Source organism: Mixophyes fleayi, chromosome 1 (assembly GCF_038048845.1).
Source record: "Mixophyes fleayi isolate aMixFle1 chromosome 1, aMixFle1.hap1, whole genome shotgun sequence".
Classification (NCBI taxonomy): Eukaryota; Metazoa; Chordata; class Amphibia; order Anura; family Limnodynastidae; genus Mixophyes; species Mixophyes fleayi.
Window position 1 is genome coordinate 337,253,441 of NC_134402.1, and position 69,024 is coordinate 337,322,464.

Below are 69,024 nucleotides of genomic sequence, written 5' to 3' on the forward strand. Positions count from 1 at the left end.
TCTTGATAGTACCGTTTACTCTCTCTACCTTACCACTGGCTTGTGGTCGGTAAGGGGTGTGAAGTCTGCTACTGATTCCCATGAGTTTACACATATTTTGGAAGATATCACCAGTAAAATGGGTACCCCTATCACTTTCAATGATTCTAGGGATACCGAACCTACACACAAAGTCTTGTACAATTTTCTTTGCAGTAAACACAGCAGTATTAGTGGCTGCCGGATATGCTTCTACCCAACCGGAAAACACATCAATACACACTAACACATACTTTAGATTCCTGCACGGTGGTAATTGGATATAGTCAATTTGTATTACCTGAAAAGGTCCGTCTGTAGGAGGGATGTGGGATGGCTCAGTTGGAATAGTTTTCCCAACATTTTTCCTCAGACAAGTAAGACATGACATTGCTTTCTTACCAGCCTTAGAGGAAAATCCGGGAGCACACCAGTATGCTCTCACCAGTTTGCACATACATTCTTTACCCAGGTGAGTCAGGCCGTGTGCTGCTTCAGCCAGGCTTGGATAGTATGTTCGGGGAGCTACAGGCTTACCTTGTCCATCCCTCCAGAGTCCTGAGGACTCTTGGCCACATCCCTTCGCCTTCCAGACCGCCTTTTCCTGCAGGGAACACAAATCTTGCATTTCAATTAATTTCTGCATGTCTAATGTCTGAAAAACCATCATAGTCTCGGTCGATACCGTCATAGGTTGCCCTGCTGCCCATTTAGCAGCTTCGTCTGCCCTGTTGTTGCCCAATGACACTGGGTCTTCTTCAAAGGTATGGGCTTTGCACTTTATGACGGCTACTGTTCTGGGTAACTGTATCGCTGTCAGAAGTTATTTTATGTGTTGTGAGTGTGCCACTGGTGTACCTGCTGCTGTCGTAAAATTTCTAAGACGCCAAAGGGCCCCAAAATCGTGCACTACCCCGAAGGCGTACCTAGAGTCAGTATATATATTGGCTGATTTACCCTCTGCCAATTCACACGCTCTCCTTAGTGCTACCAGTTCCGCTACCTGGGCTGAGTGAGGTGGACCAAGGGGTTCAGCTTCTACCACATCCTGGTCGTCTACGACAGCGTAACCAGTACATAGCTCTCCTGTCTCTGTCTGTCTATGGCAACTTCCGTCTGTATAAAACGTAAAATCTACATTTTCTAAGGGGGTGTCACGTATGTCGGGCCTCGCAGTAAAGGTCTGATATAGGTGTTCCATACAGTCATGCGTGTCAGTATTCTTGCCTAACTCATCATCAACCAGAGTCTCCTCACCTCCCACCCTTTGTGTCTCTAGAGACACATACGGAAGGTATGTAGCTGGATTTAAGGTGCTACATCGTTTGATGGTGATGTTTGAGGGTGCCATCAGGGCTAGTTCCCACTTTGTGAATCTAGCTGAAGAAACATGTCTGGTTTGGACTGAATTTAACAGAGCTGATACAGCATGGGGTGTATAGATAGTTGAATTATGTCCTAATACTACATCCTCACTCTTACTTACTAGAAGGGCCGTTGCTGCTACACTTCTGAGACATGTTGGGAATGATCTTGCCACATTGTCTAATTGTGCACTGTAGTATGCTACTGATCTGTTAGCGTCACCATGTTTCTGTGCGAGGACACCTGCTGCACAGCCATTAGCTTCTGTACAAAATAGCTCAAAAGGCTTTTCATAATCAGGTATTCCCAATGCAGGTGCTCTAGTCAGACTATCTTTAAGATTAAAGAACGCTTGCTTTGACTCTTCTGTGTGTACAACACGTTCTGGTTTTGAGGAAGAGACTAGCTCCTGCAATGGTAATGCCAGAATAGAAAAACCTGGGATCCAGGATCTGCAGTATCCACACATCCCCAAGAAAGTACGAATCTGCTTCTGGCTCTGCGGCAGAGTCATGTGTTGTATGGCCTCAATTCTGTCGGTCGTCAGGTGTCTTAGCCCCTTAGTGAGGCAGTGTCCTAAGTATTTGACCTTAGTCTGACATGGCTGTAATTTATCCTTTGCCACCTTGTGCCCTGTTTGTGAAAGATGAAGCAACAACAATTTAGTATCATGTAAACATGACATAAAAGAATCAGAGCACAACAACAAATCGTCCACATATTGAATTAGAACAGACCCATTGTGGGGTTGAAAGGATTGCAAACAGTCATGTAAGGCTTGGGAGAAAATACTGGGGCTGTCAATGAACCCCTGGGGTAGTCTGGTCCATGTGTATTGCACTCCCCTGTAGGAGAATGCAAAAAGGTATTGGCAGTCAGGGTGAAGAGGGACTGAAAAGAAAGCAAAACATAGATCAATGACAGTAAAATGACTGGCAGACGGTGGAATCTGCATGAGGATGACAGCTGGATTTGGCACTACGGGGAATTGGCTCTCAACAACTCTGTTAATTCCCCTTAAGTCCTGGACTAATCTATAGCCCCTCCCCCCACTCTTCTTCACAGGGAAAATGGGACTATTTGCTGTACTGGCCGTACGGATTAAAATCCCTTGTTGTATCAGCCTCTCAATAACAGGATATACCCCTAGTTCCACCTCCGGTTTTAATGGATACTGTGGGATTTTTGGAGCTATCCTACCACTTTTTAGATTGACCATGACAGGGGCTACGTTTGCCATCAGTCCAGTGTCCTGTCCATCTCTGGTCCATAGGGAACCTGGTATTTCCAGCAACATCCCCTGTACTTGAGATGGACTTTGTTCTATAACAGGAGAGTGTAACATTAACCTTTGAGGGGTGTCCAATATGTCCTGTACCTCATGTGCAACCTTCTCGGGTATATCTAGGAACACACCATCTGAAGTACAGTATATGACACATCCCATTTTACATAACAAGTCTCTCCCTAGCAAGTTAGTAGGAGCCGCTGCAGCTAAGAGAAATGAATGCTTAGTATGCAGAGGGCCGATAGTAACTTCAGCGGGTTTAGTTAGAGGATAATGTAACATTTTTCCCGTTACCCCCATAGCTGGAATAGTTTTACTGGTCACCTGTAGATTGAAAGGAGAGGTTATCACAGATCGGGCCGCCCCTGTATCTACAAGAAAAGTTTGTTTCCTACCAGCAATGTCAACTATCATTGTTGGTTCTTCACTCTGACTCTCAGTTAACCTCACTGGCTGTAGACTACAGGTATGACCTGACCCCTAGCGCTGACTATTGATTTCCCGCACAGCATTTGCTGCCGTAATATGCGCGGGTAGATGTGAGTCTTCTAGTCTATGTGAATCCCTCCTTGGAGGATATCTATGTGACCCACCCCTCTGTGTATTGAGTCTTTCCTTTTTACAATCTCTCATGTAATGTCCTTCCTCGTTACAGTTGAAACACCTGATCACTTTAGGTTTCTTGTTATATGGGTTGTATGCTGGTGGTCGTGTATGCACCCCTTCTAAAGCCTGTATACTTACCGTCATTAACCTATCACTTTTCTCTTCCCTTTTTCTAAAAAGGTTTTTGTCATGCTCCACAGCAGACTCCCTAAGAGAGTCTACCGTGACGCCTCTCCAATTAGGTAATGCGGTTTGTACTCTCGTCTTTAAATTTTCTCTAAGGCCATCCATCAGTACCCCTACAGCTACCTCTCTGTGATGTGGGTCCTCACTTATGTTGGATATCCCAGTAAACCGTGTTATCGCTGCTATAGCTCTAGTGAAGTAATCTGCTGCTGTTTCACTATCCTTTTGTTTAATGGTGAAAATCTTACTCCAATTTACTACTACTGGAAAATAGATGGCTAAGTGTTTGACAATCTGTTCTATATTCTTTTGGTTAATCTCATCAGTCAAGGTGTCATCTTCCTCCAACAAACAATCTTCAATGAATTTTTGTATGTTAGTATTGGGAGGAAGACACGCCCTCAACACTACACGCCAATCCTTATTGGTTGGTTCGTGGGCATTTCCTAAGTCTTTAACAAATTTCTGACACTTAGCCAACTCTTTTCTAGGATCTGGGAATTCAGTCATAATGGAACGTAATTCTGATCTAGTCCATGGACAATGCATTGTAACATTTCTTAAAGGAACTACACCATCCTTATCCGGTTTCCCATTGGGAACTGATATTGTGCGGACCGGGAACGCACCCTCTGGTACACTGACTTCCGGGGACACTGTAGGATTTGCTGGCCCTAGATTTAGAACGCTTTCACTCCTAGTGATCACGCTACTCTCACCTATCTCAGCCATTTTCTCATACTTGCGCTGAGCCTCTAGTACACTAACAGCATGGGCAATGGCTGAAAACACAGTGGGTTCATCTTCATTTTCAGATACACTTGATTGAAACTGGCTTAAAACAGGGTACAACTTAGCAATTTTTCTAGTTTCAGTTTTAACAACGGCTGTACTTACCCCTCCCGCCACATAAGGTGGCGGGGGCGCGCTTGCGCTGAGTTTGCCACATTTCGCAACGGTTACATCCGCCTTGCGCGCGCTTTTCGTCACACCTACTTCCGGTTTGCATTCGCTGCTCTGCCACGTGTTACCTTCCATTTTCCACAATTTTAAACAATCACTATGTTTATTCCTCACTTTCGTTGAGGTAATCAACCATACTTTATCTTTTACAGTATTTAGTACCTCTGCATTAAAACTTCCTATTGTTGGGAAAGGCCTATCACAATCTTTGGTCATCTTGACCCACGTGTCACAATACACAGTTGCGTATGCACCATATTTCTTACACATGAGAAACCTAGCTGAACCAATAGGGCCTTCCTTAGGCAGTACACTGACCATCTCTAGCGTATGCTTAGCACCCATGTTGAACAATATACCAACTTTGTTGCTACAATCACAGCTAGAGATCTCTAATGCTCGGTGAACGTATTTCCTTTAGCCGCGTTCACTCGCTTTTCTCGCACCCGGCGAGGATCCCTAATACAGAAATATCACTGTGGGCCCCAAGGGCTATCAGCTCCTCGATACCCTGGCTCAACCACAAAATCTGCTGAGTTTATTATAATTGGGAGAACAAAGTCAATACAATCAACCAGCCTTTCCAATATAATTCCTCCTAGCTGCTTCACCAATCCGCACTCAAGATGCGGTTAGATCGCACTGCCTACCATACTAATTATTAGCAAACCTTGCAAACTCTTGGTAGCGCTTTTGCGAAAAACACGTTTTCGCATTCGGTATACCTGCCCTGTATACCGTCCTTCAGTTGGGCAATCCGCCTCGTCAGACAGCAACTGAGTACAATGAATAATGAACAGTGTATCTACGTTACAACATCACACACTATACACCTTTTCTGCGCAGAAAATCAAAAGTTCCCAACAATAGTAATAATGTCTCAGAGGCTTAAACAAGTAATTATACTATACATGTACAATAACTATCAAAACGATTGTTTAACCACGTGGCAAGTCTACCGGAAGTTCGCGTACGCACAGCAGGAAATACACATACGCTAAGCAATGCAATACAGCTAAAACGCACAATGACATTAAAAATAAACAGTTTTCTCTTTTGTCCCTAGGTTCTAGTTAGCGTGCCCTAGATAATGCAAAACGGACATTCGGTTTCACAACACAGAGTAAAATTCAGGTTTTGAACACCATGCGTTCTTACCCGTTTATGACGCGCCTCCACCCTTTGTTGAGGAACCGAAATCCGTTGGTCTTGCGTATCATCGGCAACGAAACCTCCAAAGCTCACGAGCCCCCAAATTGTTATGTGCGTATTGTCGCTAACCAATAACGATTGTCGAACCTCGAGTTGTGTTTCCAAAGCACAGAGATTTATTCGCAAATAATAGAATATATATATGCTCAAGCGAATTAATAGTAAATACAGCCGTTACTTATCGCAGGCGCTCTGGATCCAGTGCAGTCATTCAATCCTGAAGTCTGGGGATGTCTGCACTCTGGATCACAAGCTGCTGCTTATATACACAATCAAATACAGTAATACAATGAAGTTGGAATAGCTTGCATCTATTGGTCCAGGTCTCAGGAAGGTCCAAGGGGTCGTCATCATTGGCCAGTTCATACAAAGGAATCCAAAGGAGGGGGTGTCACTCACCGGATCGTGAGTGCCTCTTCCCGGACATTTAGGAACCGTGGCCGTCCACCATCCTGAGGGTCTGCGCATGCGCAGCCCTTTTCTATACTTCAGTGTATACCCCTTTAACTTAATTGGCAGATCAGGCAACCTCCCTATATTAAGCACCTGTGGTCACTACCACGTTGCCTGATCTTGGAGTCTCATTCCTCATGAGTCTCTGAAGGTGTTCCTGTATTACTCGTGTATTCAGCGCTGCTGATTCCTGTGGTTTCCAAACCACTTCTACTACTGTGGTTCCATACCACTTCTACCATCAACTGTATCATCATGACTGTTTGCTGATTCCTATCCGCTGCCTCCGTGCACTACAGTCTTCTAAACCACTTCTACGTTATTTTACATCTATGTGACTGTTTGCTCATTGCTATCCGCTGCCTCCGTGCACTCCAGCCTTTACTTCACTCACCTGCTTCTCATCAAGTCTGTTTGCTGATTCCTATCCGCTGCCTCCGTGCACTACAGTCTCCTGCTGGCAACTCGCCTGTGTTCAACATCGTGACTGCCAGCTGATTACTATCCGCTGCCTCCGTGCACTACAGTCGCCTGCTTGCAACTCGCCTGTGTTCAACATCGTGACTGCCAGCTGATTACTACCCGCTGCCTCCGTGCACTACAGTCTCATCTCATCTTTGCTGTGACTTCCTCGAGCCTGCCGTTTTCATTACCATCTGCTACACTTCGGGATCTACAGCTCCTGCCCTGCGCTGCACTCCTGTTTCCCATCGCTGTTGGTTCCTGTGGTTGCTACTGGTTACCTCCGTGTGCCGCTGAGTCCTGCCGCTGTGGTCAGCGCTATCGTCCATCTCCTGCTGATCCACTCTCCACGCCTTCACGTGTTCCACTGGCCTCTACCCTCCTGTCAGCATTGGATTTGTATCTCTTCTACTACCCTCTGCTGGATCATCTCCATTCTCCTGGGTTTCCTATGAGTCCAGTTCCACGTGTTGCTGACTCCTGTGGATTCGTGTCCCTGTCGGTCTACTCACCTGTGCGCTGCACCTGCTAGACCGCTGCTTCTCCTATCCAGGGACTTCCTATCCAGTCGGTCTCCAGCCGCTCAGGTACCGCTGCAATCCCATCTGACTGCTACTGCTGAACCACGGTATGCATACTTCTCATTGACTGTGCTGTGTATTGCATATCTTGCTGGACTGTGTTTGGTTCTCTCTGGAGTCTGCTATCCGCTGAGTCTATTGCCATCATTGACTGTGTTATCATTGTGCTGGACTACTTCAAGAGACTTTCTAGATTGCAGACCTGATCAGTCATTTACATGTATATATACCTATATTGTGCATATTACTGTGGATCGTGTATAAGGTGCCTGTGTATATCCTGTGTTGCAATCTTCCCCCGTGCACCTCCTCACATATATATGCAGTGGTACAACTTGCTGATGTCAGACCACTGATCCCTGTTTCTGGTATCACCTGTTCCATTATCCTCTCACATAGCAGTGGTACAACTTGCTACCGCAGACCACTGACTACCTGGATACCTCCACTTGGATTCCATTCCTTCACTCAGACAGCGGTACGGCTTGCTACCCGCAGGCCGCTGACTCTCATCACCTCCTTGTTTCTGTTGGACATTCCTCCTCACTATAGCAGTGGTACAACTTGCTATCGCAGACCACTGACTACCTTCACGTGTCCTTGTCCATACAGTTCCTTGTGTATCATTACCTCAGTATTACCAGTGTTGCTAGTCATAGACTTTCCTGAGCATCTCATCGGTCATCATTTCATGTTCCGTGATCACCCAGCTACCAGAGTACCCTATTACCATCTACATTGCTCTGGTAAGCCTACCATCTGGTGATCCCTGGGTAAAGACTCCTAGTGCCCGTGACAGTAAGATCAGGCCATGACAGACCCAGATGTGGAACCTACCGCCAAAGAGATGCTGCAACATCTGGTTAGCCGTGTGGAGCAACAGGATGCCCGCCAACAGCTGTTACTTCAGTGTTATCAGTCATTAACCTCCCAAGGAACATCTGGACAGACTGTGACAGCTACTACTGAAGCTCCTGTGCTTTCCTCCGTTTCCCCATTGCCATCCCAGGTGTCTATAGCTTCCACGCTTCACCTGCCTACTCCGTCAAAGTACGATGGAGACCCCAAAACTTGTAGGGGTTTCCTTAACCAATGTTCAGTCCATTTTGAGCTCCAACCTCAAAATTTTTCTACCCATCGTTCCAGAGTGGCCTATCTTATCTCTTTGTTTTCAGGACAAGCCCTGGCTTGGGCCTCCCCTCTGTGGGAGAGGAACGATCCAATATTACAAGATAGTGCCAAATTCATTTCTACATTCCGAAGTGTGTTCGATGAACCAGGTCGTGTGACCTCCGCTGCTTCCAGCATCCTCCGTCTGCGACAAGGATCTCATACTGTAGGCCAGTACGTCATTCAATTTAGGATCTTAGCCTCTGAACTTCAGTGGAACACTGAAGCCCTAGTTGCCGCCTTCTGGCAGGGGCTTTCCGATAAAATTAAAGATGCACTGACTACCCAAGAGCTTCCTTCGTCACTTGAAGATTTGATCTCTCTATGCCATCGTGTTGATATGAGATTTCGTGAAAGAGAGGCTGAGAAAACGACTTCTGCTAAAGCACCTTTTCGCTCTAACCCTCAATTTCGTCCAGTGTCACCCGCTGTGATTCCCATGGAGATTGGACGTTCCAAGTTATCTTCTGAGGAGAGGAGACGAAGAGTCAAGAATAGACTCTGTATCTATTGTGCTGATTCCACTCATGTCCTCAGCTCCTGCCCTAAGAGATCGGGAAATGCCAGGCCCTAACTAGTTCTGGAGAGGTGAAGTTAGGGTCCCTGGAGTCCTCTCCATCGTCTATGAAATCTAAAGTCTGCGCTTTTGATGTGACTATTTCCTTTGCTACCAAGACCTTTGAGTCACAGGCATTGATTGATTCCGGAGCAGCAGGAAATTTTATTTCCAAATCGTTAGTTAATCAATGGTCTCTACCAATGATTACCTTAAAAACTCCCATTACTGTGACGGCTATCGATGGATCACGTCTCATCAACGGTCTCATCACCCAGAGTACGTCTCCAGTAACCCTTCAGATTGGTGCTCTGCATCAGGAAGAGATGTCGTTTTTAATTCTTCCTGTTACGACAAGTCCGATTGTCCTAGGCCTTCCATGGCTTCAGTGTCACTCTCCCCAGATTGACTGGCGCACCCCTCAAGTCACGTCTTGGGGGCCTGAATGTCACCATCATTGCCTTTCCCAAGTCATTCCTCTCAAGGTACAGCAAGCTTCCATTTCAGCTATTTCACCGGGACTCCCTCCTCAATATGCTTCATTTACCGATGTTTTTGATAAAGCTCAGTCTGAACGTCTTCCTCCTCATCGTTCTTGGGATTGTCCGATTGATCTTCTTCCTGGCAAGACTCCTCCCAGAGGCCGGGTCTATCCACTCTCGTTACCTGAAACTCAAGCTACATCTGAATATATACGGGAGAACCTCCAGCGTGGGTTCATTCGACCTTCCACCTCGCCCGCTGGAGCTGGGTTCTTCTTTGTCAAAAAGAAGGATGGATCATTACGCCCTTGTATAGATTTTCGTGGACTCAATGCCATTACTATCAAGAACCGGTATCCCATTCCGTTGATCACTGAGCTATTTGACCGCATTAAGGGAGCCCGTATTTTTACTAAGTTGGATCTTCGTGGTGCTTACAATTTAATCAGAATCCGTTCCGGTGACGAATGGAAGACGGCGTTTAACACCAGAGACGGGCATTACGAATATCTGGTAATGCCTTTCGGGCTATGTAATGCCCCCGCTGTTTTTCAGGGCTTCATCAATGAGATTTTTCGGGACTTATTATATGTATGTGTCGTCGTCTACCTGGACGACATATTGATTTTTTCACAGGACCTGCCTTCTCACCACCAACATGTGGCAGAAGTCCTCTCCAGGCTACGGAAAAATTCATTGTTCTGTAAATTAGAAAAATGTTCATTCGAATTACCCCAGATTCCATTCTTGGGGTATATTGTTTCCGGAGTTGGTCTGAAGATGGATCCTGACAAAGTAAATGCTGTACTACATTGGCCCCAGCCAACTACTCTTCGTGCCATCCAGCGTTTTTTAGGTTTTGCCAATTACTATAGACGCTTCATTCAAGACTTTTCTTCCATTGCATCTCCTATTGTGGCCCTGACTCGTAAAGGGGCTAATCCTAAGCAATGGTCTACTGAGGCTATCCAAGCCTTTCAAACATTAAAAGAGTCCTTCTCTTCGGCTCCAATCCTTCGTCAGCCTGATGTGACACTCCCTTTTTTCCTAGAAGTAGATGCCTCTAATGTGGGCTTAGGAGCTATTCTCTCCCAACGCTCGGAACAGCAAAAATTCCACCCTTGTGCCTTCTATTCTCGGGGTCTCCTACCCGCAGAGAAGAATTATACCATCGGAGACAAGGAATTACTGGCTATCAAAGCCGCATTAGAGGAATGGAGATACTTGTTGGAGGGAGCTCGCCATCCGGTGACGATCTTCACGGATCATAAGAACTTGTCATATCTCCAGTCTGCCCAATGCTTGAACCCTCGTCAAGCAAGATGGTCTCTTTTCTTTTCCCGTTTTGAATTAATAATTACCTTCAAACCAGCTGCCAAGAACAAAAAAGCTGATGCCTTATCTAGAGCCTTTGCTACGTCCTCTGATATAGAAGAGGTTTCCAACCATACCATTCTAGACCCCAAATGTATCTCACTGGCTGCTTCATCCACCAAAACGCTACCATTTGGGAAGACCCTCGTGCCTCCTACTCTAAGGAGGAAAATCCTTTCGTGGTTCCATGCCTCTCGTTTTTCTGGACACGCCGGTGAACACAAGACTTTTGAGATCCTCTCTCGAAGTTACTGGTGGCCTTCAATGAGGAGAGACGTCAAAGAGTTCATTGCTTCCTGTGAATTATGTTCGCAATTCAAATCCTCCCGCAGAACCCCAGCAGGGTTGCTGCGACCACTACCCATTCCGTCCAAACCATGGACCCATATTAGTATGGATTTCGTTACTGACTTACCACCTAGTAAGAACCATAACACTATTTGGGTGGTAGTGGACAGATTTTCGAAGATGGCTCATTTCATCCCTCTGTCTGGTTTGCCTTCCTCGTCTATCCTGGCTGAACATTTCATTAAAGAGATCTTCCGTATCCATGGATGTCCATCTGAGATTGTGTCTGATAGAGGAGTACAATTCGTGTCCAGATTCTGGCGAGCCCTTTGTAAAACCTTGGGCATACGATTAGCACTCTCATCTTCTTACCATCCACAATCCAATGGACAAACCGAACGTGTCAATCAAGATCTTGAGACTTTTATAAGGATATTTTCATCAGCCAATCAAGACAACTGGGTAGAGTTACTCCCTTGGGCTGAGTTCGCCCATAACAACATGTACCATGAGTCATCATCCAAAACTCCATTCTTTGTGGTCTACGGTCACCATCCGTCTTTTCCGGAATTTCCTGCCCTCCCGCCCACCCAAGTTCCTGCGGTGGAGACTGTTTGTCAGACCTTTAAAAATATGTGGTCTCAGGTTAGAACCTGTTTAAAGAAGACATCTGTCAAATATAAATCTTTCGCTGATAAGAAGAGGCGGGCTATTCCACCACTAAAAATTGGAGATCGTGTCTGGTTATCCACAAAAAATATTCGTTTGAAGGTTCCATCCATGAAATTCGCCCCTCGGTTTATTGGTCCATATAGGATCATTCAAATTATCAATCCAGTATGTGTGAAACTCCTTCTTCCTAAGAGTCTTCGGATTTCTAATGCCTTCCATGTATCTTTGCTCAAACCTCTTATTATCAACCGTTTTTCAACTCCTCCCTCAGCTCCGCAGCCAGTTCAAGTCCATCAGGAGGAGGATTTTGAGATTACCGAGGTACTAGATGCAAAAATTTCGCGAGGAGTCCTCCACTTCCTCGTTCATTGGAAGGGCTTTGGTCCTGAGGAGCGCTCTTGGATCAAAGCTGAAGATCTTAATGCTCCTGCCCTTTTGAAGAAGTTCTACTCCAAAAATCCGGACAAGCCCGGTTCCAGGCGTTCTGTGCCCACCTTTAAAAGGGGGGGTACTGTCACTCACCGGATCGTGAGTGCCTCTTCCCGGACATTTAGGAACCGTGGCCGTCCACCATCCTGAGGGTCTGCGCATGCGCAGCCCTTTTCTATACTTCAGTGTATACCCCTTTAACTTAATTGGCAGATCAGGCAACCTCCCTATATTAAGCACCTGTGGTCACTACCACGTTGCCTGATCTTGGAGTCTCATTCCTCATGAGTCTCTGAAGGTGTTCCTGTATTACTCGTGTATTCAGCGCTGCTGATTCCTGTGGTTTCCAAACCACTTCTACTACTGTGGTTCCATACCACTTCTACCATCAACTGTATCATCATGACTGTTTGCTGATTCCTATCCGCTGCCTCCGTGCACTACAGTCTTCTAAACCACTTCTACGTTATTTTACATCTATGTGACTGTTTGCTCATTGCTATCCGCTGCCTCCGTGCACTCCAGCCTTTACTTCACTCACCTGCTTCTCATCAAGTCTGTTTGCTGATTCCTATCCGCTGCCTCCGTGCACTACAGTCTCCTGCTGGCAACTCGCCTGTGTTCAACATCGTGACTGCCAGCTGATTACTATCCGCTGCCTCCGTGCACTACAGTCGCCTGCTTGCAACTCGCCTGTGTTCAACATCGTGACTGCCAGCTGATTACTACCCGCTGCCTCCGTGCACTACAGTCTCATCTCATCTTTGCTGTGACTTCCTCGAGCCTGCCGTTTTCATTACCATCTGCTACACTTCGGGATCTACAGCTCCTGCCCTGCGCTGCACTCCTGTTTCCCATCGCTGTTGGTTCCTGTGGTTGCTACTGGTTACCTCCGTGTGCCGCTGAGTCCTGCCGCTGTGGTCAGCGCTATCGTCCATCTCCTGCTGATCCACTCTCCACGCCTTCACGTGTTCCACTGGCCTCTACCCTCCTGTCAGCATTGGATTTGTATCTCTTCTACTACCCTCTGCTGGATCATCTCCATTCTCCTGGGTTTCCTATGAGTCCAGTTCCACGTGTTGCTGACTCCTGTGGATTCGTGTCCCTGTCGGTCTACTCACCTGTGCGCTGCACCTGCTAGACCGCTGCTTCTCCTATCCAGGGACTTCCTATCCAGTCGGTCTCCAGCCGCTCAGGTACCGCTGCAATCCCATCTGACTGCTACTGCTGAACCACGGTATGCATACTTCTCATTGACTGTGCTGTGTATTGCATATCTTGCTGGACTGTGTTTGGTTCTCTCTGGAGTCTGCTATCCGCTGAGTCTATTGCCATCATTGACTGTGTTATCATTGTGCTGGACTACTTCAAGAGACTTTCTAGATTGCAGACCTGATCAGTCATTTACATGTATATATACCTATATTGTGCATATTACTGTGGATCGTGTATAAGGTGCCTGTGTATATCCTGTGTTGCAATCTTCCCCCGTGCACCTCCTCACATATATATGCAGTGGTACAACTTGCTGATGTCAGACCACTGATCCCTGTTTCTGGTATCACCTGTTCCATTATCCTCTCACATAGCAGTGGTACAACTTGCTACCGCAGACCACTGACTACCTGGATACCTCCACTTGGATTCCATTCCTTCACTCAGACAGCGGTACGGCTTGCTACCCGCAGGCCGCTGACTCTCATCACCTCCTTGTTTCTGTTGGACATTCCTCCTCACTATAGCAGTGGTACAACTTGCTATCGCAGACCACTGACTACCTTCACGTGTCCTTGTCCATACAGTTCCTTGTGTATCATTACCTCAGTATTACCAGTGTTGCTAGTCATAGACTTTCCTGAGCATCTCATCGGTCATCATTTCATGTTCCGTGATCACCCAGCTACCAGAGTACCCTATTACCATCTACATTGCTCTGGTAAGCCTACCATCTGGTGATCCCTGGGTAAAGACTCCTAGTGCCCGTGACAGGGGGTCATCTCAGCAGGGGGTATGCTCGGCTCTTCCCGCCAAGATTCCTTAGTCTTAAGTAGTTCATAATTCCCTATCATTCATAACTTGTGTATGCACTCTGCGATTCCCTCGCAGAGTGAACCAAACAGTAGGATATGTAACAAGGTTCATTATGGTACCACTCATGATGTTATTCCTTCAACCCGTTCCGTGTATTTCATTAATATGCATGTAACTCTGATATAACATATAAATACTACTATATTTCGACATAACTGACTATGTGTTGCAACTACCATTAATGTGTACTATTTTATAAGTATGCGTGTTTGTGCGAATGTATGGTAAAAGACCAATTACTGTTGCTGCCACGTGTAGTGGATGCGCACGCCCTTTCACGCCGTAGCGTGCCCTTGTACATCGTAGTGTACCGTACGCATCTTTTCAGACAAAGACAACCAAATTTGCAAGACTTTAATTGAAATGACTTTATCCAATTTGCTGACATCGACAGTGTTCAACAGTGTTGTCAGGTTTCCCTCTGTTGTTAAGTACTGGATTATAAGGTCTTTGTTATTGATTATCTCTTTATATATTAATTAATACATTTCATTTTTATTTTATTTTTACTTATTTATTTTTCTCCTGACTAAGGGGGATAGGGTAGTTTTTCTAACTTATCTAATAATTTGTATAGTTTAGTTATCCTTGTCAGTAAGGAATTTTGTTTAATTATTGTTTCTCTGACTGATGTTCGTTTTATTAATCGATTTTGCTATTATCCATCATGATTTTGTAATTTATAAATATTTGTGTATTCTTTTTAGTGTTATTTCCCTCTGTATCTCTCTGTAGGTGACTGGGATAATTTTCCTCACAGTCACATCTTTAAAATCTAGAGTTGTTCACTCTTATTATTCTTCTATTTAATTAATTTATTAAATAATCTCCTTTTTGTATTGTATAGTAACCAATTTATTATCCAGATTTTATCCTGGTGATAGTTCAGCAAGTTCTATTTTTTTTAATTAATATTTCAACCCCCTAGAGTTTCATCCTCCTTTTTATCGTTATTAGTCTTTAATCATAGATAGATAACATAAAAATATAATTCCATGTGAAATACATTTCATTTCATTACCTGTTAACTTATTCCTGTTGTTTTAAAAATAATTATAAATATATTTGTGTTTGATTCTCAACTTAAGTGACTCCTAGGAAATCTTCAGTTACTCCCCTTCTGATCCCAGACTGGAATCACAACCTAATATAATGACAGCTACTGTAAACCAAACAATTCCATGGCTTAAATGTAGCATTATAAAAACCAAGCTTAACAGGTGTGTTATTTAAGAACACAAAGACAGAACATTATTAAATGAAGTTTAATAAGACTGTGTCATATATTTAATATTCAAGAGTTTACTGAATACAAATTGTGTTAACAACTTGACATAAAGAAAATCTAAATACAAAATAGTTTTCTTAAAATAAGACAGGAATAAAAACAGAAATTGGCATAGCACCATCACATAATTCTGGGTAAGGCTAGAGGATATGGACATTTCATCAGTATAAAGACTGAGGGGTATATTTACTAATCTGCAGGTTTGAAAAAGTGGACATGTCGCACCCATATAATTAATAAATACCAAAATCTGACTAGTTCAATTCCCTTGCTTATTTAAGGAACTCTGGGTTCCCAAGAGGCTGATGATTGATTCATTGCTGAATCACTATGGTGCAGGACTTTCTGGAGTCTGTATTTTTAGGATCAATAATATTGGTCATCTGTTACCAGAAGGTAAAATAAAGAATGTTGCTAAGTCTATCGGTGTTTATTCTTAATACCTCTCTGTCTGTACTCAGGGATGGTTTAAGATGGATAAAGATGTGGAGGCATGATCAGCTACTGCCCGCAGGTGGATTTCCCAAGAATATCTATTTGGCGATTGTTGAATGAATTGCATTGTGGATTCTGCTTTGTTTTAATTTATATAGTCACTTGTAGTAGTACATACATTAAGTGCTTGTGTCTTGTTATTAAGTATTCATGATCAGGTGGTAAAGGCCAAACATTACCACCTGATCATGCAGTTCTGTGAGATGAGGACATCTCAGGTCTGTACATTGTTTTGTACATTTTATCTCATTCATGCGGAAACTGTAGAAGTAGCAGTCTGTAAAACATACACCAATCAGGCCACAAAATGTAGTGTGATTATTACGGCCCTTTCTAAATGTATTATAACGTCTCTTTGTCTCGGATACTCCAGGTATCCTGTGGATGTGAATGTAGTGATCTCCATGAACACAACACCTCCAGTCCTCACACACCAAAAAACATCTGTCAATACATGTCCTCCCTAGAGGGCCCAGCAATGGTGATTATGGTGGGGCAGATAAAGTGGCTGCATGGGACATTAGCTTCCTATGACACCACACAGTCACACCCTCATAGGCTACTTGTGCTGCAGTGGCTTTTGCCAAAGCTGTGCACTCAGCCTGGCAGGATAAGCATAGTCAGCCCCACGGGTACACATGCAGTACATGCTTTTGCTAAGCGCAGTCAAGGATGGGACCCCAAAAACGTCCACACTGTTGGCTTGAGATTCCTCTTAGTGGCCCTGCATTCATGCCCGCCATAATTGCAAATAACACCCCCCCTACACACACACACACACACACACACACACACACACACACACACACACACTCGGCACATCAGACTATGGTACATGCTGAACATATATTTATAAGAGACACTACCAACTCTCATGGCACTATACTCATTTTGCTCTGGTGGTCACTAATGAACACCTTACAGTAGTTTAGGATGGAATACTAGAACTGAACCTTCCATAGCCCCATAGGCAAAGTAGATAGCGAGCTGTAGATAGCAAAATAAGTCTCTCTTCGGTTAGAATAGATATTTGAAGCCAGGGTCAGTGGTCACAGGTAATGGTTCATAGTCAATGTACAAGGCCAGGGTCTTCATTCTAAGTCAATCAATAAATGCAGAGGGTTTAGTGTAGTCAGATAAGCTGTGACTTGGTGGATATATACAGTATATATAACCTAAGTAGCCTTATACATTGTTACTTATCTCTCTGGCTGGAAGGTCACATAACATTTCATGTGAGCAGGGTTTTATGGAGCTACAACACTCCGGGTCACTCCATGTCCATTCACCCAGCCATGACACCCACCAACACAGATTTTCATGATACTTGGCACACCTGATACTACCACATATCTGCTACCCCATGTAAAATTTATCTTCTCTACGCCTCATAGTTTCCCTACCGTTGAGATTTGTAATATCATAAATCAAATCAGAAGTTTCTTCCCTCATACGTCCCCTACCCTCACAGCTAAGCTCTTCTAGTATATGGAGACATTCACGATCACTACTATCTAGTACAATGGGACTCAGGTCCGGATCAATTTTCTTTATGCTCTTATTAGCAAAATATTTTTTCCTGCATAGGGTCCGTACAAACCGATTTAACTCAACAAAAAGTTCAAACAAATTAGGTTATTTTGAGGGAGCAAAATTAAGGCCCTTGCTTAAGAGGGATAGTTCAGACTTACTCAATGATTTGGAGGAAAGATTAAACACCCCCTCAGTGTTTATCTCAGTCTCGGTCTTCTGCCTATATCTCTTTCCTCCTCTCTTACCTCTGACCAGTCCCTTGTGCGTTTTGGGGTTCTTTCCCTCAATGGTTGATACGGATTTGGGTGCGTGAAACACCTGATTCTTACATCTGGATTCACAGCACAGTGGCTTAGTTGGGCAGCACAATGGCTTAGTGGTTAGCACTTCTGCCTCACAGCACTGTGGTCATGAGTTTGATTCCTGACCTTATCTGTGGGGAGTTTGTATGCTCTCCACATGTTTGCGTGGGTTTCCTCCAGGTGCTCCGGTTTCCTCCTACACTCCAAAAACATACTAGTAGGTTAATTGGCTACTATTAAATTGAATTTAGTCTTTCTCTGTCTGTCTGGGTGTGTGTAAGTTAGGGGATTTAGATTGTAAGCTAAAATGGGGCAGGGACTGATGTGAATGAGTTCTCTGTACAGCGCTGCGAAATTAGTGGCGTTATATAAATAAATAGATGATGAAGAGGGGAAAGTGGGCTTTATAGGGGTAATTTTTATGTGGACTTTAATGGTGGTGTTTAAAATTCCAAAAAGGAAAACCCCTGGAGGCAGGGGCGGGCTGGCCCGGGTGGCAGGACGGCATGTGCCCCCCGGAACGGTCAGAAAAAGGTGTCTTTTGGGCCGGTGCCCAAGTCTCTACTGCTTGGTGTCTGGTCCCTCCCCGGGACCAGCCACCTTCTATATTGGCTGCGGATCCTTCTGATCTGTCCTTACTCCCGCTCAGTGAAAGCTCTTGTGTCCAATTTTACATAACTTTGACCTCCTATATCTCATAAACTATGAGGCGTAGAGAAGATAAATTTTACATGGGTTAGTAGATATGTGGTAGTATCAACTGTACCAAGTTTCATGAAAATCTGTTTAGGTGGGTGTCATGGCTGGATGTACTGACATGGAATGACCAGCAATACAATCTTCAAATTCTATTCCATTTTTAACTGTTCGACACTGTATTTGTAGATTTGTATCTTCTGCCACTAATAGTCTATGGATTGAGCTGGGTCAATATATTGGTCAACATATTCTGCTAGTTCTAGTGGTTGGGGTAGGTCAGGGAACACTTAAGACCAAATTCTACCATGGAAATGTGAAAAACTTTGCAGCCAATGCAAAATAAGGCAAATATATATTGCTAATCAGTTTTGAAAATATTACTTACCTCTAATACTGGCATTGAGGGGAGGGGGGGGTCATGCTTTTGCCTTTGGATGTTCTGGAAGGTGAGGAGTGAGCATTACTGCATTCTGAACCTGTTGCCTACCTTATACTGCATAATAGGATCATAAACATTGGGGAAAAACATAAGTAAATGGGTATGGCCTAAAATGTGCAACATTATACAGCACGATTTGTTCTCTTTTGAGTCTTATGAAACATGGTAACCCTACTACACTGTGCCCTATAGTTGTAGTAAATGTGCTGAAGATAAATCTAATTAGCCTATTAAATTTAATTTTACGGTTAATGATTGATTTAGTGTTGAAAATAAAAGATATCACTTTATTTATTCACAAATATGACTCTGGCCCACATTTCATTCCATGACATAATTAACAATTACCCACAGGTTTTTAACTTAATACACTAATTCCAGAGAAATAGTCAATCTGAAAATTGATGATCACGACAGAGAACAAAATCTGCTTCAGATCATTCATCTTTGTGCTGTGCTTGTATCAGATAACTGTGCTGATACAGAAAACTACAGTTTATAGGAAGGAACACAATCCTAAAAAGGCAATTGTGTAATACTTGCAAGTGATTGCCAACCATATAACTAAAACAGAATTTATATTACAAAACAGCCATGCTGAGTCCAGTCGTTTACCACTAACTGCAAGTAGTTTCTCACCGTTGTTGCGCCAACAGTATAGATACCTTTCAAAGACTACTGTGCAATAAAAATCCTATTATTATTTAAAAGAAATACAAATGTATTTTATTTAAGTATCCAAATGCTCTTTATAACAGTTCCAAAAACCTTCAGCAATCTTGACAGCTCCCCCTGTGTCCTCCACACGCCCTCCCTGCTGTACACGCACGGGCAGTGACCTGTCCACGGGGGGGGTGTCCGAGTGCTGGGAGTGGGTGACGGAGGGCGCACGTCTGGCTGTCCCGCCCCCTACTCATAACTCTTCGGGTCTCGGTTCTGGTGGGATCAGACTGACACAGGTCACCATGTCCGGAGAGTTGAAGTCTCTAGAGGGATTACTGGAGAAGCATGTCCCGGCAGAGGAGCTACGGGAGGTCTGGAGGGTCCTATATGGGAAAAAACTTAGGTGAGAGTTTTTGTAACTTCGAGAGAGACATAAGTGCACTGATCGAACTTGAACCCAGTAGCATTGTGCATCGTATAACAAATATATGCATGACTATGGTATTTGATCCACTTGTGGGTCTATTGTGCTGGCTTGTGGGTCTATTGAGGGTCAATTGTGCTGGCAAAGGGGCACCAAAGGCAGTTAGAATATGTAAAATTGTTATTTGCTAGAGTGAGGCTGGGGCTGGAAGCTCTTACAGTAAAATTATATACATATCTGCTGCTGCTGATGATGAAATTGTTGAACTAACAGACTTTTAATTATGGAAAAGGACCAAATGTAAGATATTTGTCACAGTGATTGTCCAATATATATCAACAGGAGCCTGGATCTCCCCAGTGGTGCTGTAAATGCTGCCTCTCAGAGAGATTTTGAATTAAAAGGATATATATTTGATGCTGCTACAGAGCAACTGCGAAGTCCTCGAATAATCAGGGTGGGATTAATTCAGAATAAAATCCAGTTACCAACAACTAGTCCAGTGATGGAACAGGTATGCTAATTGTTTGGTTGAAAAATAATCTTTATTTTGTATAAAAAACATACAATACATTACATTTAAGATTACTGCATCACAGCGCAACTGTAAGCACACTACACCGTGAAACATAATCATTCTTACTGTTAGCACAATACAAGACATAAGGTATAAGATATGACATCTTACACTATATATCAAGTGCTGCACTAACCATGCAAAAGTTATTCAACATAACGGTTTCAAATAAGCAATGGTTGAGAGGGGTAGGTGGGAGGAGATCATAGGCCAGAAATTTTATTGAGAGACAGACAAAAATATACTGTTAATCGCAGAGGTGGAACACAGATCGCTAGTTCTGACCCTCGGCATCTGCCGTTCAGCGGGCCCCTTTATTTCCACGGGCCCCAGTGCGCCTCACCACTGGTAGTTCCGCCACTGGCTAATCATCTACATGTGCATATGTTGTGTTCAGCTGCTGTACTGTGACTGTAGAGTGCTTTAACCGTGTGTTGTCTTGTAGCAGGGAGGTGGTGTTTGTCATTGGAGAAAGTCCAATGTTCATTGCATTGTATAGAGTTGAAAGCTGGAATGTGTGGGAGAGAAGCTTGTAAGCAGCGTTCATATTAATTTCACACTCAAAATTCACACAAAACCATAAACTTGAGCCTGTAAAACAGACCAGTGCATTTTTTAAGCAGAACTTGGATTGGTATAAATGAACAACTTCCTTGTAATATGCTATTTATTATCTCTTCTCTACAAGGATCCATGAGAAACACATCAATAAACACCTACTAACTCAGGGTTGAATTTGGGTTCAGATATTAAATGTAACTATGCAGATTGCACAACACGCACAGAGCCATTTTTTTAACATTTACATTGTGAGCGTGCAGAGCACTCTGTGTTAGTCATGCAGGATTATTAGAAGAGGGACTACCAACTCCCATTGCAGGGTCATAGCACTACCACGCATGTTGCACTGGTATTTCACTGATGCTATTGATTCCTATGGGCATTGCGTGACTCTGCCACGTGTGCATTTGAACAGAGCAGTATAAGCCATGTATATTTTACTTGTACCTACAGGTTAATGCCCTTCACAGGCGCATCGCTGAGATTGTGGAGGTAGCGGCCATGTGTGATGTGAATATTGTCTGTTTCCAGGAGGCATGGAGTGAGTATCTACCCACATAACAGCCCTCGCAGATCACAGACACAAGACCTCCAATTATGTGACATCCCAAATGACAACCTATCATGCAAAACAAATACATTGCATAATCATTATATTAGTTTACAACACAAATATACTCACATGACTATTATCGCATGCAAAGAATCTACACTGACAATGTGTAACTTCAATAATGCAGCACGGTCTATAACATGGTCCCCATTTTGAATTATATACAGTATATTCCCTAATCACAGAACTTCAGATGTTGGTATTTGTATTTGCAAAGCCATCATGGCAGGCTGAAAAGAGGCTGACCGCATAGTTCTTACTGACCGGAGGGAACTTGTAATGGGATGGGAAGAGGTCACTGGAGGACGTGAGTAAATGAAGCAATGCAGATTCCAATAGAGGCAGACAGTCCTGCACGTAGCCACAACACAAATGGGTATAGGGTCCATCCTTGGCTCGCAACGATAAATCTAGATTAAGCCTTTTTGGGTTTTAACAAAACTTAAATTTACACCGCTGAACAGTGGGAACATAGTGTTTATTACGGTCTTAATACGCTTTATGATGTATTTGTCCATTGTGTCTTACAAAGGATATGGGGCCCCACCAACTTCATCTTTGTCCTGGGCCCACTGATGAACTTGTCTTGGTCACTTTAATACATGCAGGATCCTGTGCAATCATTAAGTAATATCCCAAAAACAAACAACAAACCTTTTGCTTCTTGACAAAATCACCCCACAATATTTTAAGTTAAATCTGGATGAGTCAGCCATGCAGATGAATGTGTTACACTCTGTTATACTGTAACCAGCTGCTTCCACTGTGAGTAGTGCCAGGGTTCAAAGAGAGACATTAATCTGTTTTTGTAATGCCAGCGATTGAAGCAATTGCTGCACAAAACATGTACATTTTTCTCAACCTCTGAGGGCTCATTAACACATATGCACTGTAAGAAGACATACGATTAACCTGTGCTTCTGTGATGTGTTTCTAACGCACATCCATGCGATTTTTAATGTGTTGTGCTTTTACCAATACACACTATTGTCCTGATTTGGGTTTGTTAACATACGAGCAAATAGAGTGTGTTGTGTTTAAAATCTTTAAACCTGGCACTGGTTGGCATAGCACTATTAACTCTTACATGTCCAATTTTTTTAAAAATGGAGAGAAGCAAGGCCTTAAAACTGGGTGAGTTCTAAACTCTACACGGTATCATTACAGCAATGCCATTTGCTTTCTGTACAAGAGAGAGGTTACCATGGACAGAGTTTGCTGAGTCAGCTGAAAATGGAATCACAACCAAATTCTGCCAGGAGGTAAGGACGTTGATAACCACTCTTACTAATTAACTAGAAAGATCGTCAACTATTTATTGTATACCACAAGTCCTCTCTTTAAATCTACATATATCATGTTGACATTCTGAAGCATGAAGGGTCAAATGTGCTGTTTATTCCCCAGTTATATATTTGGTGGACAGAATAAAGAAAATTGAAATAATCTTTATAAAGTGAAAACTCTCATCAAAAAATGATTTTTAAAATGATAAAATGATTTTTAAACATATTGTATAAATTAAAATATGTTATTTGTCTCTTATTTAATACGCAAAATTTCAAATACAGGTGAAACCACAGCTCATTACATTTCCTAGAGTGGTTACCAACCTGGGTATTTCTGTAATCTGCTGTTGGTGGCCCAATAGTGCTGGGATGCTGCTTATTTTTATATTGTTTTGTTTATCTTTTTATTGTGGCTTGCAGATCCACTACAAAGCCCAGGCTTGGGTATGGTAACCTATAATACACAGGAACTAACTACCTAAGTGTTTATACTTAACTAAGTATGTACAGCATGCTGTCTTTCACTCCATGCTAGAAGGGAGGTGCTTATCTAACTACACAATCAGACAGTGACTGACAGCTGACGAAATCCACTGTATGGATTGGATGATTAATACTCAGGGGCAGAGCCTGTGATGTCACAATGGTGCAAACTTTCCAATTTTGTTAAGATTCTTGTTTTTTTATTATAATGACTAAAATGAAAACTAACATATATGGTTATTGATATTAAATTATTACAATACATTATATTTCATAGTTTAAGGATTAGAATATTGCATTATATTATTCCAAATATGCCTGTTTAGGTATTTTCCTTTCTGCAATGATCCTCGTGGTTCAGACCAGAGTAAAAATATTTTCTCTATCATGTAGGTATATGGAAGATTAATTCTTAACAGAGCTGCAGTGGAATATTAGGGTAACATGGAACATGGTATTTATATCAGTCATTCTACACTTTGTTCTTTTCAGCTTGCAAGGAAGCACAACATGGTAATTGTGTCTCCAATCTTAGAGAGGGATGAGGCACATGCAGACACACTGTGGAACACCGCTGTAGTGATATCAAACACAGGCGCCGTTCTTGGTAAAAGCCGGAAAAATCACATCCCAAGAGTTGGTGACTTCAACGAGGTGAGACCAACACACAGTTTAGTAGGTTGTCTCAAACGATACATCAATAAATATTGTGCATGATACTACAGAATTTCAAAAAAATTCTTACATGATTAAACATGGATGGTACTGACATTTGTGGTTCTTGTTGCTTAACGATCTTGCTGTCTTGCGGGATAATTATCTGTCCCACTCATTAAAACAAAATTTCTGGACGTGATCTTAGAATTTTTATTTAATTAATTGAAAAAGCCTGAATTTTGTTTTCCAGGAATTCGTTGACTTTGTCTTTCTGTTCTCAGCATAGAATAGCTGTCCAAAACTTTATAAAGTCTTTGGGGTCTATTTATGATGCAGTGAAGAGCTTAAAATCCGGTAAAAGTAACGGAAAACGTTACTTTCACCGATTCGTCTCATTTAACATAGCCCTAAGCAAGCTTCAGCTATTTAGCCCCATAGACCTCTATGAGAACGGTGAACTGAATCTTTTCATCAAGAAGTAAAAAAAAAGTTTTTCACTGCTAGCACCATCTCAGGAAGGCGTTACTTACCTTTTCCAATGGAGCGTGGTTCCACTGGAGAGGATCCGTTTCGCAGGCTCCTCCCCTTCTTAGGTCAGCGTTGACTTTACTGCGCATGCGCAATGAAACATCGGCGCATCCGCAGTAAGTCAACTCCGTTTATTCCATAGAGCCAGTCCCTTTTGTTGAAATGAGTTTTGTCGTAGAGGGTTTTTTAACCAAGGATTGCGAGGCATGTAAGTGTTCTTGAATAGTAGCGGTACATCTTTCTGCATCACTGAGATTACTACTGCTGCCCATCAATGATAAATAGTCCCCTAGGTCTGTTGCCAACATTTTAGGGCACCATCTCACAAATCAAACACTTAGGGGCATATTCAATTGTTGGCGTTATAGGCAAAAATCACGCGGCGCGCGCACTATTACCGTTATTACGGTAATAGTGCGCGTAAATACCGTTATTACGGTAGTTTTCTCGCTGGATTTCAGCTCGCGGCTCAGGGAGCTGAGAGCTGAAATCCAGCTTACTATTACCGTAATAACGGTAATAGTTTTAACGCCGCGGGGAATTCAAACAATTAATTATGCCCCTTATAGTTTATCTACCATACATATCGACTGTTTTCTGTTTGTAGCTTAAAACAACAAAAACTACAAAGTGTTTCAATACATAAAGCTGCAAAAAATAAATACCTGCACACAAATATAAAAGTCAAAACATTTATAAATAATAGACTTTGTACAGAGTATATAAAGGGCGCAATAAACTTGCAAAGCAGCTGACACATAATAGAATTAAAACACCAGGCATTCAATAACTATATTGTTCCATTATAGTATGCTATTTAATAAGCAAAGATGAGACAGTAATACCAGGACATTGACTATAACAATATAGTTTCTTTAACTACCACACAGTATAATGTATAGTGAAATCTGTCAGGCACAATGTAATAATAAAGAGTAATGGAAAAGTCAGTTAAACAGTTAAATAATAAGTTAAATGCAGTGAAGGTGTTTTACATTTATTGTCTACTTATTTTAATTACATGAGTACTAGGTCATGGCTTAACGGAGCTCCATGTCCCTTGTTTGTGTGTTCCAGTCCAGTTATTACATGGAGGGGAATACAGGACACCGTGTGTTCCAGACAGCATATGGAAGGATTGCTGTCAACATCTGCTATGGAAGACACCACCCCCTTAACTGGTTCATGTACAGCATGAATGGAGCACAAATTATTTTCAACCCTTCAGCCACTATTGGGGAGCTTAGGTAATGATGTGATAGTCAGAGGAAATTAAGACATTTCTCAAGTATTTTATTTATTATGGCTAAAAGATATAGGGTGACGAATTGGTGCAGAAGAAAAAGGTTATGTAATTTTTCTGGTGTAGTTTAAAAATCTTAGGACAAAAGAGAGAGAAAGTATATTCAGATATGCAGGCACTCCAAAATCCATACTAGAATATAACATCACATAAACTTTATTACATTCATATTAAAATACTAGTGTAATGTACATTACTATGTCATTTAGTGAAATATGGTCAAAATATAGTTGTGATTCATAGTGGAAGATATATGCTTAAAAATGTAAAAGTGTTAAAGAAATATACTGACTACTCCCCTTACTCAGTGAGAATATAAATACATCTTATATCAAACATTTTGTATATTTTAAATAAGGTCAGGTATGTTCTTGTCGGTATAGATGTGGTTCTTGTCTCCAGGTCTCCCAAAGTCTCTCCATTATAGTGTTGTTTTAGTTCTCCTAAAACATTAATTTTATTTCAAGAAATTATTAGTTTTAGGTATATGGGTCGCCAATATATAGTTTTTATAGCTCCGATTTAGTGGAGGTAATTAATATAAATCGCATACTAGCAATCGTTCTATAAAAAATATCTATCAATTACTTTTCTTTATTTAGAATATAAATCTGGGCTTATAAATATCTGTGCTTATCCATTTGTTGTAGAAGCCACAAAAACATTTAACTGACCATTCTATCATAAATGAAATAAAGAAGTAACAGAGCTAATATATTAGATTGTATTTATCCATGAATAACCGTTTTGATCTATCGACAATCCGGGTTGGCGGAACACGGTAAGCACTGCAGGAGGGGAACATGCTTACTGTTTGCCACTTACCCTCCCCCCCCAAAAAAAAATTAAATATACTGTATATCAAATGCCTTGATTTAGTACAGCGATAAATATAACAAGCAATCAGTAAACCACAACATGCATTAGAATACTGGTTCTGATTCTATTAATTCAGATAGTTATATATTTAGAGCCATAGAATAGTTTGTGTTACATTGCATTCGTACAAAAAGAACAGGTTTGGTCTCTTGCAACAAAGTATCTTAGTTCCCATGTTACTGGAAATTATATAAGTAAAACACACTTTTATTTTATGTGGTATATGAACAAAAATCATTACATGTCGGAATGCAGTCATTTAGACTAGTGGTAAGTGTAGTTTGCGCTCAGTAAACCGCTTCATATATTAGAAAACCAGCTCTAACTCTATTTGTGCTGTCAGAGGCTTCTTATTATAATTCACTATGTAGACCCTTACCAAATAGTTGTGATTCAGATCTTGATTACTATATATACATTAAATTAAAATTTTAACATACAGTCCCCGATTCATGTACATCTTATCATTTTTTTCTTTCTCAGTAGAAATTGATAAATATATATAGTATATACTCAGGTATGAGGTTCTCCTCCTAGGTCCACACAGTTTTATTTTAATAAAACCATTACACAATATATCTTTATAGCATCTAGAGGCAGGAAAATTATTGCAGGCTTAATTTTTTCAAACTAGGAAGCACGTAGGCTGTTAAGATGGGTACACACCTATCCAATTATCGTGCAGATCACACTGTTCACTACTGTTTGATCAAATATTGCAAGAGTGTGTACCCGTTATTATGTTTCCTTGTTCCGAAACACATCGCATCTGGTGATTTGGTTTTATAAACTTGCTAAAAGTCAAGATCAACAATGGAACAATGTCTTTTCAGCAGATGGTTATGAGAGCTGAAGATCACAGAAGGTAAATTGTGTAGGTGTACCGATAAATTAGCCCGCTCAGCAGGACTTTCAATTGTTGGTGAAATCGTTAGAGACATTGCATCTGACGTAAGATTGCATAGGTGTGTACCGAGCTTTACGCAATTTTTAACTCCCATGCCAAAAGCCTTACTATCATTGTATTTGTGTTTTAGTACTTTTTAGGCATGGTGCTTCAAATTACAGGACAAAAAAGTCCTGGAGATGATGTATGCCGCGTGCAGGTGTAGAAAGATCCTAAATTAAGAGGTTTTATGACCATCTATATAGTTATCCAATAGGTAGACGACAAGGTATCTCACTAGTTAGATGTGACATGCTCTGTCTCTTCGCAGTGAGTGCCTATGGCCCATAGAAGCAAGAAATGCCGCTATTGCCAATCATTGTTTCACCTGTCCCCTCAACCGTGTGGGAACTGTGAGTATGAAACAGGCGCATCTGTCTCTTCTCATGTTATTAGCTCACTTTGTGTACTAAAGCGGTTATATCTCGTTAGTCTGTATTCATTTCTCCTGAATGTTTATTTTCAGGAGCACTTTGAAAATGAATTCACCTCTGGAGATGGCAAAAAAGGTGAAAAATTATAAATGCTTAAACAGGAATGGTCATAAATATATATAGTATGTAAATATTTCAAAAGCATGTCAGAATTGGTATTTCAATGCAAATAACACACTGCAAAAATATAACAGGTATTTGGGTAATGCCATTTGCATGCCAGCCGAATCGATGCCTTGCTCATTAGATCTATAGAGCTTGTTGTCATCCTAATTATACACCTCCAGCTACAAGTCTGTGGTAGAAGGGTGCAGTGGAAAAAAGTGGTGTAATAGTGACAAATGGATAGGAGGTATTTTGTATTTCAATCACCTGACCCATTTTCATGTTTTGAGATACTTCAGGTTCACCATGAATAACTTTTTAATTTGTTGGCTACAACAGGTAATTTTCTATTGTTTTTTTCTGGACAAATAAAGACTCTCTTTTGGTAGCATATTGGAGTAAACCATTGTTTTGTAGAATTGTAAGAAACAATGGCAGAAGTAGAAAAAACACCCATCATTTCAAGATTCTCCCAAAGGTTACGTTCAGGAAAAATACCCAATTTATGTGGCCCAAATGTAAATAAACTAGTTTTCCTAAGTTGAGGGATATCAAATAGTGTATGTTTAGAATAGAATTTAATATTTTAATATTTTTTTTAAACCAGGGGTTGACCTTCAGAAGTCATAACAGACTTCATTTGGTCTCTCCTACGACCAATACTTTTCCATAGTACAGGCTAACCAAAGAGAAGACACACCAATTCACCATTGATTGCAAATGTGTTCCACAATGGAATGTATAACAGAATTGCTGATGGCAGAACACACCTTTGATATGAAGAAAACCCCCTGTATTCAGTTTTATATATGTCCCTGTGTCACACATGCTGGAGTGTTGAATCAAGTCTTTTTGTTCTGCAGCCCATCGTGACTTGGGCCATTTCTATGGGTCTAGTTATGTTGCAGCTCCAGATGGGAGTCGTTGCCCTGGGCTAAGTAGGGTCAGCGAGGGGCTGCTGATTGCAGAGCTGGACCTTAACCTGTGCCAACAGACCAGTGACAAGTGGAACTTTAAGGTGGGTACCTTGACTGTTAAACATCACACACAGATCCCCTCTATCTAACCTGATTATTATGATATCTTGTGGCATAACTTTTAAACTTCCGAAACCTCAACCAACTGTGGTAATATAAGGGAACATGGTTATGAGATACCTACGGTAATTTTCCTTTCCTAGTAGTTCCCGTGGCAGCATACAAATGGCTGGTCTCAATCCCCAAGTTTGATGGGACAGATCCTCCCTTCTGCTGCTCCTCACAGAAAATAAAATACATCACTTCTTACTCCTTAGCAATTCTGTGTACTTAGCTGATAATAACTTAAGGGTGGGCAGATTTATGCTGCCATGGAGACCACCAGGAAATTTCAAGAAGTATTTGGCAACAATTTTTCCTTTCCCTGGTGTCCCTATGTCAGGATATATGAATGGGGCAAGTGAATATGCTAAAGGTTTAGTTTATTTTGTGCATGAAGGATCTCTCTTCCAAAGGAAACAACCTGGGAACACTTCTTCTGGTGGATGAAGGTGTTGGCTGAGTCCCTTTTAGTTGTTTGACAAGTCTCCTCAAGAGATACTTTTGATTATGCGATCCATGAAGCTGGGATGGTCGTCCCTTTTAAAATGTCTTCTTAATGATACAATGAGCATTGGTGCTGGAGTCTACGCCACATTTTTTTTTTTTTTTACTAGCATGGGCTGGCTGGCTGGCAAATTTTAGCCTGGGGGCAAGCACACAGCACTGGTCCAGGAGCAGCTGTGCGCTTGCCCCCAGGCTAGTTTGCCAGTCAGCAATTATTCTCAGACCTCCCAGCATGCCCCTCACATCTCCCCACATGCTCCTCAAACTCTACGGGGATGGAGAGGATGGCAAAGATGAGCCTTTCAACACCGCAGAGGTTATCAAATAAAGTTTTAACTTTCTGATGGCAACCCAATATACTTCAAGAACCTCATGTAAGGCCCTCCAAACGGGCGGACATAACCCTTAAATTCTAGAATAAAAAAAAACAGTCCCAAAACAACTTTGGCACCCCCCATTACTCACCCACAGGCTCAGACCTGCTCCTACACACCTATGCAATCTTACTGCAGATGCAATTTCTGTAATGGTTTTACCAACGACCAAAAGTCCTGATCAGCATGTAGATTCATGCGTACATGCCTCCACAATTTACTTTCAAATATGTGCTCTTCATCACTCATAACCATTTGCTGAAAAGATTGTGACTCAACATATATCTGCTTACACCGCTGGTGTTAAGTGTGTACACACCTCCCCCTTTGCCTGACATCGTTAATAGGGATTTTTAGAAAATGTATAAAACCAAATCAAATTATGCAATGTGTTTGATACAATATAACATGTGTGAGAGCACACACACTCTTGCAATATGGGACCAAGCTGTCATTTATCGTGTGATCTGCACGATAATTGCATATGTGTGAACCCAGCTTTACTCCAAAATAACCCTCAGACCCCTACTTGTCAAAATTACCATTCCACATGTAATCCAAAACTCCCCCACATGCCCGTCCCAGACATATACACATTTCCCCCCATTCTACTCAGCCTCCCCCCACTTACCTGCATAGCCAGACCCCACAGATGAAGGAGAAGGAGAGCACACTGTGCAGAATGCACTACGCTAACTCCTGCTCTGATTGGTTGCACTGTGACCCTCCTGCAGTATGCAGAGGTGGTCACATGACACAGTAGCCAGCTGCTCCCATTCAGTCTTCATATTTTTATAAAGAAGCAGAGAATGAGGTAGATTGGAAACAGCCGACAGGTCCGACCTGCTACTTACCGCTGATTTAACTGAGTAAGACTCCCCAAAACCCTCACTCACGATTTAAATAATAATAAAAAAAATTTTTTCATTTTTCTTGCCCCATTGAGTACACATGGATCTTCTTTCTTTGATTTAACTTAGTTTAAAAGCACAAAAATAATCTGCATAAAAACAACCCACACACTCCTACAAACCAAACGACTGCCCCTACATGATCATAACCAGAATTAACCATGACTCCTTCACAAACGCCCAGCATGGGAAACTATTGGCATTGGCTGGCAGTGGAGGCTCAGAGAATCAGTATGTGGTGTTTGTTTTGTATGATGATTTTTCAGAGGTTTTTTTTTGTTTTTGTTTTTTTTTAAACTTATGAATTACTATGGAAAAAGAAAGAAAAATTATCTAATTAAAAGTAGTAAATGGAGTCTTTTGGCAGTTGTTTAACTGAAAATTGTGGTAAAATGGGATACATCATAGGGACTTCTATCCATTATAGTGAGCAGAGTTAACACACATCGTATTCGACTATGAAGTCCCAGGGGCTCCTCTACTTCCCAGCAAGGCAGAGATAATAATGGCTGACTATCCAGCCCTCCATTCTTTCTTGTTCCAATCTCTAGATTACACCAGCCTCTCCCAAGCACTAGTTTGTGTTTCTACAGAAGCACAGTCAGCAACGTGGCTGGAGCTGCAGCTATGCTTCTTCACAGAGAAGAGCTATGGTATGAGACGTAGCACAAAGAGCTCTAGAAGGCATTTTTATGCCTCCATAAAGAAATACAATAATTTCTGTTTTTCTGGCTGCAGATGACTGGACGCCATGAAATGTACGCTGCAGAACTAACCCAAGCTGTGAGACCAGATTTTCAACCTGACATTGTGCGAGAGTAACTGGACCGTGGACTAGATTTACTGCAACAATGTGAGCCCTGCACACCTTGTGTTTGAACATGAGTATGTTAGTTGTGTTGCCAGCTACGCATTCCTCACATCATAGTAGTAAAATGTTAAAACAAGTGTAAAAATAAATAAATTAATAATTCAATAATAAAGCTGTTTTGAATTTTTTTGCAAAGTATCATCATCAGCTTTTTATATAGCACCACTAATTCCGCAGCGCTGTACAGAGAACTCACATCAGTCCCTGCCCCATTGGAGTTTACAGTCTAAATTCCCTAACACACACACAGACCGAGAGACTAGGATTAATTTGATGGCAGCCAATTAACCTACTGGTATGTTTTTGGAGTGTGGGAGGAAACCCACGCAAACACGGGGAGAACATACAAACTCCACACCGATAAGGTCATGATTGAGAATCGAACCCATGATCCCAGGCAGAAGTGCTAACCACTAAGCCACTGTGCTGTATTTTCTATCTAGTGTCTATGACTTTACTTAAACCTAATGTTCAAACCTCACTGCTTGCTCTCTCTGTGCAAACATTAGGTGTGATCAGTTATATAACAAAAGAGATGATTCCACCATTACACACAGTAATATGGATTACTTTTGTCATTTAAAATCCTGGAACAGTGACTTTTTTTTTTGGGTTACCAAGGTAAAGCTCCATATATGTTTCAGTAATTTATCACAGCTATGTACAATTTGTGATTGTAAGATAGAATTCCTTTTCAAGACCTTGCCAAAGACTGACGTCTGATACTATGGATCTAATGACTATCTTTGGTGTCCAAAGGTTTTCACAGTTATAATCAAGTAGGACAAAGCCAGTAACATAACAGTTGTAATAACCTCCTCATACTGTTTCAGTGTCCAACCTCACATTTATAACTACTGCAACTTTCCCGAGGTGATCATATCTAGAATAAAACAAAAAAAAAAAAAACTTTTTAAATAACTTTTTCTACTACATGAATACGAGTGGACCTAGATATTCACTATTGGGAATAAAGTCTTGTATGATTCCTTCAGAATATGTGTGGGAGGGGGAGGGGCAGAAAATAATGTGTTTTGATACAAGATCTTACAGAAAAATGAAAAGTGTCAAAGGCACGCGCCTTGTTTAAATATATCAGTCTATGAAAAAGTCACCAGGCTTTTAATTTTGCGAGTCCAATAACAAGCCTTTAGATTCCCAAATGTGTATGCAAATATATCTATTGTGATAACCTGAGGTCATTTCTCCTTATAGTTGTGCCCCACCCTCTTAACACACTACTGCTAATCACTCATTTTTCACTTCTTGTGCTGTGGTTCATACATCATTATTTTAAATCCAATTCCACATGGACTTTGCAGTTATTTTGGGCTCTTTTATTTGTGCAATTATCTAAATAATGTAATAACATGCTGTAAATTAGAAACCATTGTGTACAAAAGCACAGAAACAATTATATTGAGAGATTGATGTGTGGTTATTCATAAAAACTGGCATTGAGTAGTACCAGAGTGGGGCTTTCAGATACACACACCATTATGCAATTTGGAATTGCTTGGCTCGTGTGCCATTTGTAGTACAGATGTCACAGTGCACCATAATGACATGCACTGTTTCTCTCCATTTACACATGGCAGACAAGTAGCAAAGCATTTTATGCATCTTGATAGCCATAGGCTATTTCATATACAACTGCCTGAGCAGATTCTAGTATCATGTGAGCAGAATCTGAAACCACACAAGATTTAGGTTGGAGAATACAGTACTATTAATGGGATGTCCACGTTCTAACACCATTTGATTATTGGTTTAAACATGCACTCCTTGAAGTTTCACATAATTGCCTTTAACTATTTAGATTGCCCAACTGCTGAAAAGGACAGAAGCAGATCACAAAGACACAGCAATGTATGTAATAAAATATGCAGGAGGGCATGTACAATGCAGGAAATTGAAGAGACCTGAAATTGAATGGGTGACCTACATGCCCCTGAGCAGAAACAGCGTATAGTGTTTAGGTGGGGTTGTATTATAGTAATGGTCCAGCGTAAGAAGTTATCTGGGTTCATAAGTAAAAAGAGTTTGAGGGTAGTTTGTAAATTTCCACACGCAGTAGAGAACAGCTGAAACCCAGTACACAAAGGAATGAATATGTAATAAAACTTTTTACCATTCAATAGTAGTGTAATTAAAAACAAATTCCTGGAATAACTCACTTAGGAGAGCATAAAAGTAATGCAGGTGTCCAAGTAAATTAGAGGCTGTGGTTTAATTGAGGGCGAGAAAAATCATCTTTTTTGTGCTTCCCTTGTGCATGGGGGCGCAAAATAAGGGTAAAAAAAAAAAACTATGTGCACCACACGGCAGTCCATTGGGAGTATTTGTTAACATCAACAAGCTGATATTAAAGTTATGGTGAAAAAACTGCACCACCAAAGTAGGAAATGACTTAACATTTGTCCTACAGCCATTATTGTAGGTCTTTTAAAATGTTGTGTATAAACACTGTTGTGCAAAAATTGCAGCCAAGATCATTTAAAATTTGTAATAACCCAGCCTCTTCACAAAAGACATATCTGACTGGGCAAAGCTGAGTGTTGGTGCAAATGCAATCGCATTCATTTGTGCATATAGAAAACCCCAATTTGCCATTGAAATATGTTAGTTTGCTGGGAAATATAAAAATAAATAAAATTGGGACAGTAGAAAGCGGTGAGAAGCAAACTTCTAGGCCATGTTGCTTTGCATTGTTGAACCAATGACATTAAAAACAAAAAAAAGAGGTGACAATGCCAACCATAGTCATTTGGCATCATTTACGGACCTAGATTTTTTTATTTAAAAAGAACATTTTACAAAGCGCAACAGAGAACAGGTTGAGAAGATATTAAACAGGAACAACATCCCAGTGTGTATAAAAAGCCTCTTTATTTGCACTAGTGATGCCCTGCTGCTGTTTGCATTTAAAATAAAAGGGGAAGAAAAACAAACAGAAACCACATTCTTCACACAGAATGTCAACGCACTCCTAGAAATGTACACACCCCATCCAATTGTGTCACCATACAACCAGATGTCCCACAAATGGAAGAGGCAGAGTGGTCATTGCACTTCTAGATCACTAGATAGGCAGTGGAACATGGCCTTCCCATCACAACTCTTGCAGACTTAACCAGGGGTTAAACGCGGTATACTATGTAGATTTGTCATTGTGTAAAAGCACAGTGTGTATTGCACTACTGCGAGTGTACTGAAGGTTAAAACATAGGTTACAATACTCGATGCATAGCTTGACACATATATAATTCCCTCTGGAAGTGGGTGAATAATCAGTGTCCCTCTGGAGTGTTTTGGATCCACCGGATTTTGTTTACCTCCAACTGTATACATAGAAATGTCTCTGTAGTGCATGCCCTGCAGATGTGAATCTGCATACATGAAAATATATGCTGCGTGTCGATATCCATTCTGGGGTCAGCTGTCCACATAGATGAAGAGAATGTCCTCGTCTGTGCCATAGCTGCTGCGGGCTTCTTCAAAGTTAGTGATGCTTGTCCGACACAGTCCTAAAGATGAAGATAACAGATAAAATTGCAGGATTGCAGACACCTGCTAATGGTGAAAAATAGCTTACAAAGAAAGTTAAACTAAAGGTACTCACTATCAGCATATCCAGGATTGTTGTAGAAAAGACTTCCACAGCTACTGTTGTAGCCACAAAGCACAATAAAGTGGCCCTGGTAATCACTGCTTCTGCAGAAGCACTTTTGTCCAGTTGGAAGAAAACAGCAGTACTTAACACGGCTAGGACATAGATCACACAACAGCAGAACCGCATTCACTAGTACTATGGCCACATGTCCCTGGGAAAGATGAGCTTGCAATTCTTGTATTGTCACACTCCTGCAAGCAGAGGAGATATATCAGTACAAATATTGCAACAATGGCATACATTCAACTTTAAAGATGCAGTAACATATGTACCGTTTTTCTACATTCACACCACGGGCTTTGGCTTGTGCAAATAATTGGTTAACTCTGTTCTCCTCTGCATCAAAGTGTTTCCTGTAAAAGGACTAAGGAGAAATAGACATTATCAGATGGCATAAACCATACAGTTATAACATTACTTCAAAGACAGTACAGGAGTCCCCTGTTTGTTGACTCCATCCACCATTTGTTACATGAGAGGACAAGTGCAACATTGGAGAACTGTACGAAAATGGATTTTTCTTTCATATTTTTTATCATATAGCCCAATATCAGCCCTTTTGGAAACTTGAATGTCAAAATCAATATAAATCACTCCCTCTTATTATGAAAATTAATAATATTGTCCTAAAAGAAAAGGACTTACTTGGTTCCTGTATCCTTTGTCCACACCCAGGGTCTGTGTGCAAAATCTATGTTGTACCCTGAAGTGGTGCATTAGATAAGCCAGATCGATGGTCCAGATACTTTTAGTGAGTTGGAGCTCATGCATTGCATTCTGGAACTCCTCTTCATGCAGAAGATTCAGGTACCTACAGGGTTATAGAATGGGTACGAGGTTGGACACTTGAGAGGCTGAACCCAGTGAGAATACAAGTGGTCACTTAAACAATTAGATCAAATCATGCTAAAATGCCAATTTTATCAATTTAAAGTTCAAAACTATGGACAAATCTTTAAGTATTTCTCATTTTCTTGCACAATATGACTTCTAAGCTGCCACATTACACCTGCCATCCGCAAAACTAACAGGACATATGGTTTAAGGTTACATTGTGGGGAGAAAAATCAGAGCAGCAACCTCCTCCATATTTGACTATTTACAATATCATGAGCATTAATCTTCAGACCTTGGAATATACCATTCCTGTATCACTCTCTAGATAAACGGCCTTAATACTTTGAAAATAAACTAAACTCTCCTGCCTATAAACAGAAGCTGGAAAAGTGACCAATTAGGGTAAAACAATCAAAACATCATATGATATTGATTCCCTGATGCACAGACAATTTACCCAGGACAGGTAACTTACTGCAGTACCATGCGGGCACATGCCAGGCCACAATCCCAGTGATAAGACTGCTGGATGAGCGGCACCTTCAGCTGGACGTGATCACCTAAAACATTATAGAATATTATTTTGCTGGTTAATTGATCAAAAAGAAAGAATAGCCAGTGTAGTGCCAAGATGTTTGTCCCAGATATTACAGTACTAGGTCCTTCCTTCTTTGTTACTTCCAAGATGTAGGCAAACACTCAGATAAACTGGCCTCCCATATTCTGGTTGCTGCTAAACGCATTATTGCTAAATTCTGGGAAAAGCGGGACCCACCCGTTTCTTCCCTAAAGTCCTATATCTGCTTCATAGCACACATAGAAAAAAAAAATCTTGTTATTTACACAGAACACACATTTATACAGGTCTGGCCCCCATTGACTTTTCCTTCAAAGTCAACCCTCCAGTCCCTGTGGACCACTGCAAGCAGACCTATTACGTCTGAATTCTCCTGTCCACAAGAAATAGCAAGACTTCCCTTAGATTAATTTAACACTGGTCACTAGTCACGTGCATATTTCTCCCAAGCTCTTCAGCACTATCACCCCTTCATCTTCTAGGTGGCTGCCCTTTCTCCACTCCATTCTTTGGAATTTCTATCTATGGTCATGTGTTATTATTATAGTGTAAAAACACAGATTTTATAAGAGGGGTGGGGAGGTCAAGGTACAGAGGGGATAGTGAGGGTGGGAGGAGGAGGAGGTGGTAAGGGTACAGAGGGGATAGTGAGGGTGGGAGGAGGTGGTCAGGGTACAGACGGAATAGTGAGGGGGAGAGGAGGAGGTAGTCAGGGTACAGAGGGGATAGTGACAGGGGGGAGGGGAGAGGAGGTCAGGGTACAGAGGGGATGGTGACAGTGGGGGGTGGGGAGGAGGTCAGGGTACAGAGGGGATAGTGACAGTGGGTGGGGCGGAGGAGGTCATGGTACCAGAGGGGATAGTGACAGTGGGTGGGGCGGAGGAGGTCATGGTACCAGAGGGGATAGTGACAGTGGGTGGGGGCGGAGGAGGTCATGGTACCAGAGGGGATAGTGACAGTGGGGGGGGGGGGGGGGGGGGGGGAGAAGGAGGTCAGGGTACAGAGGGTATAGTGACAGTGGGGGGCGGAGGAGGTCATGGTACCAGAGGGGATAGTGACAGTGGGTGGGGCGGAGGAGGTCATGGTACCAGAGGGGATAGTGACAGTGGGGGGGGGGGGGAAGAGGTGAGGGTACAGAGGGGATAGTGAGGGTGGGGGGGGGGGGGGAGAAGGAGGTCAGGGTACAGAGGGTATAGTGACAGTGGGGGGGGGGGGGGGGAGTCAGGGTACAGCAGGGTTAGTGGGGGTGGGAAGAGGTCAGGGTATACAAGTGATAGTGAGGGGCAAGAAGTCAGGGTATACCAGTGATAGCGAGGGGGGGGGGGGGGAGAGGTCAGGGTGTACAGGTGAGAGTGGGGGGGGGGGGGGGGAAGAGGGTCAGAGTATACATGTGATAGTGAGAGGGGAGAGAGGTCAGGGTGTACAGGTGATAGAGGGGGGGGGGGGGAAGGTCAGGGTATACAGGTGATAGTGAGGGGGGAGAGAGGTCAGGGTGTACAGGTGATGGTGAGGGGGGAGAGAGGTCAGGGTGTACAGGTGATGGTGAGGGGGGGAGAGAGGTCAGGGGTGTACAGGTGATGGTGAGAGGGGAGAGAGGTCAGGGTGTACAGGTGATAGAGGGGGGGGGGGAAGGTCAGGGTATACAGGTGGTGGGGGTGGGTAGTCAGTGGAGTAGTTAACATAACATACAGCATCCATCATGACAACTTAAAAGTCCCAAAAAAGAAATATCAGTAATACAAGACGTGCAAGGCTTTACTGACGATTGTCCGTGTCCGAAGTACCGGGCGACTGTAGCGCGGCCTTGCCGCCGGCAGAGTCACTGTTTCCTGGGCTCTTCATGACGGCTTTGCGGTGTCCCGGAGGATTCGGGGTTCCCTCATTCCGGATTGTGCACACTGGCCGTCAGCCCGTGTATCCGGGGCGGAGCAGCACAACGTAACCCGGCAGCCCTGCCCGGATGTACCAGGACCCCGCCCATACCAGGGGCGGAGCAGCACAACGTAACCCGGCAGCCCTGCCCGGATGTACCAGGGTCCCGCCCACACCAGGGGCGGAGCAACACAACGTAACCCGGCGGCCCTGCCCGGATGTACCAGGGTCCCGCCCACACCAGGGGCGGAGCAGCACAACGTAACCCGGCACCCCTGCCCGGATGTACCAGGACCCCGCCCACACCAGGGGCGGAGCAACACAACGTAACCCGGCAGCCCTGCCCGGATGTACAGGACCCCGCCCACACTAGGGGCGGAGCCGGCGCCGGGTACTCCTGCAGCGGGGCGGCCGGTGTGGGGAGGGGCGTGTCATAGCCATATGTCATATACTGATATCTGCCTCCTGTGCTTGGTGCCCAATCCTTACATACACAACTATAGGTTTAGCTGAAACTGTGCCCTGTGTGTTTATATGGAATGCAGTGGTAACTGATAAACTAGCGTTGTGCTGGAAGTAGACGCAGTGGTAACATGTACAGTGCACCCTGTACGGTGAGAGAGACATGTAGTGGACACTTTTAAAGAGGCATAAAAGTCAGTTGACCCATTATATATATCTCTGCCAGAGCTGTAACTTAGAATTCTAGCGCCTGGGCAAGAAAGACAATTGCCGCCCCCCTAGCCCTCAATTTTAACTAAATGAACCTAAAATATTCCTAAATTGCGCCGCCCAACCCCCCCCCCCCCCCTTCAGCGTTGCGCCCTTGGTGGTCGCCCCCTGTTGCACAGCCCTAGTTACGGCCCTGATCTCTGCTAATATAGTACTGACTTTTTTTATTGAATGAAATTCCTGTCCAAATCATGTGTATATATACTTTATTGAATTGCGTCAATTAGGTAAGAGATGTATAAAATAATTCATCACTGAAAAGGAAAATTCGGGAACAGACATGTGGGGCATAGTCAATTAGGTCCTGGGATCGCAGTAATGCGCCATAACGGGGCACAAAGGTAATCCGCGGCACCACAATAACATGGATTTACCTCTGCGCCCCATAGGGATGCAAGGTTAGATCCGCGCTACTGCAGTACCGTATCATCTTCAGTAATGCACACTCCGCGTGTTACTGCGATCACGGAATCTTATTGAATATGTCGCACAGGGTGACATCAGTCAGTTTGATGTTTCCAAAATGAATATATTTATTGTGCTGCAAATGGGGATACTTTGCATGTTTGTTACATTAAACAAAGGTCACACTTAGAAGCAGATTCAATTCGGCATCAGGTGACGCAAAGGGGCATATTCAATTACGTTTCCAGTCATTTCCGCGGAACTTGCGCAGTATTGCCGGTAATACGGTATTGCAAGAACGTAGATTTTCGGTCGCAAACCTATGGGGTGCGAACGAAAATCCACGTTATTGCGGTACCGTGGATTAACTCCGCAGCCTGTTCCGCAAAACACTGCGTGAGGAGGGATGGTAACAGGTAAGTGAACCTTTGCACGTATTTCTGCCTCTGCAGTTTCAGCTCGTCGGACTCTCTGGCTTAAGTCCTGGGAAGTTGATGTTGAGTCTATAAAGGCTCTTGAGACCTTACATTTTTCTGGGTGTGTTTTGGACATCAGCTTGACTCCATTATCAGTCATGCAACAGAAGAAAAGAACACTTTTGTCCCTGTTAATGCTCCCAAACAAAGAATGTCCAGATTCCGGTCCTTACGGTCCTCAGGCAGGTTTTGGGGTAAATATTCCTCGGGCCAATCTTCTAGGGGCCAGTCATCCACCCCCAGGGGTGGTTTGCAGTGTGGGCGCCAGGCCTAGTTTACTCGACGTCCAGCAGCAAAGCCTGCAGACAAGCAGTCCGCATGACGGGCATTTTGCTCCTCTGCTGTCGCCAGTGGTGGGAGCCCGTCTTCTCTTAATCAGGGATCGGTGGTTTCAGTCTACCACCGATGTCTGGGCTCTGGTGTGGTGGACCAGTGATACAAGATCGGTCTTCCTCCCAGGCGGTTCTTTTCCACAGGGCTTCCCACTTGACCATGAAAACGATTGGCTTTACGAGAAGTGATCCAATCCCTCCTTTCTTCCGGAGTGATTATTCCAGTGCCAGATTCTCAAAGAGGTTTGGGTTTTTATTCCATCCTTTTTTTCGTGCCAAAACCAGACGGCTCTTTCAGACCTATTCTGAATCTGAAATCATTGAATACCCAGGTCAGAGTGCCCAGGTTCAAGATGGAGTCTTTGTTCGCAGTCATTCATGACATGGAGAATGACAGGGAGAATTCATGGTGGCTCTAGACATCAAAGATGCCTATCTCCATGTTTCTATCTGGAAGGGTCATCATTCTCTCTTGAGGTTTGCGGTTCAATCAGAGCACTTCCAATTTCAGGCTCTTCCCTTTGGTCTTGCAACTGCCCCCCGTGTCTTCACCAAGATCATGGTGGTCATGGCTGCTCTGCTGAGGTCCAAGGGGATTACAATCATACCTTACCTGGACGATCTTTTAAAGGCAAATTCTCCAGAGGTGTTTCAGGCGCATAACCAAGTAGTCATCCAGACTCTAGATTCTCACGGTTGGATTCTCAACTTCAAAAAGTCCAAGCTGATCCCATCCCAGTGGATGATCTTTTTGGGACTTGTATTCGGCACCCAACAATGACGGGTGTTCTTACTTTAGGACAAGATTCTAGCCTTGCAAAAGATAGTGAAATCTCTGTTGGCGGCAAAAAAGCCCTCTGTACATTTCGGCATGAGAGTTCTGGTCAAGATGGTTTCGGCTTTTGAGGCGGTCCAGTTTGCTCAGTTTCATGCACGGCAGTTCCGGTTGAAACTTCTGTCTCAATGGAACAAATCCCATCTGAATCTGGCAGCCCAAGTATTTCGCCTGTCTCCGCAAGCGCGTCACTCGCTTCTTTGGTGGTGGAACATACAAAATATCTGCAGGGGAGGCCAATTCTCAAGTTGGAATTGGACCTTGATCGCACAGATACCAGCCTTCGAGGTAGGGTGGCCGTCTGTCTGTTCTCTGTCAGAATCTGCTCTCAATTCATGCTGTCATTTCTATATTATGCCTCAGCTGGCCAGCCTGTTTCTCTGAGCTCATTCGCCTGGCTCCTCATTATCACCTACAGCCCATTGATTCTGCTCTCCTTAAATAGCCGGCTAATCGTCTGCAGGATTGCCGGTAATACATTTACCTTAGTGTTCTGCTCCTTTGTGTTTGCCCGGTTACCTGTTCCTGTTGTTTCCAGCCGGCTTAGTGTATTTCCGTGTACCAGACCGTTTCTGTTCCTGTCTACTCTTCATTGGATTTCCCTGTGTACCGACACGGCTCTGCTTTTACTCTTCTCCTGTGTTGATATCCCATGTACCAGACCTAATTCTGTTCCTGATGATTCTACTATCTGCTCACCAGTTCCAGTCAGTTATCTCCTGGACCCCGGTAAATGTCGTGCTCCCAGGCATGGCTCCAGCGTGATCTGCAGCTCCTCTGCTCATCCTACCTTATACGGAGACGCGGCCCCTGCAGCATCTCTGAGCTCAGATTTCAACAATCTTCCTTTGGCTCCGGACTCTACCTTGCCACAGGTACTATTGACTGTTTACATATATCCCCGCGTGCCTATAATTGTAGTTATCCCTGGCAACCGCCTAAGAACTATTTCCCTAAAATCTCTGGACTATCATCGGTACTGTGGGTTGCAGTTACCCCTGGCAACTGCCTAAGAACTATTTCCCTAAAATCTCCGGACTCTCATTGGTACTGTGGGTTGTAGTTACCCCTGGCAACTGCCTAAGAACTGTTACCCCTAAATCTCTGGACTCTCACCGGTACTGTGGGTTGCAATTACCCCTGGCAACTGCCTGAGAACTATTTCCCTAAAATCTCTGGACTCTCACCAGTACTGTGGGTTGTCGTTACCCTTGGCTACTGCCTACGTTCAGTTTCATAATCCTTACCTATCACTGCAAGTTCTGTTCCTTTCCGGACAAGCACCAGTACAGAGGTTGCTGTGTATCAGGGGACTTCTCTATCAACTGTTCCTTATTTATTCTAGTGGCCACGAGTGATATATCAGTCTTGACACCATCCACTCGGTGTCTCACCGGACTCCCTCCTGCACTTCCTACTCTACGGCCTCGGTAACTCTATTCTTGGGTTCTCCCCAGCCAGTGCACATCTCACAACTCTGTTTGTCTGCAGCCAAGTCTGTCCCCTCCACTAGGAGCAACAGTGAACACCAGACTTTTGGAGAAGACTCCGGGTTTTGCTGTACTGGCTGAGGGGTTCCTAACACAGATAATCTGAGGGCACACTCTACAAGGTCTGTGCTTCCTGGGCGGCCCGCCATGGTGCCTCCAGTGAACAGCTGTGTAAAGCGGCCAGTGGTCTTCTGTACACACATTCACTAAATTTTACAAGTTTAATGTGTTTGCATCCAAGGATGCAAGTTTTGGAAGGAAGGTGCTTTTTTTTCGCCCACCCTTAACGCTCTGGTTTCTCCTACTTTGACATGTTGTCTTATTGTTAAGAGAATATTATTGTTTTGTTATTTTTATTCTCTTTTCTTTTTTTCTCTCTATCTCCGCTTTCTGTGGGCTTGGTTAAACATAAACTGAGGCTTACAGGAAGTGGGGTATAGAGAGGGAGGAGCTAGGGATTAGTAAACAGAAGTCTAAAGTGCCAGTTCGCCTGTCCCTACTCTATACCCCAATGTCCCCGGTGTCCCCCAATGGACTAAGGGAAACAGATTTTACGTAAGTACAAAAATCCCATTTTTGCACTATAATTACCAATTATTGGTGATTGATCTTATCATGAAATACCTCAGGTTCTTTTTACTGGTTTCATTTTTACATCGAGGGACTGAACTGTTAAACATTGACAGTATATTATCCTCCTCTTACAGCTAATAGTTCTTCTAGTGTAAAGATATCAAGTCATGTGATGTTAGGTATTTCACACTAGTTAACGGATAGATTTATTATTTCAATTCGACACCATATATATCGATGCAACAAGCTGATCATTTCCTACTAAATTGTCTTAAGGGTATAATATATCATTTGTATCAAACAGAGCGCTAACACTGTTAGTACACTGGCTGGCTAGTAGGGTCTTATTAGGCATTTGAACATTGGATGAGTTCAGTTATCCCCGGTCTCGTTTGCCACTGTAACCCAGTATTATGCCGACACTGTTACACTTTAATGTATGTTTCGCATAATGCTTTGTCAAACTTGCAACCCGTATTCAGGACGGGCTGGCTTTTTGAAACCGTCTCTGCCAATCATTGTCTGTTTATCATGATTGGCATGCCAAAGGATCGATCATCTGTTTTGTTGATAGAGCTATAGACATATAATTTTGTTTAATGAAGCAATTGTGTATATATAGATCAATATTAATTAATTAATCTTGTGATCAGTCGTGTCCTGTGTCATAATTCATTGCCATCATCAACATTTATTTATACTGCGCCAGCAGATTCAGTAGCGCTTAACAATAATTTAGTTGGAACACAAAATATAAGTTAAATCTGGCAGATCCTGTATGGTCATCAGGGCTGAGATTTTATAATTGACAAAAATATTGGCCTATCATATAACTCCTTTTAATGATATAGTGTCATCATTTATTGAGGGGTAATTTCTTCATTCATTTGGATTGGACGTAAATAAGTATTAGTTACAATATAATTAATTACAGTCAGAAGATTCATCATTTATTTATCATTTAAGCTCTTGGAGATTCAGATCCTGTTACCATGGGATCACACCCCCAAAAAAAATTGCTCCTCAAAACAAGCTCACTTCCGAGGCAAGTAATAAAAGGTATTCATACATGTTTATTAATGTGTCATTTGTTGTTGTAATAACATCCCAAATTATGTCAGCGTAAAATAATTACGTAGGTAATCATATCTAAAAGCAAACATTATATTTGATTTAAAGGTTGTGAATCAGAATTTACTAGGGATGTGCACCGGCGACTTTTGAGGTCTCGTGTTTTGTGTTTTGGATCCGGATTTTCGTTATTTTTGGGGTTCGGATTTGTCTCGCAAAACACTTGACGAAAGGTCTCGGTTCGGATTTAAGGTTTTGGATTCGGATTTTTTTTGAAAAAAACATAAAAAGTTTAAAAATCAAGTTTTTGGGCTTATTTTCACTCCTACGCTATTATTAACCTCAATAACATTCAATAACAAGCATTTCCACTAATTTACAGTGTATTCTGAACACCTCACAATATAGTTATTAGTCCAAAACGTTGCAACAAGGTATCTTTCTGGACTGCGTAGAGGAGTGGGTCACCACAATATATATTAAAAACCCTGAACTTTTATGATTCGCACCAATAAATGTACCTGGACTACGTAGAGGAGTGGGTCACCACAATATATATTAAAAACCCTGAACTTTTATGAATCGCACCAATAAATGTACCTGGACTGCGTAGAGGAGTGGGTCACCACAATATATATTAAAAACCCTGAACTTTTATGATTCGCACCAATAAATGTACCTGGACTGCCTAGAGGAGTGGGTCACCACAATATATTAAAAACCCTGAACTTTTATGAATCGCACCAATAAATGTACCTGGACTGCGTAGAGGAGTGGGTCACCACAATATATTAAAAACCCTGAACTTTTATGATTCGCACCAATAAATGTACCTGGACTGCGTAGAGGAGTGGGCACTGGGCACCACAATAAAATATATAAAAAACCTTCAACAGGTCTGCATTACACTACACATACGGCTGCTCCTCCATCCTCTCCATCATATACATGTTGGAGTTTTAGCGTGTGACAACCTCTTGTTTTTGATAATGTCAGTGCATTTTGAATATTTTTCAATTTGTCCCACACCACTGAATGTACTTTATCTATGATACGCATCTATCTATCTTGACTGCGTAGTGTGGTGGCCCCGGTACACAATTTGGTACCGAGGCCACAATATAATTAAAAAACCCTCCACGTGTCAGAATTCCACCAAACAAGTATCTGGACTGCGTAGTGGGGTGGCCCCGGTACCCAATTTGATACCGGGGCCACAATAAAATAAATACACCCTCAACTGGTCTGAATTCCACCAAACAAGTATCTGGACTGCGTAGTGGGGTGGCCCCGGTACCCAATTTGATACCGGGGCCACATTACCTCCTCCAATTTCCAAGTGTAGTGTTTATAACATCTTAACACTACACTAATTCTAGCACGTCAAAACCTCTTGTTTTAAATAATGACAGGGCATTTAACTTTTGATTTAATTTATTGAATTTGTTGGCATTTTCTTTTACTTTTTGAACATGGCAAACGACTGTTGAATGGTCACATAATGCCAAAAAAAAAGTTGCAAGATGGAATTGTCCTTGGGCCCTCCCACCCACCCTTATGTTGTTGAAATAGGACATGCACACTTTAACAAACCAATCATTTCAGCGACAGGGCCTACCAAACAACTGTGGCTGAAATGATTGGTTTGTTTGGGCCCCCACACCAATAAAACAATTCATCTCTCCCTGTACAAACTAAACAGGCTCTACTGAGGAAAGATGTCGTCCTTATCCTCAACCTCTGATTCCTCTCCCCCTACAGTGTGTACTTCCTCCTCCTCACACATTATCAATTCGTCCCCGCTGGACTCCACAACCACAGTCCCTCTGTACTGTCTGGAGGGCAGTGCTGTACTTCATTGAGGAATTGATTATTCATTTTTATAAACATCCTTTTTTCAACGTTGTGAGGAAGCAACCTCCTTCGCCGCTCACTGACCAGGTTCCCCGCTGCACTAAAAACTCTTTCCGAGTACACACTGGAGGGGGGACAACTCAGTTAAAAAATAGAGCCAGTTTGTACAGGGGCTTCCAAACTGCCTTTTGGAGTTCTACCACGTCACTACCTCTAGTTAATTTAGATTGCAAGGCTTGTAAATATAAATACTTTGAAGATAAAAAAAAGCAGGCTGCACAGACTGTGGAGCTAGAAAGTGAAATTAAATGGACCACGTTACTTTGGTGGCTATCTATGCCCCCCCCCCCCCCCCCCCGCCCTACACTTGTAGTTGAATATAAATAAAGCAGCCTGCATAGACTGTAGAACTAGCAATTCAAATATACAAAGAAATGGACAAAGGCAGTTTGGTATCTGTCTGCATCAGATCCCCTCTCCACTAGGAGTAAAACAGAAAACTTTTCAGCCGTTATATAATCTAGAATATAAATAGAAATTGAGAAATGCAATTTGGTATCTGTCTGCATCATAATCATCAACATCCTCCTCAGCGCCAGCTACATCAATATCCTCCTCCCAGTGTACAACATTCACACCTTCATTAGCCAAATCTGTAACTGGACTGTGGGTGATCCTTCCAGCATATGCAGAGGGCGTGCTGCAAATGCTGGATGGAGTCACCTCTTCCCGTACAGTGATGGGAAGGTCAGGGTTCACAACCAACAACACCCTTGGACTCGCCTTGGGGATTTGTGATGTCATCTGTTTAGAAGGCAGAGTTCTTTGCTGTTTTGTTGTTGTTGCTGACAGCATAACTCTCTTAAATTTTTTGTAGGGGGGGGGGAGGAGGGCTTAGATCCTTGGGTGAAGCTGGACCACTAGTCATGAACACGGGACAGGGCCTAAGTCGTTCCTTGCCACTACTTGTCGTAATTGGCATATTGCCAACTTTACGTTTCTCCTCAGATGATTTTAAGTTTCTTTTTTTGCTGTTTTTTGAGAACTTGGGCTTTTTGGATTTTACATGCCCTGTACTAGGAGATTGGGCATCGTGCTTGCCAGACGACGTTGATGGCATTTCATCGTCTATGTCATGACTAGTGGCAGCAGCTTCAGCATTAGGAGGAAGTGGGTCTTGATCTTTCCCTACTTTATCCTCCAAATTTTTGCTCTCCATTATATGTAGCACAAGATACTGCAGAATGTGTGAACTTGGTAATATTGCAGTACCAATGGACTTATACTGCTGGATTGGTTTTGCAAATTTGGTTATAATTATATTTTTTTTTTTTAATTTTTTATTTTTTATTACTTTTTTTTTATTTTTTAAAAACTTGGGAATAATGGGGAAATAACTATGCCCTTAGAAGCACAGAGCACAGGACACAGCACCACTGGACTGAACAGGACACGGCACAGGACCCAGCAGCACTACGGAACTCAGCAGGACAGAGCACAGGACACAGCACCACTGGACTGATACTGCAGAATGTGTGAACTTTGTAATATTGCAGTACCAATGGACTTATACTGCTGGATTGGTTTTGCAAATTTGGTTATAATTATATTTTTTTTTTTTAATTTTTAATTTTTTTTTACTTTTTTTTTATTTTTTAAAAACTTGGGAATAATGGGGAAATAACTATGCCCTTAGAAGCACAGAGCACAGGACACAGCACCACTGGACTGAACAGGACACGGCACAGGACCCAGCAGCACTACGGAACTCAGCAGGACAGAGCACAGGACACAGCACCACTGGACTGATACTGCAGAATGTGTGAACTTTGTAATATTGCAGTACCAATGGACTTATACTGCTGGATTGGTTTTGCAAATTTGGTTATAATTATATTTATTTTTTTTAATTTTTAATTTTTTTTTACTTTTTTTTTATTTTTTAAAAACATGGGAATAATGGGGAAATAACTATGCCCTTAGAAGCACAGAGCACAGGACACAGCACCACTGGACTGAACAGGACACGGCACAGGACCCAGCAGCACTACGGACCTCAGCAGGACAGAGCACAGGACACAGCACCACTGGACTGATACTGCAGAATGTGTGAACTTTGTAATATTGCAGTACCAATGGACTTATACTGCTGGATTGGTTTTGCAAATTTGGTTATAATTATTATATATTTATTTTTTTTTTATTTTTTTTTTTTTTTTTTACTTTTTTTTTTATTTTTTAAAAACTTGGGAATAATGGGGAAATAACTATGCCCTTAGAAGCACAGAGCACAGGACACAGCACCACTGGACTGAACAGGACACGGCACAGGACCCAGCAGCACCACTGACCTCAGAAGGACAGAGCACAGCACACAGCACCACTGGACTGATACTGCAGAACACAGCACAGCACAGCACAGCACAGCACAGCACAGCACAAAACTAAACAGCACAGAACTAAACAGCACAGCACGAGATCTACCAGGACAGAGGACCACCTAACACACCCTCCCTCTACCCTGATCAATGCCCGAGTGAAGATGGCGGCGACTAGCGGGGAATTTATAGGATCCGAGTATCGCGAGATCCGACAACGGGATTATGAGTCAGAGCCTCAGTTTCACATTTGAATTTGGCGCCAATACCCGGATCTGTCTCGGATCCGACTCGGATCCGCAACGTTCGGGTGGGCTCGGATTTCATAAATCCGAGTGCGCTCATCCCTAGAATTTACGGTGGGATTCCTATATGTTAATATAAAAACTGGACATGGATGCAATATTAAGCAAACTAGTGATAGTATTTGGTACAGCTCCCTCTTCCTGGAAGCTGAACTATAGGGTAAATACATTAAACGTATTAAACTCACATTTTTAAATACTCATTAGGGATTTACATGTTTAAATATGGTAAAGCTATCCCCAAAACAGTACTACCCTAACTCTTCATCTCAAACACAATCTCCTATGTGATTACAACTGGAACCTGGAGTGAAAAACACAAGCCTAATCCTAACCCTCAAATTCTTAAAAATATAATTTTATTTAAAAATTGAAAGCAGCACCCAAAGAGGGTTAGATGAAATACAGCAGAGGTTACAAACTTTATCAGCTGGCGCGATAGGGACCATGGGACATACTCAGGGATAAGAGGTGAAAGAGATTATGCAGTCCCGGAACCTTGTAGCCCCGGAACCTTCCACCACGACACTTGTTTCTGGCGGCGCGTACACTGCTGCTAATGGAATAAAGAGGGAAGGCGTCATTCCGCTTCCTGTTCGTGGTGTATTGTGGTTCGAGCGGGACGCCATTAGATCGCAGAGCAGACACCGCACGAGTAAGTACTAGCGCTAAGGAGCCATTCATTGTGGGCTGAGATCTAGGGAGAGGTGGCTGAGTGATCCGGGCCCCGGTGTACAGATAACAGAGCATTGATTATAATAGAGCAGCGTGTGTGCTGCTACTGTGCAGACTGTGAGGGGCTGTGTGCAGTGGAGACCTCTATACCCGGCTTATGCTGCCGAACTACAAGTATAACTCGCAGTATTACCACAATCTTCTTTTTAGCTTTCCACATGTGGTATAGTTTAATTAGATTACACTTGTTTTATTGTTTGAAATAAAATATCTCGTCATAGTTGATAGCAATGTTAATTAGCTGATTTAAAGAATATAAGTGGCTGCATAAAGATGTGAATTATGGGTTGTGAACTACATATTAATATGCATTTTTCCCCCCAGGTTAATATCCTTGAAATAATCAGAATGTCTATCGGTGTGCCCATTAAAGTCCTACATGAAGCAGAAGGGCATATTGTAACCTGTGAAACGAATACAGGTGAAGTTTATAGAGGCAAGCTAATTGAGGCGGAGGATAACATGAACTGCCAGGTATGTATTGTAGAGTGTTGTAGATTTCTGTAATATTAAACTTGGATCTTACACTACTACTGATAGTATGGCAATTTTAATGTGGGTTTCTGCTTGTGGCTCTCAGAGCTGCAAGCAAAAATCAGTGTTGAAATTACTGTACTAACTATAATGGCACTATTACTGTAGTAATGGTGCGAAGGCTGTTACATTTGTGAGTAATGCGGTCAATTGAATTCCCCCTCAGAGGTTAAATGTTATCTAGATTCTGCTCCTTTATGGTTTACACATGTGTTCCATAGAAACCATTTGAACAGTGAAAATTATTCTGCCATATAATTTTCCAATCAATTGAGCTATTGGTGTAGGTTTCTCAAAATGTTGGTACAAGGTTGGTGACTTGTACCAATTATTTCACAGGTCAAGTGGCTTCCGGTGGAAAGTAGTTTGCTGGAGCTGCTGAATACATAACATTTATAGGACTGTCCCTTGGAGTCTTATGTTTATGTATGCAGTTAGCCTTTAAACAGCAAAGTGCAGACATTTATTTCTTCAGCAGTCAAAAATAGAGAAGTGTGAAATGTTGTTCATAAATAAAACATTGAAATGTACCACTAGAAAGTATTTCATTACTTCATGTAATGTAAGTTTGGATTTAGCGTGTGCTTGACCCTGTTGCCCCAATAAACTTGTAGAGCTCCACATATTTGCTGTCAAACAGGTTTACCCTTTTAAAAAAGGGATTTATTTAATGTATTTCTATATTTTAAAGAGGTTATCTGCTCTGTTAGTTAGGTGTGCCACTCTCCCCATGATCCCCACATCTGCCTCGTTACCAGAAAATTAGTCCTGCATTTATTTTCTAAAATGTCTATTGAAGGGAGGTGTGAGTGAAAGATTCCTTATCCAGGTGATAAGTGTGTGAAAATGGCATCTTAACTCAAGATGTATAGTCCTTCAGCTTTTTAGTAGATAAATAAAATAGAAATCTAATGTTTTTCAAATCACACATAGCTTGCTGAACTTTTTCTAAACAGAAGTCTCATGTATACAAAAGGAAGGTTTGCTGCTTTAGATGTGTATGACCATGGAACTGCTGCACCTCTTCAAATTGCTGTTTTAACCCCCACTAGTATCTTGGTGGGGGGGTCACTTTTTTAGTACCCCTATGGTGCTCAATTCAGCACAGCCCCGGTGCTTACATTTATTGCTTGCCAGCCTCTGTAATCCTCTGAACCCTGGAGGAGTGAGATCCGAAGCTGGGCTTGAAATTAATATGAAGTTCTAGAGGCTGGCCAAATACAAATGATATGAGCCAGGAGTTAAAAATGTTTGTTTCAGTTGGTTTGAATTAGTGTTGCATTTGCTGGTTGTTGAGGCTCCCAAACTCCAACTATAGGTGTTGTCCATCTCTGCTATCAGGTAGGACTGATTGTTTTTAGATTCCTTATGGGGTGTAAGGATGTGTGTATGGATGTATTGAAACTGGCACAAAGAGAAGCACACAAGTCCACTATGACACAGCCTAAGCCACATCAGAGAGGATTGCATCATCATATTCCTGGCATGATTGAGCAAAGAACTTTATGTTAAAGGTTGAACAAAATAATATCCACAGAATGTTTTTTTAGGCGTATTGGCTACCTGGTTCTGGGGAACTCCATGCTCATTGCTTCATTTCCATTGATTAAATAAATCCCCTATGTAAGCTGTATTCCTGCAACAAACTTTGAACCTACGTTCAGGGTGATTGTCTGCGGCAAGTACCTGCAACAGATGGGTAACATTACATGACTGAGCCATGTCATGTAATCATTTTGTCTTGTTGGAATTTGTATTTAGTGGTTTCATGAGCAGTGAAATGGGGTGAAAGTGTACCCAGTGCTAGCTCTTTCCTGCCACTGCTCAACTGGTAGAGCATAGAAAATCACACTGCGTGTTCATGAAAGCATATAAAATTGTTACTGCTTGTTGAGTAGTATTTACTTCTACATCTAATACAGCTTGGGGAGCTTGCATAGAGAAAATTAGGTGTGAATTTGTAGCAATTTTGGTTGAGCAACAGATTACTTGATCAGAATGTCAAGATCTGAAAACCATACTTTTTTTATATGCATTGAACATCACAGGTAATTGACTCTATAGGAGTTGACAGCAGGTACTGAGCAAGCTGTGTCCACTTCCTTTCAGGGATGTGTGAGCCCTCTCATGGATAATTAAATTAGCGCATAAATACACAGGACTTCAAATCATATTAAAGTAGTACACATGCTATTTCTTCAGGTTACTATAAATCTATTGCCAAGTGTAGCATACTTTTTTTTTTTTTTTTTTTTGGGAGTGCATATTGAAGTCAATACACAGATCCACCACAAGGTGTCACATTGTGATATTCTATCTTCATGTAGTTATGTTGCAATTGTAACTCTAGAGATTAGTGTAGTTACATCATGAAGTATTTTCTGCCTGTTTATGAGGGCCTGTACTTCTAGAAAACTACAGACCACCCTGTGTTTTGTAAGCAGAAGTTGTAGCTCTTGTATCTGACACTTTCAGCTCTGGTTTGTCTTCCAGTGGTCGGTGATGGAGTGACCTCCAGAGCTTCAAATTTAAAATGTATCACATTGATCAGTTATGTGAAATATGCTTTTGTTTCAGATGTCAAACATCACCGTGACCTACAGAGATGGCAGAGTAGCACAGCTTGAACAGGTCTACATTAGAGGAAGCAAAATCCGTTTTCTTATCCTTCCAGACATGTTGAAAAATGCTCCAATGTTAAAGAGCATGAAGAATAAAAATCAAGGCTCGGGGGCTGGAAGGGGGAAAGCGGCCATTCTCAAAGCCCAAGGTGAGTGCTGTCCACTTACAGGTGACATAATCGAGGACAATCGTGCTAGCTCTGCTAACACATGACGACTTCTGTTCTGAGCTGTGTAGACATTGCTTTAGATGCAGAAGAACAGTTCTGACCTCTGATGCCACCTTGTGCTGCATTTTTATTAAATTTAGTGAATCTTTGCAATTTTCATAAATGTCCCCAGTGTGGTTCAAAAATGCTGATTTTAAATGAGTAGAAAAGGAGGTGTTGCCTTTAGCAGCCAATCAGATTTTCTCATATTTGTAGATGCAGCTATGTAAAATGAAAGCAGATGTCTGGTTTGTATGTGAAATACAACCTTTCATTTGCATCTGTTTTCCTAAATGACCCTGATTGTGTCCCTCTCATAAGGCAAGCCTGCACCCAGGTGCCAGCAGGTCCTGCATGATAAAGCATCCCCAATTCTAGAAAGATGAAATTGGTGTAGTTATCTTCCCAACATTGCTGTATTGGCTCTTTTAGAAGCAGGTTTATTCTTGTGTGTAATCCATGCACTCTATGCCTAATCTGTCTGCAGCCCACAGACAAGTACAGCTACTTGATGTACATTAGACTGAAATTGAATATAACCTCCTTTGCACATCTGTATTTAATATGTAATCTAACTTTTTTTTTTTTTTTTTTTCCTCATTGCTTTCAGTGGCAGCAAGAGGCAGAGGCCGTGGAATGGGTCGGGGAAATATCTTCCAAAAACGTCGATAACCAGTTTTTTGTAACTTTTTAAAAAATGTATTGGTTATGTAACTGCTGAATTTACTTTTCTTTTTTTTTATTGTTTAATAAAACTATTTGTAATGTCACATGATTCTCTAGTTTTTGGTCTGTGCATAGACTCTTGCATGCAGTCCGATTTTGGTATTCGCCTCAATGGGGCATATTCAATTCCTTGCATTTTTCTTTGGAACGTTGGCCGTGCTCTTACTGTTGCTACGATAAGATGTGCATTACTGTTAGTACAGTAATGTCAACACTGATTTTTTTTTTTTTTTTGCTTGCAGCTCTGAGCCGAAAGCATAAATCCACATTAAAATTACTGTACTAATTGTAAAAATACACACCCCGTGTTATAAAGAACACTGGGAATTGAATGTGCCCCTAATTGCAATCCTGATACTCATGTATACACTTGTGCTGTAAATTTTAAGTCTAATTAGACTAATGGGCCATCAAGACTGCACCTACTTATGAGAAACTAAAATGAGTTAATATATAAACTTATTCTACTGTTCCCTGATAAATGGAAGTGGGCCTTCATTATACTGGTATGGGGAAATACATATTTAAATTGATAAGTCTTAATGTAACAAATACCTTATGCTGAATGTGTGGTGTTGCTGAGCTTACAGTACTATGTGGCATAGAGTTTGAGTTTATAACTCTTTGCATGCTGGATTTTGCTTTGTACATTTCAGGGCAGTGAAAACTTAATACTGCTATCAAAATGTACATAAATGTATACCAAGCTAGTATGACAACTTCACTTCTATATCAATTTGTGCAAATATTGCAGTCAGTGTACTATAAAGCAAAAAAGGTACAATCACTCATTTGAGGAACGTCAAGAATAAACGTGGGAATGGCACCTGCAAAATGTTATAGGGGGGAAAAACATCAGAATTAACCTGCCTCAAATTGCATCGCTTTAAACACAAAACAAGCTTATGATTGAATCGTAAAGTGGATAAGAGCAAGCTTAATAAAATCAGTGTGTGATTTTAAAATGTTATGTAATTTTGGCTGTAGCTTCTCTGTTCAGAACGGTCCATCTCTAATTTGGCCACACACTGCAAAATTGGGTGTATTTAGTCAGCAGTAGACAGTATACCAAAGGGCTCAATTAGTGCATGAGGTGATGGTAGTTACCAACTCACTGCATTTTTTGCCTGCTTTAATGTACAGCTCACGTCTATCAATATTAATGACATGCCTACAAAAGGAAGTACAAAAAAAAAATCTGTATGATTGCCAGTCTTGGGTGTAGAAGCCAATGAATCCAATCCAAGTGGGGTGTTTGTTTGTTTGTTTTTTATTCTTAATCGGCCCTGGTGGGGTATGTGTGGCTGGATCACGTGGAAAGATAATTGGGGTTGCAGCATCACTGTATATCATTGCAAATGTACTGCTTTTATGTTGTAAGCGGTCAGGAGGTACCAGCCAGTATAGACATTACAGAATCTTTACCAACTACCCCAGAAATAAGTGATTCTGGGTGCTGCAAAGGAGCCCAGTGGTGGCAGCTGAACTCTCCCACAGCTATTGCGCAGTTGGCAAGTGTCAGGGGACAATGTGACACCAGTAGGAGTGGTCAGTAACAGTTTGATACGGACGGTGAGAAGGAAATCCAGATATACTGCAGGAAGAACATCTCTCCGTTCCTCCATTCCCTCTACAGACTGGGTGGTGAAGTAAGCTCATCTGGTGGTCCCAGTATGCACTTGTATTCCTTTTTTTTTTTTTTCCCCCCAGACATAAGGTGAAATGAACTTGACAAATATCATAGTTGGGTAAATCTATTTATTGGTGAATGCATGGTGTAACTGGAGAGAACAGGAACCATTTTGATTGAAAGTTTTTCCAATTAAAAAGTCATAGCGGGTATAGAAGGCAATGTTTCCACCAAAACTTATGTGCAGTTAATGCTTAATTGCAAGTAGCTCTCTATAAAACCTCTACAGTAGCACATATAATATTTACAGAGCTTATCCAACCTTCAACTATTTGTGGTAGGGAGCTGGGAAAGACTTAATTCCTATTAGGGATGTGCACCGGCGACTTTTGGTGTCTCGTGTTTTGGGTTCGAATTTGTTTCGCAAAACACCTGCCGAAAGGTTTTGGATTCGGATTTTTTTTTTGAAAAAAAGCATAAAGTTCAAAAATCAAGCTTTTGGGCTTCTTTTCACTCCTACGCTATTAACCTCAATAACATTCAATAACAAGCATTTCCACTAATTTACAGTGTATTCTGAACACCTCACAATATCGTTTTTAGTCCAAAACGTTGCAACGAGGTATCTTTCTGGACTGCGTAGTGGAGTGGTCACCACAATATAATAAGAAAACCATCAACTGGTCTTAATCGCACCAAAAAATGTACCTGGACTGCGTAGAGGAGTGGGTCACCGCAATATATTTAATAAAAAAAACCCTCCATGGCTCTGAATTCCCCCCCCAAAAAAAAAAAAAAACTGGACTGCGTAGTGGGGTGGCCCCGGTACTAAATTTGATACTGGGGCACCAATACCTCCTCCAAGTTCCAAGTGTAGTGTTTATAACATATTAACACTACACTAATTCTAGCACGTCAAACCCTCGTTTTAAATAATGACAGGGCATTTTAACTTTTGATTAAATTTTTTGAATTTGTTGACGTTTTCTTTTACTTTTTGAACATGGCAAATGACTGTTGAATGGTCACATAATGCCAAAAAAATAGTTGCAAGATGGAATTGTCCTTGGACCCTCCCACCCACCCTTATGTTGTTGAAATAGGACATGCACACTTTAACAAACCAATCATTTCAGCGACAGGGCCTACCAAACAACTGTGGCTGAAATGATTGGTTTGTTTGGGCCCCCACACCAAAATAACAATTCATCTCTCCTTGTACAAACTAAACGGGCTCTACTGAGGAAAGATGTCGTCCTCATCCTCAACCTCTGATTCCTCTCCCCCTACAGTGTGTACTTCCTCCTCCTCACACATTATCAATTCGTCCCCGCTGGACTCCACAACCACAGGTACCTCTGTACTATCTGGAGGGCAGTGCTGTACTTCATTGAGGAATTGATTATTCATTTTTATAAACATCATTTTTTCAACGTTGTGAGGAAGCAACCTCCTTCTCCGCTCACTGACCAGGTTCCCCGCTGCACTAAAAACTCTTTCCGAGTACTCAGGTAAAATAGAGCCAGTTTGTACAGGGGCTTCCAAACTGCCTTTTTTTCCTGCCAGTAACAATATGGACTGTCTGACATGTCTATTTGGATGGTGTCAGCAAAATAATCCTCCACCATTTTTTCAATTGTGACAGCATCCAATGCAGCGACAGTAGACATGTCTGCAATGGTTGGCAGGTCCTTCAGTCCTTTAGGAAAACTGAGCTTTTTTCTCGCAGCCATAGATGTGTAAGTAAATGAGGGTGGAGCTGTTGGCATGTCACGGTCCTCTTCAGGGGACAATCTCCTGACCAGAAGGTCTTTGCACCGCTGTAGACTTGTGTCCGCCGGAAACAGAGACACAACATACGCTTTAAACCGAGGATCGAGCACGGTGGCCAGAATGTATTCCTCTGACTTTAAAAGAGTGACCACCCTCGGATCCTGGCAAAGCGTACAAAGGGCTACATCCACAAGAGCTACATGCTTGGTGTAATCGCAATGGTTTACCAGCTCCTCCCTCACTTTCTCCAGCTGCTTCTGCAACAGCCTGATCAGGGGAATGACCTGACTCAAGCTGGCAGTGTCGGAACTGACTTCTCGTGTGGCAAGTTCAAACGGCTGGAGAACCTTGCACAACACGGAAATCAGTCTCCACTGCGCTTGACTCAGGCGCATCCTCACTCCTTTGCCTATGTCGTAGGTGGCTGTGTAGGCCTGAATGGCCTTTTGCTGCTCCACCATCCTCTGCAGCATATAGAGGGGGGAGTTCCAGCGCGTCACAACCTCTTGTTTGAGGTGATGGCAGGGCAGGTTCATGCTTTTTTGATGTGCCTCTAGTCTGCGGTAGGCACTGGCTGAATGCCGAAAGTGTCCAGCAATTTTGCGCGCCACCGCAAGCATCTCCTGCACACCCCTGTCACTCTTGAGGTAATGCTGCACCACCAAATTAATGGTGTGTGCAAAACATGGGACGTGCTGGAAATTGCCCATATTTAATGCCCGCACAATGTAACTGGCATTGTCTGACACCACAAATCCCCATGAGAGTCTAAGTGGGGTAAGCCACTGGGAGATAATTTCCCTCAGTTTCTCTAATATGTTGTCAGCGTTGTGCCTCTTATTAAAGCCTGTAATACACAATGTTGCCTGCCTTTGCACGAGCAGCCATTTTGTAGATGCTGCTACTGATGCAGCTGTTGCTGTTGCTGCGGAAGGCGATGCATCTACCCAGTGGGCTGTCACAGTCATATAGTCCTTCGTTTGCCCAGAACCACTTGTCCACATGTCCGTGGTTAAGTGGACAGTGGGTACAACCGCATTTTTCAGAGCACTGAGGACACTTGATCGTACTTCTCTGTACATTTTTGGTATCGCCTGCCTAGTGAAGTGGAATCTCGACGGGATTTGGTACCGGGGACACAATACCTCCATCAACCCTCTAAATCCCACTCCACTGATGGCGGACACCGGGCGCACGTCTAACACCAACATTGCAGTTACAGCCGCAGTTATACGCTTTGCAATAGGGTGACTACTATCGTATTTTGTGGTCATGGCAAACGACTGTTGGACGGTCAATTGTTTTGTGAAAGACTTAGCGGTCTTACGACTTCCCCTCTGGGAAGATGACCGACTACCAGCAGCAACAGCAGCAGTGGCAGTAGTAGGCATACCGCTGCAGGATTCCTCGGATGAATCCCGTATTGGAGAGAACTCAGTCTGGCTGCTGACTTGGGCTGCAGGACTGAATCTGATGGAGATCGTGGAGGAAGTTGACGAGGAGGGTGTTGCTGGTGTGTATCCAACTGGACCATGGGATTTAGGTGTCCCTGTACCGATGACGGTCCTAGCCCCAGTTCCTGAACTAACCACTGAACTATGAAGGTTATTCAGGTGACGTATAAGGGAGGATGTCCCTAGGTGGGCAAGATCCTTACCCCTGCTTATTTGAGCTTTACATAAGCTACATATGGCCATACATTGGTTGTCCGGATTTGGATAAAAATAACTCCAGACCGAAGAGGTGCATTTTTTGGTCTTCTGACCAGGCATGACGATGGGCTTTTTCATCCCATGGACATCAGCTGTTTCCCCCCCTGGTGCCTCATTTACAATAACCACATCACCATCCTCATCATCAAGTTCCTCCACAGCGCCAGCTACATCATCAATAGCCTCCTCCCGAGCCACCTCTTCCCGTACAGTGATGGGAAGGTCAGGCTTGACAACCACCAATACCCTTGGACTCGCCTTGGGGATTTGTGATAATTTCTCTTTAGAAGGCAGAGTTGTTTGCTGTTTTGTTGCTGACAGCATAACTCTCTTCAATTTTTTGTAGGGGGGGGGAGGAGGAGGAGGGCTAAGATCCTTGGGTGAAGATGGACCACTAGTCATGAACACGGGCCAGGGCCTAAGCCGTTCCTTGCCACTACGTGTCGTAAATGGCATATTGCCAACTTTACGTTTCTCCTCAGATGATTTTAAGTTTCTCTTTTTGTTTTTTTTTGAGAACTTGGGCTTTTTGGATTTTACATGCCCTGTACTAGGAGATTGGGCATCGGGCTTGGAAGACGACGTTGATGGCATTTCATCGTCTTTGTCATGACTAGTGGCAGCAGCTTCAGCATTAGGAGGAAGTGGGTCTTGATCTTTCCCTACTTTATCCTCCAAATTTTTGGTCTCCATTATATGTAGCACAAGATACTGCAGAATGTGTGAACTTGGTAATATTGCAGTACCAATGGGCTTATACTGCAGGATTGGTTTGGCAAATTTTGTTGTAATTAAAAAAAAATTTAATTAGTTTTTTGTATATTTTTTTTAAACACTTGGGAATATTGGGAAAATAACTATGCCCTTAGAAGCACAGAGCACGGGACACAGGACCACTGGACTGAACAGGACACAGCACACAGGACCCAGCAGCACCACTGAACTCAAAATTGTCAGAGCACAGCACACAGCACCACTGGACTGATACTGCAGAACACAGCACAGCACAGAACTAAACAGCACAGCACGAGATCTACCAGAACATAGGACCACCTAACACACCCTCCCTCTACCCTGATTAATGCCCGAGTGAAGATGGCGACGACTAGCGGGGAATTTATAGGTTCCGAGTATCGCGAGATCCGACAGCGGGATTATGACTTTGAGCCTCGGTTTCAATTTTTCATTTGGCGCCAATACCTGGATCTGTCTCGGATCCGACTTGGATCGGCAACGTTCGGGTGGGCTCGGATTCAGGAAATCCGAGTGCGCTCATCTCTAATTCCTATTCATAGCAAACTTGGATCCCTATTCAGGGCTGCCATCAGAAATTGTGGGGCCCAGTACAAATGAAACAGGCAGGGCCCCCCTGATGAATGCCCCCCCCCCCCCAAAAAAAAACCCCCACAAAAAAACACAAACTTAATTTATGACATTAGGGGAGAAAATAACTTATCCCTCAAGAAATACAGCTTAACCCATTATCATACTTGGAAGCCTAATCTGCAAAATGTAGAGTAAAAAACAAACATGTGATTTTAAAATATACTTACCAGATGTTGCAGCTGCTGCTCCTTGCTCCTTATTCTTACAGCGGTGACGGGAACATCAGTGTGACGTCAGGTCACACCACACCATCCTTCAGGGGCGGATTGGGAACTTAGAGTGGCCGTGGAAAAAATTCTGGAAGTGGCCTCACATGGGTGGGACCAAACAGTGGGCTGGTCCAACACAAAAGTAGGCGGGATTAACTCAATTATCCATAACCACATCAGTTATCAGTGGCAGGTGAGGCTAACGGAACACGCAGTGGTAGGCGGAGTCACAGTATGCAGACACAAAGAAAGGTTATAAAGTATTTTGCTACACCCCAAGTATTTATTAATGTAGAACTGAAAACTGCCATGTAAGAGGAGTGTGACTATATTGTGTAAACAAAAAGACATTTGAGACACGGTACAGACAGGCCATGCCAGCCTCCTATCCATAAGAAAGTCATTCATTCAGAGGTCCCTCTCCCCTTCCTATACCATCAAGCATTGAATTCTGACTAAATTGCTCCTCACATGTGCGAGTATGTGGTAGGTAAATTATATTGTAAACTACACAGGGAATGATGTGCATGAATAAAATGCTGGTGTTCCATACAGATGTACAACATGTTCATAATATTTAAACCATATATTGTAAGCTTGCGAGCAGGGCCTTCCATATATTCTAAGCTTGCGAGCAGGGCCTTCAATATATTGTAAGCTTGCGAGCAGGGCCTTCCATATATTGTAAGCTTGCGAGCAGGGCCTTCCATATATGGTAAACTTGCAAGCAGGTCCTTCTCACCTCTTTGTCTGTTTTACCCAGTTTGTTTATTACTGTGTTTGCCCCCAATTGTAAAGCGCTATGGAATATGGTGGTGCTATATAAATAAATAAATGATGATAAAGAGTTAAAATAATAAGTAAATGCTCTGCAGAAGAGGAACTGTGAGTTTCCAAATTTGCAGGATAATCCAATCAATTCCTAATGAATTTACTTACAGTACCTGCTTAAAAGTGACCAGGTACAGAAATAAAAGAAAGATGTCAGTGCTGGAATATCATCATTTATTTGTTTGTTTGTTGTGCAAGGCCAGCAGCACTGTCAGGTGTGAGAGTACCACCGTTCTGCAGTAGAATCAGATCATAAACTTGTAACATGGTCTCATAACAAGAATAAAATCTTTAAATACTACCAAATAATAAGGATGAAATACAATTTTGGATGTTATAAGACATAGAAATATGACACAGTAGGCTGGAAGCAGAATTACTCCACAAGGAAATTCTGTTGCCAATAATGATCTGATATTAGCTCAGTACTCTCTCAGAGTGTTCAGTTCAGGTCACTTACCCATAGGAGTGCGCAGAACACTTCATTAGGGTGTGCACCCAGGGACACCGAGCAAGGGATACTCTGTGCTGCTGCTCGCTGCCGGAAGGGCATGTACAGCAACATCTAGATTATAAAATGTCACACAGTACTGCCCCCAGATATTATGCCACACAGTAGTGCCCCAATTCAAATTGTGACACACACTACAAACACTAAAAACTGCTCTGTAGTCCTATATGTGAGTCAACTCACCTCTCACACTGATGTTGTACGTTCCTCAATGGGTAATAGAAGAGCTGTAAGCAGCCTATCTGAGCTCCAGGATGTTGAGCTACATGGGATCTCTCTCCCTCGCGCTTGTGCTGACCCTGCAGCCACCCTCAGTGAAAGGCAGCCTAATGATTTACTTCCAGGACTGATTCACTGTCGGCCGTCGGGGCGCCCCCTTGTTGTCAGAGTAACAACAACATGCATAAAAAAACCGAATGAATGAATGAGACGTCGGGGACTGGAGGAAAGGACAGCGGGTCCCCTGGTGAGCCCGGGCCCGGTACAAGAGTATCCCCCGTACCCCCCTGATGGCGGCCCTGTCCCTATTAGAAGACACAGTACTAGCAATTACATGCCTATATAACAGCTTGTAGTGGCCAATGACCCACATCAGCACATGTGTGGAGACCTAATTAGATACTGATGTTTTAGTGGAGTGCTCATTGTGATTGACTCATTTAGATTGGCACAGGAAAAAGTTAACATTTGTGTAATTTTAACATATGTGGCCATTTAGCCATCAGGTTTTGATTGAATCATGTGAGATCTTAATGGACCTCTCAATATGTAACAAAGGTATTCTAAATTATACCTGAAATGTATAGCTAATTGCACCTCCAACCTGGCATTTGTTTTTTCTTTAATAAATGTTCTCTGTGTGTGTGTAATCTGCCATACTTGTCTCTTTCGAATAAAAAAAATACATAAATGGATTGGATGTAGAGTACATGCAATGCAATAAAATAATAGTCATATAAATAAATATTACTTTTAATTAGATAAGTGTCTTAAATTCAAGTTCTGCATGTTCCCAGTTCATGGTGTCGTCCTATCTGTGCTTCCACCTGGGATCTCTCTTGAATGGGCGCTGCGTTTAAAGTACCTTGGTATCTGGATTACCCCTAACTCAAAAGATTATATTAAATTAAATATTGATCCCACCACAAATAACTTTAAGCACAGGTCTCACACTTGGAAGTGACTCCCATTGACTGTGACAGGAAGAATCAATCTATTTAAAATCATTATGCAACCCAAATATCTTTATGCTCTACAACACTCACCAATACATATATCCCAAATTGTATATTTTAATTCTTTACTCTCCTCATTCATCTGGAGTGATAAGCGGCATAGAATTACATTGAATACTCTTTGTAAATATAAAGGGGAGGGTGACCTGGCGTTACCCAATTTTAAATTTTATATGGCATCTCAATTTACCACACACTGCATTTTACTGTACTTACAGCTCAGACATGCTATTCAATCTCAGTCTGCTGTTTCTCCTCCCACAATTCAAATTTCACCCATTAGAACTTTGTTACAAAATTTTAGTGGGCGTAGAATTATCTTCACTGTGTATACAGAACTAAATTATCATTATGCATCCCTTAAAGCAAAATGGGAACTTAATGTAGAGTTGTTGTCAGAGGAAGAATGGTCCAATATCCTAAAAAGTTTGAAAAAGCCACGTCATGTATTCACTATCAGCAAATTCATTTATACATATTACATAGGGTCTATCATACTCCATGTTCACTAATCGAAATTGGGAGAAAACATGACTCTGAATGCCCAAAGTGTGGGTCAACGGATTCCAATTTCTGGCACTTGCTATGGCAATCCCCAAAGTAAACGATTTCTGGACCAAGATATGGGCATGTGTTTGTAATATGGTGCATGGGGTTCCCCCTCTTACACAAGTCTTGCAGAAAAAGGAGCATGTCGTCGGCATGCAACACGCCCTTGTCTACCCCATCTCCAGCCCTGAGTCCAAAGATTCCAGGATATGCCCAGATCATACATGCCAGAGGCTCTATAGCTATTCGCCATAGCTATAGGGCTGGCGAGAGGGGACATCCCTGCCTAGTACCTCTACCCAGTGCAAATGGGGAAGAAGTATGGCCGTTCACACTAACTGGCTACTGGGTCCGAATATAACAGCTTCACCCAGGACAAAAACTTGGGTCCTATACCCAATCCATTCATAACTGTCCATAAATATTCCTACTCTGCGGAATCAAATGCTTTAGCCGCGTATAAGGATACCACCACTACCCCACTCCCATGACCACCTGGCATTTGTAAAAGGGTATAGAGTCGGCGAAGGTTGATGGCCATGGACTTTTCCCGACATGAACCCTGTCTGGTCTGGGTGGATCAGCTGCTCAATAATCCTGTTCAGTCTCATAGCAAGTATTTTGGCTAGAATTTTAACATCCGTTGTCAATAGGGAGATGGGCCTATAGGATTCAGGCAGTAGTGGATCCTTGCCTGGTTTGGGAATAACCACTATTCTTGCCTCTGACATTGAAGGTGGTAGGGTGGTAGCCTCGCAGAAGTTATTATACTGCTAAAGTAATGTAGGGACAAAAAAGGTACCAAACTTCTTGTACAGCTTCATGGGCAAACCATCCACCCCCGGGCTTTGGTGCACGGAGAGGCCACTATGGCCACCTCAATTTCATCTAGTGATATAGGCCTTGAGGGAGTTCATATCCTCCATCGAAAGCCTGGGTAGACGCACCTGAGATAAAAACTCATCTAATTAGAAAGTAGAATAGTCTACCCCGGAGGTGGACAAATCCTCATAAAAGGCTTGGAAAATGATAGCGATTTTCTCAGTCTCAATTTGAGTAGTCCTCGTCCAGTCAGAGATGGCAGTCATGGTTTGGGATTGTAGCTCATTTCTAGCTAAGTACGCCATGATGTTTCCACTCTTATCTCCTGTGCGTACAAAGTATGTTTAGAAAAGAGGAGCCTACGTATAGACTTATCCAGCAGATAGTCTGCCCAATTCTTCTGCGCATGCAACCATGTCAGCTGATCCTACTAGTCAAGTGTACCTGCTCTAAAGCTCGGCAGGCCTGATCTAGTCTTGATTCCTCTGCTCTGGAGGAATTCTTTTGTTCCTCCACTCGATTTATCAGTGTACCTCGGAGGAAAGCTTTGAAGGCATCCCAGAGGATCGGCGGGCTGACCATGGCAGCATTTTGTGAGAAGAACCCCTCCCAGTCAGTCGTCGGGTCCACCCCCATTCCCATAACAGTGAGCCAAAATGGGTTGAATTTCCAGAATCTAGCTCCGGTATCAGGAGTCATGGCTATGACCAGTATTGTTGGAGAATGATCAGATATTTCCCTAGAAAGGTACTTTATTTCTTTCATCATTGAAAAAACGTGATAAGATCGCGAATAACAGAATACATTTTTTAGAGGGGTACCGGTACCTCCAAATATCTATTAATCCTATGTCCGTTATTAGTCTAGTGAGCAAAGAAGGTCCGCCACTCATTACCGTAACAGACTCCCGCCACCTATCAAGACCAGTGGCGCACGCAGGGGGAGTTTCTGAGTCTCCAGAAACCCCCCCCCCCCTGCGCTAACTCAGTGCCCACCATATCGGCACTGTCCTATACAGCAGCCGCGGCGCTGTCAAAGTGTCCGCGGCGGTGCTGTATTGTACACAGCACCGCCGCGGACGCTTCTTTGGCAGCGCTGCGGCTGCTGTATAGGACAGCGCTGCCGAAACGGAGCTGCTGCGCATGCGCTCTCTCGTGGGTTTTTTTTTTGGTATGGGGGAAACCCCCCCTGACAATCCTGCGTGCGCCCCTGAAGACCCTCATTCATGACTACATTGAAGCCTCCGAAGCATATTACCAGAACATGTGGGGAGAGGGCAATAAATTTAGAAGCCTTCTTAAGCACCTCCGAATTAAAGGGCGAGGGGACATACACTGCAAGAAGTATTACAGGGGAATTATCTATTAAAACTCGGAGGAACACATATCTGCCAAGGGGATCCTCGTTGACAGTAGACTTAACAATAGTGCTCAATGTCAAGCAGCAGCTGCAAGGGCAAACAAAGTATTGGCATGCATAAAAAGGGGCATAGATGCAAGGGAAGACAGTGTAATTTTGCCACTGTATAAATCGTTGGTAAGACCTCATCTTGAATATGCAGTACAGTTCTGGGCACCACTCTATAAAAAAGATAATTTGGAACTAGAAAGGGTTCAGAGAAGGGCGACAAAATTGATAAAGGGTATGGAGTCATTACGTTATGAGGAAAGGTTAGCCAGTTTAGGCATGTTTACTTTAGAAAAGAGGCGTCTAAGGGGAGATATGATTACTATGTACAAATACATTAGGGGTCAATACGGAGAGCTTTCATGGGAACTTTTTACCCCAAGGACCATACACAGGACACGTGGTCATCCCCTAAGGTTAGAGGAGAGGAAATTTCACAACCAGCAAAGGAAGGGGTTCTTTATAGTAAGGGCAGTCAAGATATGGAATTCATTGCCAGGGAAGGTTGTGATGGCAGATTCAATAGATATGTTTAAGAAAGGGTTAGACAAATTTTTAGCGGAAAGGTGTATCCAGGGATACGACCGTTAATTTAAAATAAAGGATAGTAGTGGATATAGGGTAAAAATTGGATTGCAATATTGAGTCTGGGGGGATTTTCAAAATTGAAACAGATTAGCGGTTGCTTACTCTGGATTAATTTCAAATATAAGTGCAGGATCGCAGGAGATCCAAAATAGGTTGAACTTGATGGACTGGTGTCTTTTTTCAACCTCATCAACTATGTTACTATGTTACTATGATCCAATTGTACCTCTTCTATCGCAAATCTTAGATTCTTTTCTATCAATAGCGATACTCCTCTGGAATGCAAAGAATGCACCGAGTGATATGCCCAGCCCACCCAAGATTTTTTCAAGGCCATAACCCTACTTCCCACCAAGTGAGTCTCCAACAGGCATGCCACATCTGGATTGTATTTTTTCAGTTGTGTAAGAACCAGGGACCTTTTAATACGACCGTTAAGTCCCCGTACATTCCACACAAGAAGCCGGAGCCCCCCGTTTCTCATCCTAGGAGACCCCACCATCCATTAGTATTTCAGTGGGTACCATTACTGTAGAGTACAGCCACATATTGTGGAAGCACAAAGCATCAAAGCAATTAGAGTCCTCTGTGAGGATAGGGGGACCACAATTCTCAGGAGTGGCAGGCCTTGTGGACCCTGAAGATTGAGTCACTCCAGGATTTTGCGCATATTTCTCCAATTTTGCAGCTGCGTTCGAAGCGTTGGTCCTGACTATTATTAAGTAGGGAGTAGACAATACCTCCGAGGCACCTACCCTGTAGGCCTTCACTGAAGCAAGAGCCAAGCAGAGCTACTCTGTGTACAGAGAAGTGTAGTGCACAGAAGTTCACTATTGCAATTAGAGTTTGTGAGCTGTATACTAATATAAATGGCAAAAGTACAGGACAGTAATCTCAATTCGCCCCTAGATGACAGCAGCACTCCTCTGCATTTGGTCTGCAAGGGACAGTATCTTGCTCCACACTCCAAGCAGCTTCCCAGACCAAGGAAAAGAAACCAATGCAGACTTTTTATATATACTGTGGGCAAACAGATTCTCACCCTCCCCCCTGGGCACTGTTATGTTGATGGAGCTCAGGCCACTGAGATAATCTTGTACAGTATAAGCATTCAAACACAGTTTCAGTGTAAATTATTCAATGTCAGGATGCCGGAAAGTGTAATTATATTGCAGAATATCAAAGCCCAGCACCATATACTGATATCTCAGCGATTTACTTGTATTTGGGGCCCAATTCAGTATAACCTAGCAGGCTAACAGGCAGTGAGACAGGACTTTGTGGGAAGTTTAGTTGAACGTCCAGAGAGGAAGGAGGGAGGGGGGAGTCCAACAGCAAACTGAATGTCCGGACCGTGGAGGGAGGAGTGGGTAGACACACCCGGCCGCAGTCTCGCAGTCCACTCCAGCCGCTTTTATAAAGATGGCCGACTCACTCCCGATCACTTGGCGCGCACCCTCCCTGGTACACCAAACTGCCCGGCCAGACTCTCCATAGTCTCCGGGGAGAGAGAAACTCCCGCAGCGCAGTGCAGTCTGCACGACTTAGCAGAGTTGCCACAGCCGGATCTCCTTCACCGCCGACACCCCTCTCCGCCTTGAGGGGTCTATTTATGACCCTTCGTTTTTTTGACTTGATACTTTTCAATCCTTATCTCCTTGATAAAGATTGAAAAGTAACGGCTATGTATTAAAAAACTTCTCAGGGACAGCAGTGCCGATAACCTGCTGTCCCTGAGAAGTGACTCACCTGATCATCGCAGACTTTTCTAATTTTTCAAGGCTGCGATGATCTTCTCTTTTTTTTTTGTTAGTGCGCATGTACCGACCGAATAGTTGGTGCATGCGCAGTAACATCCTGGCCGGCAAACTGCAGGATGATTGACAGGGAGGGATCACATGATCCCTCCACACATGCGCAAAAGTTTTCAGATATGTTAATGTACGCCAGCTTCAGATGACGCCAGCTTCAGATGGCGTACAT

General features: G+C 42.6%; 3 protein-coding genes across 4 annotated transcripts; 2 read left to right on the forward strand and 1 right to left on the reverse strand.

Moving 5' to 3' along the window:
• Positions 1-19,793: 19,793 nt before the first annotated feature.
• Positions 19,794-32,265, forward strand: UPB1 (beta-ureidopropionase 1). Its single transcript, XM_075215468.1, has 10 exons — positions 19,794-20,018; positions 20,382-20,553; positions 21,631-21,718; positions 22,958-23,052; positions 24,055-24,216; positions 25,825-25,994; positions 28,147-28,228; positions 28,342-28,384; positions 29,278-29,432; positions 32,021-32,265. Exons 1-10 carry the CDS (start codon positions 19,918-19,920, stop codon positions 32,102-32,104), a joined length of 1,152 nt encoding a protein of 383 aa, XP_075071569.1. The 5' UTR covers positions 19,794-19,917; the 3' UTR covers positions 32,105-32,265.
• Positions 32,266-35,020: 2,755 nt separating this feature from the next.
• GUCD1 (guanylyl cyclase domain containing 1) lies at positions 35,021-39,270 on the reverse strand. Of its 2 annotated transcripts, none has more exons than XM_075215479.1 (6): positions 39,025-39,270; positions 37,139-37,223; positions 36,472-36,637; positions 36,099-36,190; positions 35,776-36,017; positions 35,021-35,680 (listed from the first exon to the last, which is right to left on the reverse strand). In XM_075215479.1, the coding sequence occupies exons 1-6, from the start codon at positions 39,080-39,082 to the stop codon at positions 35,589-35,591; spliced, it is 735 nt and encodes a 244-aa protein (XP_075071580.1). In that variant the 5' UTR covers positions 39,083-39,270; the 3' UTR covers positions 35,021-35,588. The 2 variants fall into 2 exon arrangements, with proteins under 2 accessions (XP_075071580.1, XP_075071573.1); XM_075215472.1 differs by having other exon boundaries at positions 39,004-39,269.
• A 10,844-nt stretch (positions 39,271-50,114) lies between these two features.
• SNRPD3 (small nuclear ribonucleoprotein D3 polypeptide) lies at positions 50,115-54,432 on the forward strand. The gene is made up of 4 exons (XM_075215488.1): positions 50,115-50,218; positions 50,623-50,772; positions 53,410-53,602; positions 54,273-54,432. Exons 2-4 carry the CDS (start codon positions 50,647-50,649, stop codon positions 54,332-54,334), a joined length of 381 nt encoding a protein of 126 aa, XP_075071589.1. The 5' UTR covers positions 50,115-50,218; positions 50,623-50,646; the 3' UTR covers positions 54,335-54,432.
• The last annotated feature ends 14,592 nt before the right edge of the window (positions 54,433-69,024 follow it).

What these genes read in the sequence shown, in the direction of transcription:
- UPB1 (XM_075215468.1), top strand. Translation starts at nt 19,918, where the DNA reads ATGTCCGGAGAGTTGAAGTCTCTAGAGGGATTACTGGAGAAGCATGTC. An exon ending in CTCTGGAGATGGCAAAAAAG is followed by an intron (nt 28,385 to 29,277) that starts GTGAAAAATTAT and finishes TTTGTTCTGCAG; the next exon opens with CCCATCGTGACTTGGGCCAT. An exon ending in GTGACAAGTGGAACTTTAAG is followed by an intron (nt 29,433 to 32,020) that starts GTGGGTACCTTG and finishes TTCTGGCTGCAG; the next exon opens with ATGACTGGACGCCATGAAAT.
- GUCD1 (XM_075215472.1), bottom strand. Translation starts at nt 39,082, where the DNA reads ATGAAGAGCCCAGGAAACAGTGACTCTGCCGGCGGCAAGGCCGCGCTA. An exon ending in TACTTCGGACACGGACAATC is followed by an intron (nt 37,224 to 39,003) that starts GTCAGTAAAGCC and finishes ATAATGTTTTAG; the next exon opens with GTGATCACGTCCAGCTGAAG. An exon ending in CAATCCTGGATATGCTGATA is followed by an intron (nt 35,681 to 35,775) that starts GTGAGTACCTTT and finishes CTTCATCTTTAG; the next exon opens with GACTGTGTCGGACAAGCATC.
- SNRPD3 (XM_075215488.1), top strand. Translation starts at nt 50,647, where the DNA reads ATGTCTATCGGTGTGCCCATTAAAGTCCTACATGAAGCAGAAGGGCAT. An exon ending in AGGATAACATGAACTGCCAG is followed by an intron (nt 50,773 to 53,409) that starts GTATGTATTGTA and finishes CTTTTGTTTCAG; the next exon opens with ATGTCAAACATCACCGTGAC. An exon ending in GGCCATTCTCAAAGCCCAAG is followed by an intron (nt 53,603 to 54,272) that starts GTGAGTGCTGTC and finishes CATTGCTTTCAG; the next exon opens with TGGCAGCAAGAGGCAGAGGC.